The 66,694-nt window shown below is 36.2% G+C and overlaps 7 protein-coding genes, 1 long non-coding RNA gene and 1 other non-coding gene across 22 annotated transcripts in view; 5 read left to right on the top strand and 4 right to left on the bottom strand.

Moving 5' to 3' along the window:
- The window catches only part of LOC144565099 (vacuolar-sorting receptor 6-like), a 6,069-nt gene extending 5,102 nt beyond the window's left edge, over positions 1-967 (top strand). Inside the window, exons 11-14 of the mRNA XM_078314744.1 lie at positions 1-53; positions 183-286; positions 549-651; positions 733-967. The exon at positions 1-53 is cut by the window's left edge and continues 76 nt beyond it. Of these exons, the coding sequence (XP_078170870.1) occupies positions 1-53; positions 183-286; positions 549-650 (259 nt within the window). The 3' untranslated portion in view covers position 651; positions 733-967. The remainder of the gene's footprint in view (positions 54-182; positions 287-548; positions 652-732) is intronic.
- Positions 968-4,008: 3,041 nt separating this feature from the next.
- Positions 4,009-7,465, top strand: LOC144565281 (metacaspase-5-like). Its single transcript, XM_078314992.1, has 3 exons — positions 4,009-4,522; positions 6,060-6,340; positions 6,662-7,465. Exons 1-3 carry the CDS (start codon positions 4,177-4,179, stop codon positions 7,274-7,276), a joined length of 1,242 nt encoding a protein of 413 aa, XP_078171118.1. The 5' UTR covers positions 4,009-4,176; the 3' UTR covers positions 7,277-7,465.
- A 19,777-nt stretch (positions 7,466-27,242) lies between these two features.
- LOC144565880 (small nucleolar RNA R71) lies at positions 27,243-27,349 on the top strand. The gene has a single exon (XR_013515056.1). It is a non-coding gene; the product is annotated as a small nucleolar RNA R71 (small nucleolar RNA).
- Positions 27,350-33,531: 6,182 nt separating this feature from the next.
- Positions 33,532-37,012, bottom strand: LOC144565181 (sugar transport protein MST3-like). Its single transcript, XM_078314857.1, has 4 exons — positions 36,852-37,012; positions 36,434-36,756; positions 34,144-34,773; positions 33,532-34,016 (listed from the first exon to the last, which is right to left on the bottom strand). Exons 1-4 carry the CDS (start codon positions 36,982-36,984, stop codon positions 33,534-33,536), a joined length of 1,569 nt encoding a protein of 522 aa, XP_078170983.1. The 5' UTR covers positions 36,985-37,012; the 3' UTR covers positions 33,532-33,533.
- Positions 37,013-38,875: 1,863 nt separating this feature from the next.
- Positions 38,876-43,689, top strand: LOC144564965 (uncharacterized). 13 transcript variants are annotated; one of them, XR_013514798.1, is made up of 6 exons: positions 38,876-39,005; positions 39,246-40,645; positions 40,849-40,872; positions 41,529-42,059; positions 42,245-42,413; positions 43,106-43,689. It is a non-coding gene; the product is annotated as an uncharacterized LOC144564965 (long non-coding RNA). The 13 variants fall into 13 exon arrangements; XR_013514795.1 differs by having other exon boundaries at positions 40,849-40,940; XR_013514792.1 differs by having other exon boundaries at positions 39,246-39,787; positions 40,361-42,059.
- A 1,575-nt stretch (positions 43,690-45,264) lies between these two features.
- On the top strand, positions 45,265-46,603 carry LOC144565489 (monooxygenase 2-like). Its single transcript, XM_078315257.1, has 4 exons — positions 45,265-45,334; positions 45,471-45,592; positions 45,911-46,257; positions 46,375-46,603. The coding sequence occupies exons 1-4, from the start codon at positions 45,265-45,267 to the stop codon at positions 46,586-46,588; spliced, it is 753 nt and encodes a 250-aa protein (XP_078171383.1). The 3' UTR covers positions 46,589-46,603.
- Positions 46,604-55,070: 8,467 nt separating this feature from the next.
- On the bottom strand, positions 55,071-56,274 carry LOC144565488 (uncharacterized). Its single transcript, XM_078315256.1, has 4 exons — positions 56,170-56,274; positions 55,837-56,089; positions 55,641-55,738; positions 55,071-55,568 (listed from the first exon to the last, which is right to left on the bottom strand). Exons 1-4 carry the CDS (start codon positions 56,272-56,274, stop codon positions 55,071-55,073), a joined length of 954 nt encoding a protein of 317 aa, XP_078171382.1.
- A 1,422-nt stretch (positions 56,275-57,696) lies between these two features.
- On the bottom strand, positions 57,697-61,390 carry LOC144565180 (sugar transport protein MST3-like). The gene is made up of 4 exons (XM_078314856.1): positions 61,193-61,390; positions 60,775-61,097; positions 58,613-59,242; positions 57,697-58,485 (listed from the first exon to the last, which is right to left on the bottom strand). Exons 1-4 carry the CDS (start codon positions 61,323-61,325, stop codon positions 57,997-57,999), a joined length of 1,575 nt encoding a protein of 524 aa, XP_078170982.1. The 5' UTR covers positions 61,326-61,390; the 3' UTR covers positions 57,697-57,996.
- Positions 61,391-62,622: 1,232 nt separating this feature from the next.
- Positions 62,623-66,278, bottom strand: LOC144565370 (diacylglycerol kinase 1-like). 2 transcript variants are annotated; one of them, XM_078315106.1, is made up of 13 exons: positions 66,250-66,278; positions 65,437-65,650; positions 65,223-65,345; positions 65,000-65,128; positions 64,824-64,909; positions 64,620-64,743; positions 64,468-64,516; positions 64,314-64,396; positions 64,098-64,165; positions 63,635-63,709; positions 63,467-63,554; positions 63,271-63,387; positions 62,623-63,182 (listed from the first exon to the last, which is right to left on the bottom strand). In XM_078315106.1, exons 2-13 carry the CDS (start codon positions 65,635-65,637, stop codon positions 62,928-62,930), a joined length of 1,398 nt encoding a protein of 465 aa, XP_078171232.1. In that variant the 5' UTR covers positions 65,638-65,650; positions 66,250-66,278; the 3' UTR covers positions 62,623-62,927. The 2 variants fall into 2 exon arrangements, with proteins under 2 accessions (XP_078171232.1, XP_078171231.1); XM_078315105.1 differs by lacking the exon at positions 66,250-66,278 and adding an exon at positions 66,076-66,243.
- Positions 66,279-66,694: the final 416 nt, after the last annotated feature.

The raw sequence follows: 66,694 nt of genomic DNA, 5'->3' as shown, positions 1-66,694 counted from the left end.
GTGCAAGTGCAAAGACAACCTCTTGTACATAAAAGGGGAAGATACTTGCGTAGGTAAGGTCTCTTTATTCTTTATAATTTTAACTAAATTGAAGTGATTTTCATATTCCTTGGAGCTTAATTTTGTCATCAAAATGAACATTTCTCTCATTCTATTTAGTTTTCTTATTTTAACAAATTTAGCAAGGAATGTCTCAAGATTTGGGTGGTTAGTGATAATCTTGGTTCTCTCATGCGTGCTCGGTGCTGGAATTGCTGGCTACATTTTCTATCGATACAGACTTCGTGTATGTAACCTGCCCTTTGAAGAACTTTGCAAATTCTTTCTACTTTATTTTATTAAAGAACAAAAATTATTCGGATAATTTTATACTTATATATCAGCAATTTCCATGAAACTCATTTAAAAGCCATTCTGTACTTGGATTTAATTCCTCCTTTTGGAGGGACACAAGGATATATTGGATTTTTCACAATAAATTTTCTTAAAAGAAGAGAGACAAAAGATAAAGTGAATTGATCCCTCTATTTTTCTTGTTTTCTTTGCAGTCGTATATGGACTCAGAGATCATGGCAATTATGTCGCAGTACATGCCGTTGGATAACCATCAGAATGAAACCCAACCGTTGCGGCAAGATTCAACAGCCTAAGGTGCTTTTACTATATGTTCTTTTGATGTTTTATGCAAATATAATGGAGAATTCAATTAAGATAAATTTGATTTCTTTGCAGAAGATGAGATTGCTGTACACAGCAGATTCCAGGCAGCTATGTTGTTATGTTGTAAGATGAGGTTGAGATGTAGGCATGTAGCCTTTTTTTTTTTTTGCATTGTAAAATGTAGCAAAGATGTACCCATTGGCTAGGTAAATACTGCGCCTTGTATAGGAACAGCTATTGAAAAAAAAATAGAAACTACAGGATAATTAATTATACAGAGTAAGAATGAGATCTCATTATGTGTAAATTACTTGGTTCATTGATCACCAAGCCTATTTTGCAAGTATGCAATCAAATTAATTTGAGTACTTTTAACTGGTGCATAATGCTTAAAACAATGGGAAAATTGGTTATTTGCCACTCCAAAACCTTCAAATTGTAAAAATGCTATTCTGAAATTGTAAAAATGTCACTCCAAACTTCATTAATTTGTAATTTTGTCACTCCAAATAATTAATGACTAAAATGCCCTCCCTTTTCTTCTCCTCTTCTCTTGCCACCCTGCCCAATTTTGAAGATTAAAAGGTCAAGTTGATCCAGACTGTTGTCTGAAAATAAAGTCTGGATCTACTTGGAGCTCTTAACTGGGTTTGACGTTTGTAGTTTGTACCATGACAACACATCGAATGGGGCTTTGCAATGGGTTTCTACTGTGGGAGAGGATCCAATGGAGCTGTTCAGCTGCAGGAGGCATTTGGACATGCTTGGGTAACTTTAAGCGGGATCATTGACAATGAATAAGAATTACAAACACAAAATTTTGCTTGGTTCTTTATATCAATGTTGGGTAGTGGAAGCTATGTTTTTTGTATCAATGCTCTTTATACCATTGTTATATTTTCCATTCAAAGAATGTGAACAAGAGAGCCAAATTAAAGAAGGATGAAAATTGAGTTAATTTTTTACATTATTGCTAGGCCTCGTTAATTTTTAACATTATTGCTAGGCCTCTATTTTCTTTTATTCTTAAAATTAGTTCCTGTAAATCATTTTTACCTTTAGGTACTGTCACTGTATAACTTATACTGGAGTACTGGACATTGATAAATTACATTGATAATCTTCCTTTTGCTCAACATCACCCAAGTCCAGGAATGGAAATCATTTTCTTTTAATTTCGTATAATCCTATAAAATAATACTGAGAGAAATTAAAGATGTCTTGCATGTAAAAAATTGCACCGCCAATTTATTATCTGTGGATAGAACTAAATTGTGAAATTATTTTTTCACCTCAAAATATAATTTTTCAAGATATAGTATCAAAGATGATGATTGGTGAAGGTGTTTTTCAAAATGGACTATATTTTTTGTATAGCCTAAAATACAATTTCAACATTAAAGTGCAAGACTATGGCATAGAAGAATTGGGCATCCTTCCGATATAACTTTAAAATGTATTTTTTTTTCTAATTTAGATTGTAGTAATTGTGAAGTATGCAAATTAGTTAAGCATACAAGACTTCCTTTTGTAAGTTCAAATTTGAAAGGTAATCATATATTTGAACTTGTTTATTCTGATGTTTATTCTAATGGTTTCAAATATTTTGCTACATTTATAGATGATTTTTCACGACTAACATGCTTATATTTATTAAAAATTAAAAGTGAAGTTTTTTCTTATTTTCAAGATTTTTCAGATTTAGTTGAAAATCAATACAATATTAGGATTAAAGTTTTTAAAACCGATAATGGAACGAAATTTGTGAATCAAAATTTCTCTAATTTTTTAAAACAAAAATGAATCATACATCAAACAATTTGTGTTTATACTCCACAACAAAACAGAATTTCCGAAATAAAAAATCGTCATTTACTTGAAATGACAAGAGCACTTATGTTTCAAACTAATGTTTCAAAAATCTATTAGTTGGATGCCGTTTTTACCGCAACTTATTTGATAAATAGATTGTCAAGTGCCGTCTTAAAAAAAAAATCATTAAAATTATTTACCAAAGAAAAATAATTTTGATGGATTTGAACCTTTCTCTAAAAGAGAATCTTGCGATATGTTTAATATATTGTATATTTTTTCCATAACAGATCCAGTTAATTTTGAATTTGAATTTGGTTAGATTTACTTGGAATTTCAACAGAAGTGTCCTCATCCGATCACATGCATATTTAATAAGCTATCGGATATTAAATCCACATGTTTTATCAATTCTTAATTTCTTATAGATCAAAAACTATTTGATTGTTGATATCCAATGATAAAGGACAGGAGATGTAGCACAATTAGTTTTTAAAAAAAGTCTTAAAATTATTAGTTACTAAAAAAAATTAAGAGTTCAATTTTCTCTTACAACTTCACATCCTTTACAACAGTTTAAAAAAAAAAAAAAATTAAAAAAGACATCTGCCGATAAAGCTCTAAAATTACCAATTAATAATCATACAAAAACTCTTGTCCAAATTGAATATCATACAAAAATTGACCTGTGAATTATATATTTAATATAATTATTTTACATCATTGTTTTTTTTTTCTTATCTTTTAATTTTGTATAAGACGAATTCAAATTTTAACATTTTGACATCAATTTGTTAACTTACAAAAAAACATATTTGACCTGTGAATGGTCGGTTTAATATGATTATTTTATATCATTGATTTTTTTTTCTTATGTTTTAATTTTGTATAAGACGAATTCAAATTTAAATATTTTGACATCAATTTGTTAACTCAGAAAAAGAACAAAATGAACCGTTCATATTTACCATTTCAAAAGAAATCCGAATCTATATATGCTTGATCCAGCCTTGCAAGCATTTGTTTTTTGAATTCATATGATCAAAGGTAACATAATATTTATGATTAGACCCGGATTGTCTGATCATATTTTACATAAATATTAAAGGAGTCTCGGGTATTTCATCTCAGACTGAATTGGTTCAGATTTTGATCGGACGGTCTGAATCTAAATAAAAATATATATGATCTCTTTTAATATTTGTATAGATTGATCCGACGGTCGGTCGGAATCTAAATAAAAGTATTATGTTCTGCTTCAGATGAGGTCCAAGTCGTCATTTCGTGGAACAAGCAAGACTAGACTGCGCAATGGAGGAAATATTGGACATATCCCTTTCAAATAAAATGGAGAAAATAAATAGTCATCCTTGAAAAAGACAGCCCAGCCCAGCCCAGCATGTACTGACTACTGAACCAATCAAACATTCCCTTTCCACGTTTGCAAAAGTGGTCAATGACAGGGCAAAAACAGATGAGACTTTCCCCAGAAATTAACAGTCAATGATATCATGGATGAATGGACAAACAAATAAAGAAAGAAGGAAGGAAATAGTTAACAAAACCCCATCCAATGTGCCAATCCACTTACCTTCAATCATACTAACCAACCCTTCTAGTTGTAGAGCCGACGACTTCTCTCCATTTTTGTGACATTTCCATTTCAACTTCTTTCTTTTGAGATCTCTGATCGAACTCTCAAAAATGGCAAAGAGAGCTCTTCTTGTGGGCATCAACTATCCCGGCACCAAAGCCGAGCTGAAAGGATGCATCAATGATGTCAATCGCATGTACAAGAGCCTGATTGACCGTTATGCTTTTGTGGAGGAGGATATTGTGGTCCTTATTGACACTGATCCCAAGTTTCAACAACCAACCGGGGTGAACATAAGGCGTGAATTGAGTAATCTAGTCGGTTCGGCCGAGCCAGGGGACTATTTATTTTTTCATTATAGCGGGCATGGGACGCGGCTTCCGGCTGAGACTGGAGATGATGATGATACAGGATATGACGAGTGCATTGTCCCCTGTGATATGAATCTCATCACTGGTAATTTTTTTGTTAACATTTCGAATTTTATCGCTGTACATCATGCAATTGGTTTCAGATTGCATTTGCCCTTTTCAGTGAATATATATCTGAAATATATTTTCTACCAAAGGATGGATGCTGATTTGACTTTGTGCATGGGTTTTATGGGAAAAAGTTGGCCTAATAAATTTCAGTTTAACTTGGTCTATACAAAAAAGTTTGCAAAATTTTATGAAGAATATATGATGAACATTTATAACACAAGAATATAGTTGATCTATATCCGGAGACAGACTTTCAAGTTATGAGGTCAAACACACATTCGGAATCAATCATATAATTTTTTTTACAAAAATATGAGAGTCAATTTTACCGTACCCACAACATTTTACTCTAAAATATATAGTAAAATTATGTCTAAATTAGACATTTGCTAACGGGTTACCCGTGACCCGTTCCGGGTTACCCGTTAGGGGTAACGGGTAGGACAGGTAAAGAGGTAGGTCGGGTACGGGTAAAACCCGTAACGGGTAGACGGGTAATTTTTCCAAAACCTCTATCCGGTCCGTTTATTACCCGTACCCGTTGCGGGTTGACGGGTACGGGTACCGCGGGTACGGATCCGGGTATCCGGGTACGGGTCCGGTCCGCCCGGTTTTTTTTTTTTTTTTTTTCTGTTTTTTCCCTTTTTTTTTTCTGTTTTTTTCAAAAAATTCAAATTTTTTTGAAGTGAAACGGGTTGGGTACGGGTAACGGGTACGGGTATGCGGGTAGATGGGTACGGGTAGGCGGGTACGGGTATGCGGGTAGATGGGTACGGGTAGGCGGGTACGGGTAGGCGGGTAGACGGGTACGGGTATAACGGGTTTTTTTTCAAATTAGGTTGTCCGGTCCGTTTATTACCCGTACCCGTCTACCCGTTTGTACCCGGGCAACGGGTACGGGTAGCTCGGGTAACGGGTACGGACCGGGCAAAACGGGCTGAACCCGTTAGGGGTTTAGCAAACGTCTAGTCTAAATACAGAATTTTGAAAATGAATAAGATTAGTTGACCTCTATTCTCTCTTACTGGATCCGCCCCTGTGTAGCTCCGGTATGCCTTGTTGCCTACAATATCATTTGTCATTAATGATTATATGTTGAGAAATTGGTTCTGTTCAAAGAACAATTGAGGTCTAATTGTTATTGGGGACAATGTGGGTTACTATTTACTATCCGCTGGGGACAATGTGGATTAGGATTTACAATAGGTTAATTTTCATCTCTGTAAAAATTAAAAGAGCTCCATATATTGGGGACACCTGCTGATACATTTAGCAAATTTGTTACCTCAGCACAAATAGTGTTTCTAATATGTTTGTTCTATTCAAAAATACCAGAACCAATCAAATATTTATTACTTAAATACGACCTTAGTTTGACATATATAATTAATATAGGGGATACAAAGCACGCTATGTGGATATTTAGAAAGGGCTAATTCAGTAATTTAAATTAAATTCATTCAACCAGTATGGATGATTATTTAACATAGCAACCTGTTGTTTTTTCTCAGACCAAGATTTCAGAGAATTGGTGCTGAAAGTGCCAGATGGTTGTGTAATGACTATTGTATCCGATTCATGCCACAGCGGTGGCTTGATTGACAGCGCCAAGGAACAGATCGGTGAGAGCACCAAGTTAAACAGGGAAGAATCAAACTCAGAGTCGTCCTCTGGAGGCTTCCGATCCTTTTTGAAGGGGAAGGTGAAAGATGCTTTCCAGTCTAGAGGAATCGACATTCCTGACGAAATACTCCACCGCAGGCACCACAGCTCCAGCTATAAACCCGAGGAGGTATATATAGTGACTTCTAAGGAGTTCAAATTCTAATTTTAACAAAAACAGTTAGAGAGTTTTCTTCAGTACTCTATTTATTATTTTTCTACAGTTAGTTTTCACCATTCGATCAAGTAAGAAAAATAAAAAAACTGTTTGCTTTACTTTTAGGACTAGTTCATAATTTTCAGTAAGAAAATATTTACAAAGTAATATGAATTATTACAAAAATACCTTTTTAATCTTTATCATTTGCTTTCAGAAACCGTATCATAACCATCTGATCAAACAAAAATTTAATGTATAGTTAGAGACTAACCATGTATTTAAGAATTACAGGTGGAAGAGCAAGAGAACACAGATGGTCCTGTAAAAAACCGCTCCCTCCCATTATCAACACTGATTGAGATGCTGCAAGAAAAAACCGGGAAAGAAGATGTTGATGTGGGCAACATTAGGCCGACCCTGTATCACCTGTTCGGAAAGGATGCAAGCCCGAAGTTCAAGAAGTTTATGAAAATATTGTTCAAACGGTTTCAAGAAGGCCGCCTTAATGAGGGCGGGAGTGGCCACGGTGGCATCATGGGCCTTATCAGTGGCATTGCACAAGAAGTGCTCAAATTCAAAGACGAAGACGAGGAGGAGGAGGAGGAGGAGGAGGAAGTGCAAAGCGAGACGGAAGCGTATGCGGGTACTAAGAAGAATCTCCCAAATAACGGAGTGCTGATTAGTGGGTGTCAGTCAGATCAGACTTCTGCGGATGCGAATTCGCCACAGGGGGCATATGGTGCATGCAGCAATGCTATCCAGGAATTGATTGCAGAGAGTGATGGCCAAGTGACCAATCGAGATCTCGTGTTGAATGTGCGCAAGTTGCTGGCTAAACAGGGGTTCACGCAGAAACCCGGGCTTTACTGCACTGATAAGCATGTTGACTATCCTTTTATCTGTTGATGTGGTTTAAATTTAATTTTCTGGAGCTTTTTCTTTCTGCTTTTCAATCCGGCAGATTTATTAATTTTGATTATTCTTTTCATTGATATTGATATATATATAATAAGACTTGAAAGTTGAAATTGATACAAGTCAAGTCCAGTAATGGAACTTAATTAGGATGGGTAATTTAAATTGCTTTGTTTGGGCTATGCAAATGCAAGCGTGGAATTTAATTTCTCTGTTGAAGTCGGATATATATAATAAGGACTTGAGAATTAATTTCAGTATTTGTTTTTTTTTATTATCGGTAATTAATTAAGTGCGTTGAATTTTCTTTCAGTTGGTTCTTAATTATCCTTTGCAGTCATATGGTATGGCACATATATATGACCTCTCTTTTTTATTCTTTGGATTGGATCTTTTTTTTTTTTTTTTTTTTTTCCAGCACCTCTGACCTCTCTTTCTTCCTTCCCACCTGCTATATATCATATATGTTCCTTGCAAAAACCCAGAGAAGAAAAGTATCTCTTCTCTTCTCTTCTCTTCTCTTCTCTTCTCTTGCCCTCTGATTAAGCTTGTTTTGTCCAGATTGTAAGTTTTTAATGGGAATTAATTATGAGTTAATAATATTAATTTTATTGATTAATTAATATAGATTAAAGTTAGTTTTCTAATTTGTCAGTAATGTCATTATTGTGTAATATTTTGACGGATATATATGCCAGCTCCATAGATTACATTTAACATTACTCTTTTTTTTCTTTTTTAAATTCTCAACTAGACATGTAGAGTACAGTTGAGTGAAGATTTCTTGCGGTACTACAATTAAAGTATAAAATACTCGCAGCTAAAATCACTAATTATCGCCCAAGGCTTAATTTAATTCAACCAAAAACACTAATTAATTATACTTATTTGAAATTCGTATCAGATTGTTTATTCGTGTTAGATTAAAACAAACGACGAGGCCTCTTAATTCCCTTCCGACCCATTTAAATATATGTCTTCACCATCAAATTCATATCCTATATATCATATTAATTATATCCCCCTCTTTAATTTGTGCCCCACACTCACACCACTCCTCCATGTCTAATGACATTTTTCTTTGCATATCCTGATTTCTTAAATTTATGGTAATAATTAATATATTTACAAAAGTCTGGCACTTTTTGCGAGAGTAAAAAGTGATTTTTCGCGACGGAATACCGTCATAAATGTGTTTTTTCTTTTCGCGACAGTACTTTTCGCAAGGAAGTACCGTCATAAATGCGCTTTTTTCCTTCCGACCCATTTAATATTTCCGATTTTAAAACAATGTATTTGTTCACAACAATATCTAGCTAAACACATATATAATTACGGTTTTATATATGCACGACTTCTCCGAAACATTTTTGTAGGATCCAATCTTAAGTCTTAACGCATGCATGCCTAGGAGCTTCAAGTCTAAAAATGAAAAATAAGAATAATTAACTGAACAACCATAGAACCAAATGGTAATTAAGTTGATTATTTTTTTTCACAACACACTAAAATTATATTTACTTGTTCAGAGCTCACTAAGTCAATAAACTATAAGTTTGTTCACTTAAATCATTCTACTGTCCCTTTTTATGACCTTTTTTAAAAACTGCTTTAGCAGAAAGTATCAAAGATAATAAATGATTTAAGAATAATAAATCAAAGATAAGTTAGTGAATTTTGATACGGAGTCAAAGATCAGTAACATCTAAATAAAATGACCCTAATTAAGTATTAATTGGCATTTAAATTCATCCCATTCATTTCAAAATTTATAAACTAGTACATGATTTTCTATACATAATTTATGTAAAATATCTTAAAATTGACTTCATACTCACATGAAACATGTGTTTGACTCAATTAAAGGTTGTACAACATGTTTGTGGGTTGTAACTCGTTTAGGATTAGCTCAGATTCAACTCGTCAATAACTCGAGTTGAATGGTTCAGTTTACTCATGAGTTGAGTTCGAGTTGCCTCCAACTTGATTGTTACTAACTCGAGTTGACCGACTCAGTTGTAAACTTTATATTATTTTGATAATTAGTATACTTTTTATTATGTACCGTGGATTGTTTTTTATAGATGGCTAATTTTCTCAGTCAAGAATTACTGCATTCAAGTTATACTAACAAATAAGCAGGGGTTGTGATTAAAATAGATTTTGAAAAAAACCTACGATAAGATAAATTGGGAATATCTTTTAGAAATTCTACATGGTAGGAATTTTGGCAGTAGATGGATCCAATGGATTAGCAAATGACTTCATGTTATACTTTTACTGTAAGAGAGGGGTTAGACAAGAGGATCCTTTATCCCCCTTCCTATACATTTTGGCTGCTGATACACTTGGTAAAATCTTTTTGAAAGGTAGATTAGCTAATGTACTCATAGGTTTAGAACCTCCATGTGTAGATAATAGGGCCATCACTAATTGCTACTATGCAGATGACACTATTATCTTTTTGGAAGCTCAAGAAGAGAATATTGAAGCTGCATGGTGGGCTATGTTAGCATTTGAATATATTTCTGGGATTAAAGTCAACTATGATAAAACTGAAATGTTTGGTTTAAATAATAAATATAGATAGAACTTTAGCTCTAAACCAATTGTTTAGGTGTTCATGGGAGAAATTTCCAATGAAATACTTAGGCCTCCCATTACATTATAAAAAGTTACTAATTGCTAATTGGGCTTTTTTAGTAGATAAAGTAGAAAGTAGATTACAATTATGGAAAAGTAACATGCTCTCCATAGAGGGAAGGCTGAAGTTGTTGGTTGACTATAGTGGATTGATTTTACCCCAGTCGGGTATACCCGCCCGTACCCGCCGCCCGGGGTACCCGTGCCCGAGCTCGGGTATGGGTCGGGTACGGGCAAAAATCGGACCCGTTATTTTGGACCAATACCCGACCATACCCTACCCGAGTTTACCTGTACCTGACTAAACCCGTACCCGACTATCCGTACCCGTATATCCGAGTTACTGTTCATCCATTTCAAAATTCAAAAATTCTGATTTTTCCCCCCAAATAAATCAGAAAAAAACCAGAAAAAACCAGAAAAAAACCAGAAAAAAACCAGAAAAAAACCAACAAAAAAACAAAAACCAGAAAAAAAAAACAGCAAAAAAAAAAAAAGCAAAAAAAAAAAAAAATACCCGTACCCGCCTTACCCATCAAGGGTACACGGGTAAGGGTATAGGACGGGTAGGATATGGATTTTGAAAATTATACCCGCCATACCCGTACCCGAATACCCTTGTACCCGAGACATACCCGTACCCGAGACGGGTATACCCGGGATACCCGTACCTGCCCGAGTTGCAAACCACTAGTTGACTATACAACCTCGTGAAGTTGTTGGTTGAATATATATACAACAACATTGGAGGAGATGAGATTACTATTCATGGTTGCTTGGCTTCCTACTCTGTCCATTCAAGGATCCTAAGGAGGCTAATGCAGATTTCTTCAAACCCAAATATAAAGTTAACTTATGTTTAGGCCATTCTTTTTTATCATGTTCGAAATTGATTTTAATTAGGGCTTTTTTAACTTAACTGGACCACGATGCAAGACGACTCCTATTAAATTGTATTTTGGGCTTTCTAGGTTTGGTGCTTTTTTTTTTTTAAACTTTTATTGGGCTGGAACTATTTTTCGTGGGCCACAAACATTACTATACTATATTATATTATATTATATTATATAGTATAGAGATGTGATACAGCTCTTCACCTCATTGTTATTGTATCGCGATATTAATTAATTGTGATTATTGGATTCCTCAATGTTCTCTTTTGATAATTAATTAAGTTTTAAATCTTAATTATTGACTAATTAGAAAATAAGAAACCAGTAGGAGTTTGTATCAGAATCTTCTCAAAGATGGGCGGATTAATTTGAATGATAAAATATAATTTCATCGATGTACGTCTCTTTGATAATCTTCTTTTTACTTTATGCCGCTGTAAACAGTTGACTAATTGATCGAGTATATTAATTAATTAAGGAATTAATTGTCCTTGTATATTTCGATTGGAATGGAATCAAATGCATGTCGTGTTTTCTTCTTGCCATGCCACTTGTGTGGTCGATACTCGATACTCTCCAGCAGAAATGCACATCACAAATTTCATTTTGATGTCGACGGAATAATTATAATAAAAAAACAAAAAACAAATTTAATTTTGGTAACATATCCATCGGTGTCGCAGATCTAAAATATAAAAAATATAATATATATTAAATAGTTTTTGTGCCTTATAGAACTCTAATCCTTACTCCAAAAAATATGTCCGTCAATCGTCCTGAAAGAAAAAAGAGCCTTAACAAGCAACCACGCATATATATATATATATATATATATATATATATATATAGAGTTAGGCTGGGTGCTATGGATAGCATAGTGGCCTCCCGTGCTACGGCTCAATATTCAAGTTTTCAAAATCCAAACGGTCGATCCGAACCGTTCATCTTATTCTCCATATTAATATCTGCTTGGAGACCAAATTTTACATTTTTCTGAATTTTTTTACTATTTATTCAGTATTTTACAAAATTGTTGATTCAATGGTGGCTGCACAAAACAGTAAAACCGTTGGATTAGCGATTTTCAAAGTGGCTTAATAAATAGTAAAAAAAAATCAGAAAATTATAAAATTTGGTCTCCAAGCAGATATTAATATGGAGAATAAGATGAACGGTTCGGATCGACCGTTTAGATTTTGAAAACTTAAATATTGAGCCGTAGCACGGAATGCCACTATGCTATCCATAGCACCCCAGCCTAACTCTCTCTCTCTATATATATATATTCCACTAATCCCAGATAATAACATACTGTATACGAAGCCAAACACATGAGAAAGATGAAAAAAGTAGGCTACACTACCTTTCTTCACATGACATTGTTTTAAAATATTCTCACTTAATTTAATTAAAATGTTCTTCATCACCATCTTTTTACTTCTCTTCAGATATAAGTCACTATTTATTTCATTGGCACATAATATTTTTCTTAAGTTAGTGATTTTAAATACCTTACTTTTAACATGTCAAATGGCATTCTTTTCTAGATCTAAATTCATTTATTCTTATAAAATTACATTAACTACTCTAATAAACTAATTCTACTTATCTACTCTAAAATATGTCATATTATATCTTTCTTCATCTCTCCACAATCAAATTTGCTTTCGTCCGATAGTCGCTGGGCTCCGATGGCCGAATTTACTCACTGCTGCCCTCCGATTGAGATGAATGATAAAGACTCTACACTTTGACCTCCGACAATAACACACTCTCAGTCCCAATCGGCTCCCTTGACTTGGCTCTCTCTCTCCTTCTTCATTCTCCTCTCTGTTTAAGGAGATAGAGACAAGAAAGAAAGAAAAATATCGCTATGTCCAAAATAAAGATTAGAAGTACTAGTGGATAGAGAGTTGAATGAAGAAATGTGGAGGGAGGAGGAGAGAATGACAACGGTTAGGTTTTTTCTTTTTCTTTTTTTCTTCTTGGATGAAAGGGACAACAAACGCTCTCACTGAGTTTTCACTGGTACATAATATACGCGGCTCATATTATGAAAGAAAAAAAAATTAATAAGCTGGCTTAGGGCTGTATAAAAATCTCGCGACTCGTGAGCTGCTTGAATTCAGCTCGGTAATGAACTCGTTAACAACTCGTTCATTTAAAATTCGAGTTAGTCTGACTCGAGTTGAGTAACACATGAGTTAAACGAGTTGAGTTCGAGTTGAACTCAACTCGTTCGTTATAACTCGTGACTCGTTTGATTAATGATTTCTTCCGTAACTTTCGGCCCATTTCATTTTCTCGACTAGATGTGACTGTCCCAATGTTGGGGTTTTGACGATTCAAACCCATTGATTTAGCTTAAGGTGCGGAAAGAGTAAAACAAAAAAATTTACATCTACCTTAAGCTACGGATTAAATGAATCAGGAAGATCCATTTAATCCTATTTACAGATCTACTCCATAATTGATTTTCTAAAGCTTTAAATCTATTTACCAATTGAATAGATTAATATAACAATTTATACCTTGTTTCCAAATCAAAGTTGGAATGCAGACCGAGCGAGAAGAGCTACACCAGGGAAGGAATCGACTCGGAGTATCACACGTGTGATACCTCTATCGGTTATCCACCAGGACTAACCGGAGAGCAGTTTATTTCTTCTGCCAGAAATACCGTAAACCGCGGAATTATGCAAAAACACTATTCACTGAAAAGGGACAGATTAAATATATTTAAGACTCCAAGTTATTCTGTTTTACTTAAAAGCAAAACAAGAAATACCGCAGAGTTTGCAAAAATATATTTTTCCGAATCTCGTAATAAACAAAACCGGGGAAGAGAGAAAAAACCGATTAACGAAGTAATCAGATTAACACGTGAATTAGTAAGTTTTCTCTCTACCCTCACCCCTCTATTTATAGTGTTTTGAGGAGGTTCGCAAAAGACCGAAATACCCCTCAAAACAAATCTATTTACCAAAATACCTTGACACCTCATGCTTTAATATGTGAAATGACCAAAATACCCCTTCCACACTCTTCTCCATGCTTCTACACCCTAAGGTGTCATGCAAGGTGGCATAGGTGTGAAATGACCATTTTGCCCTTGGCCCATTAAAGCATGAATAGTAAAAGACTTTGATTTTGGGCTTTGACTTTGGGCTTTTAATTTTAATTAAGGCTTCGATTATTTTTGGGCTTTTAAACCCATAATTCAAATCCATAATTAACAAATTAAAATCCAAATCAAATATATATAATTGTCATATACAATTATATTTCTTTTCGGTTGTTGTTCGGTAACTTTTATACAACGTAACGTGTACGTTTATAAATTAACCATTGTTTCTGCTTGTCATTCTAAATGACATTTATAATTTAATTATATCACGTATAATTAATTATAACCATATTAATATTAATTATAATCAATTTATAATTAATCAGTAAGATTATCCGAGTAGCTCCTATATGGTGTGACCCAATAGGATCTGTGTTATGTTGGTAAACAGAGTTAAAACTGTTTTAACTTCTATAATCATGAGTGGTATCTAAACTATTTACTTGTGTCTGTTCTTCTGTCTCATAGCTATCAGATCAGTTTCAAGGTAGATGTGTGTCATCCTTGCTAACTGAATCTTTTCTTGATCTTGAGTAGATTATCAAATATAATTACTCTTGTAATTATACCGCATGCAGATAATCTAACTCTACCAAGGGGCCCAGTGATGCTATAGCTCGTATAGAGATACGAGGGACAAATAATATTCTTGGCAGACTATCACTTCCTCAGCTAAGCTATACATATGGAAATGCTACCGTTATGACTGCTTTTTACGGACAGCGGTGGATAACAATCACACATACACATTTCTCAGTGGGAACGATAAATACCTCATATTGTAGAACGTGACACTGAATGAAAACATAAATGACACGAACACAATTCTATTTAATGTCTCATTCGGGGTCTGTCAAATACCATGTTCCTAGAACATGTATCTATGTGATTAAAATGACATCTCGTGTCAAGTGGTTTGTAAAACTTAACCATCTTTTAATCCACATACTAACCTTATAGCGGTAATTAGTGTTCCTGCTAATTACCTTGGTCAGTGACCTTTTAAGAGTATATATGATCTATATTATGGAGTTTCACTGTTCGCACAGAATATATGCTACAAAGTTTAAGTATAGCAAGCTATACCTTTTAAACCTTTGTTACACTCTGTCAAATCAGATAGCAAGTGTACTATCCTATCGATGAGTATGCTCAGGTATCGATCCACAGGGACGGAAGAAAATAACCGGACTTATCCTAAAGTTACTTAAAATTCTAGAAGTGAGAGAAATTGATTTGGTTTAGTTCTAACAATTCTAATGATTTATGACAAGTTTAAAAAACAAATAAAAAAGAATTAAAGTTGTTTTCAATTAATAAAAAGGCGTTTCCAGGGTTCAGATTTTATTTCTGTTCAGCCCCGAGGCATACGGCCCGTATGGCTTCCCATACGGCCCGTAGGGGACCCCGAGTTAATGCTGCAGCTACTGTTTTCTGTGTTGATACTAATGTTTAGGGTTTCTATCGACCAGATCTAGATACCTAACCTCAACTTTCGCATTTTGGCCTAGTACCCGATTACCGGACTCAAATACTTCCCTCTTAGATGCGTTAAACCTCAACTTTCGCATTTTGGCCTAATTTATCTAAGTTACTTATTGGTTTACTAAAAGTATCCAAGGACTTTCGCCTCAAGGAAAGTTTCACCTTTCGGGTACTCCTTGGTTTAACCCTACTTCATATACTTTATTCGGTTGGATTAAATGTCATAGACTTGGCTCCTAACACTTAGATGTGCGCATTCATCTAACGGGATGACTAATCAATTCAAGCAAGCACAAATAAAGCAATCAAAATACTACTCAACAAAGTAAAAACAAAGCATTCAACACAAAATCCAAGTAGCATGCAAACAAAACCAAACTAGAAACTACATCTTAGCCCTAGAAACAAAGTAAATTAGCTACTCATGTTCATAAGATAACACAAATAACAGAAAATAAAAGAGTTCATGACAAAACAGTGGAGAAATCCGAAGATCCGTTGCAAACTCGCGTTTTCCACTTCTCTTCCTCTTCTCCTCCTTGTCTTTTGCTCCAAGAAAGCTTGTCCAAGTTCCAGTGGTGAATCCCCCTTTTTTTGGTGAGGAAATATCTCATTTAATGCCCTGGATCGCCTGTGTAGAGGCTTCCTTTTCGGCCTCCTTAAATCAAGCTCAAATCAGATCCTGCTGGATTTTTCCGATTTAGCACCCTACGGCCCGTAGGGGATCCCATACGGCCCGTAGGGCTGTGTTTTGTCTTGGAGACTCTGTGCCTCTGTTGTGGAACCTTCTGTGTGGTTGGGAAGATCCTGTACGGCCCGTAGGGTATGTCATACAGGCCGTATGAAAAATTGTCAGATCCAGTTTTTCGCCCTTTTTCCTGCAAAATACCAAACAAAACATAGCAGTACCACATTTCTTCGAAATATAAGTAAAAAGTCCACATTTATAGGCTTTAAAACACAGGTTTAAGTACGAATTAGGGCTGTAAATTAGACATAATATGGAGATATCAAATTCCCCCAAGCTTGAACTTTGCTTGTCCTCAAGCAAAAATTCTAACTTAGGTGTGATTCTGGTTGTTGGACTTACCTAAATGCAAGTTAATCTAATAAGAAGAAAATTTGCATGGTCTTGCGTTCGTTAGAAACCTATTAGAGTCATTTTGGATATTGATTTGGTTTCCTTTGGTCAACTTTGATTCACCCCACAATTCAATCAATCAAAACCCCATATTCAAGAATGTATTGCTATTTGTAAGAACCAAGTAATCAAACGCATCAATAGTTCATTTTTCTACCAAGTTTGTGCCCTTACTTGTGGTGATTTGTTTTTCTTTGATACCCTCCCCCAAGCTTGGAACAAGCTTAGGTCAGAAAGTCGCGGACTACATGTGTTGACACGTGCAAAGATTTTTTTTATTTTTATTTTTGGGAGACAAGCTCAAAGGCGCCCTAATGGACTTATTGCCAGTACTCTTATTTTCTCCATCTTTTTCTCTTTTCTCTTTTTTATATATATATATATTTTTATTTGTTTGCACATATCATGAATACACATATCCAATGGTATTATCTCATACGAATGGATATCCCAACCTTTCTATTGTTTTCAAATCTCATTTCTCTATTTTTACAAGGCACAGTTCGGTTTCAAATGCTTTCTTGGTACAATTCAATTCTCAACTCTACAAAGTCCCAAAACAAACTATCATATACAGTTCTTTTAACCAAATGTGTGGTTATTTCCAATTTCCCAAATTCAACCATCTCTCAATCAAAATTTCTCAATTTGGTCCCTAATTCACGCAATTCACACAAATTAATCCTCGAAACATGCAAACACAAAAACAAAAAGAACAAAACTACATGCAACTAAACAAATCAACTAATCACCCCCCCAAGCTTAGTCTGAGCATTGTCCTCAATGCTTCAAGACATGCAAGCAAGTAAACTAAGATAAAAAGATAAAAGTTGGGGTAGTGAAAACAAACCTGATCAGTAGTCATAGGAGGGGTCGAAGCGTCAGTCGCGAAACTGGTCCTCGATGTCACCAAGGCGCTCAGCATAGTCAAACATGTGGCCACTGATCTCATCCAAACGGTCGCTGTGAATATCTGTCTGCCGCTGGATAGCTGTGATGTGACGGCCCTGCTCCAGCTGGGTATCCCTGATGTCTCTCATGATGGAGTAGATATCCCTAAGAGTGGGGTCAGCCAGGTGTGGGGGCGCAGAATGTGATGGTGGTGGCTGGGTAGAAGAGCTGGGTGCGTCAGAGGGCGGTGGTGGAGGAGCTGTGATCAACCAGGTGGATGGGTCATGTGGTAAGATGGATGGGCCAAATGGTAACCTGCGGGAGGCACCATTCTCAAAGCGCCAATCATAGAGGTCCTGGTGACCCGCTGGGCCACGGGAGATAGAGATGAATAGGCCCTGGCGGTAGCTGTCAGCATCCATAATGGTGGGACCGGTGCATGGCTCTCTACCCGGTATTGCTCCTAATCCAAGCTTTCGCTTAATGAGCTCAACATAGGCCCCTATTTTGATCTTGCCACCACTCTTCTTGTTTTCGCGCTGCTGGATCCAGTGCTGGACCATGAGAAGGGCTAGGTCCGGAGACTCGGTGTCTGGACGGAGCATAGTGTCCATAAGCATGAGATCACATGTGTTGGCGCGGTTCAGAGTCTCACCGCGCGCAAAGATGGTAGAAGCGAGGGCGCGCTGGATGATACAGAGAACGGGGTGAGGGATGAAGCGGGCTCGGTATTCTGAACTGGCCGATCTAGGGCAGCCAGTGATCATTCCCCAGAAGGTATCCCTATCCCATCCCTCACGAAAACTGAGGGTGTCAGAAGTGGGCTCTCGTCGGAAACTGAACCACTCGCGTAGAGTAGGAAAATAGACTCGGTGAGTTCTATTACACAGCCAAAATTTGATGAATGGGACATCTTGATTGTCCCTCTTAAGCTCGAGAGAAGAGAGAAATTCCTTAGTGTCCATTGCATAGGCTGGGAGGCGGAGGTTCCAAAAATCCATGCCAAATCCAACTCCAGCAGTTAGGAGGACGAAATCATCCTCCACTCCAAAACTGTGTAGTGTGCCTAGGTCGACCATTGATGTGTTCTCAAACTTCTTCTTTTGGAGATTGATGAAGTTTTCGTACATCCGACAAGTGGGCATCTCAAAATACCGTTCCGCGAAGTGGTTGGATCGGTTGGTGTATTCACCAGAGTGGGTTTGGTCAGAGCCAGAGTCATATGGCTTAGGGACTGGATGGGGTGGTGGTGGTAGTGTGCGGTCTTGGCGACTTTTTCTGCGGTGTTCACTAGACAAGGCTGTCAGGTACCTTTGGTACGGCCTGTAAGGGTTTGGGTACGGCCTGTAAGGTTTTATGTAGGTTTGCTAGTTCTCGGCAGGGATTGTCTACGGGCAGTAGGGGTTGGTGTACAGGCCGTAGGCTGATTGGTAGCCTTGGTAGGTTTCTGCAGAAAATGTCTACAGGCCGTAGGGGTTTTGATACGGGCTGTAGGTTGGTTGGTTTTCGCTGAGAGAAGGGTCTTGGTCCGGTTGAGTTTTGGTGACCGAGAGATCGAAGGAGAAAGGCGAAAAGCAAAGAAAATAGGTAACAATGAGTAAAATAAAGAAGGAGAAAGGTAAGGGTGCTTACCTTGGAGAGGAAGAAAGAAAGGCGGCCGGCGGTGTGAGTGGTGGTTGGGTCGGGTAGGAGTAGAGATGGCGGCGGGCGGGTCAGCGTGTAGAACGGCGCTCTTCCTTCATGCAAGGGCGGAGATCGGGCTATCGCTGGCGGAGGGGAACGGGGGAGAGGGTGGCGGCTGTTAGGGTTTGGTTCTACGGGATCTCGTGCGGCCCGTAGGAGGAAGACGACAAGGTGGGGTTCAGTGGGTCAGGGGTTGTCGGGAGGCTGTCGGGTTGGGGGGGGTATAAAAAGGTATGGGGGTCAGATGAAGGGTCGCGAAGAGAGAGAATCGCGTCCCTTCAGGTCCTGCGCCGAATAGATGCCCTACGGCCCATAGGGCTACGGGTACGGGCCGTACCAATTCCCCAGATTTGGTTTTTCCTCCTATCTGATCTGATTTGAAAGACAACTAAAAATTGAAGAATCAGAATTAAACTAATACAAAACTAAACATGTAAAAACTGAAACTAAGATAAAAGAAATTACTAAACAAAACAAATTAAAAAGTGCTTGGGTTGCCTCCCAAGAAGCGCTTGTTTTAGGTCCTTAGCTAGACCACTTTGCAAATTAAGCTTCAATCGGAGCGGGGTCAGAAAGAAACTGAACACTCCGCTCATTCATCAGGTGGTCAGCAACGTAATGCTTGAGGCGCTGACCATTTACCTTGAAGGTACCACTTTCCGTGCTCCAGATATCGACTGCTCCAAAAGGATACACTTTCTTCACTTGAAATGGGCCGGACCATCTTGACTTGAGTTTACCTGGAAAAATTCTCAATCTAGAATTAAATAAAAGTACAAGATCTCCCTCTTTGAATTGGCGAGGCGAAATGCGTTGGTCATGCAATCGCTTCGTCTTTTCCTTGTAAAACCTAGCACTCCCATACGCATGCAGCCTCATTTCCTTCAACTCATGCAAGTCGAGGACATGTTTTTCTCCAGCTGCAAGTAGGTCCATGTTGATTGCTCTGGTGGCCCAAAATGCCTTGTGCTCAATTTCAACAGGGAGGTGGCACGACTTTCCATACACCAGCTTGTAAGGGCTCATGCCAATCGGTGTCTTGAAGGCGGTGCGGTAGGCCCAAAGTGCATCATGCAGCTTGAAAGCCCAATCCTTCCTTGTCCTAGCCACTGTTTTCTCTAAGATCGACTTGATTTCCCTGTTAGAAATCTCAGCTTGGCCATTAGTTTGAGGGTGATAAGAAGTAGATACCTTATGAGTCACTCCATGTCGGCTCAACAGATTGTTGAATTGTCGATTGATGAAGTGCTTGCCTCCGTCACTGATGACAGCTCGTGGCACTCCAAAACGAGGGAAAATGATCTCATTGAAAAACCTTCTCACCGAATTTGAGTCAGCCTTGCGGCATGCCATCGCCTCTACCCACTTCGACACATAGTCTACTGCCACCAAAATATACTCATTCCCTCAAGAGGAAGGGAATGGGCCCATGAAATCAATGCCCCAAACATCAAAAATCTCTACCTCAAGGATAAAGTTGAGAGGCATTTCACTTCGTCTCGTCATGTTTCCGGTTCTTTGGCACCTGTCACAAGCTAGAACAAAAGATCTTGCATCTTTGAAAAGAGAAGGCCAAAAGAAACCAGATTGTAATACCTTGGCAGTGGTCTTGGAGTACGAAGAGTGTCCTCCATAAGCGGATGAGTGGCAATGTGCAAGAATAGAGCTTGTTTCCTCGTGTGGAACACAGCGTCGGTATATGCCATCAATTCCAATCTTGAAGAGATAGGGCTCATCCCAAAAGTAGTACTTGGCATCAGACTGGAGTTTCTTCTTCTGCTGGTGGGACATTGTGCCAGGCAAAACTCCGGAGACCAGGTAATTCGCGATGTCGGCATACCAGGGAGCTTCCTGTTTGCTCTGGATGGTCTGCGTACGGCCTGTATGGAAATGTGTACGGGCCGTATGCTGAATCATGCAGACCGTATGAACTTCTGTACGGCCTGTATGGGTGTCCTCCAGGTCAGAACTGATTGCAAGGAGCTGTTCATCGGGGAATGAGTCATTGATTGGGAGTTCAATTGTGGTGTCCTCTTCCCAACGAAGCCGGGACAGATGATCCGCCACAGAGTTTTTAACTCCTTTCTTATCTCTTATTTCAAGATCAAACTCCTGCAAAAGAAGAATCAATCTAATTAGCCTTGGTTTTGCATCTTTTTTAGTCAAAAGGTACCTTAGTGCAGCATGATCTGTGTAGACCACTATCTTCGAGCCCACCAAGTATGATCTGAATTTGTCAAGGGCGAAAACAATGGCGAGAAGCTCCTTCTCGGTTGTGGTGTAGTTCATTTGGGCCGGATCCAACACCTTGCTAGCATAATAGATAGCACACGGCTTGTTGTCCTTCCGCTGCCCAAGAACTGCCCCAACTGCATAGTCGCTTGCATCGCAGATCAACTCAAATGGTAGCGACCAATCAGGTGGCTGTAAGATAGGTGCAGAAATAAGGGCTTCCTTTAAACTGCTGTCACACCCCCGGACAACCCGCCGCGCATTTATGCGCTAGGCGTTAAGCACATCACATACATCATCAATAAAAACATTCAACAAGCCACTTTATTTAAAAATAAATGGAGTTCACAAACAAACAGAAAAGGGGCAATATGTCAGACATGGCTAGTCAAACAGTCACTGCCATGTCCACACAATATATTGTTCATACAAATATAAAATAAACAGAGAGTGGCTATCTTAACAACTTCCGCTAATTTCCTCACCCGCGGCCTTCCTCCATGCTTTCTTCTTCGTTTCCTGGAACCCACATAACAGGTGGTACGGTGAGAGATCGAACTAACTCTCAGTGCGGGATTTAGTTCCAGCCCGGTGCTTTTACAAATCAATGCATTTAATTCCCCAAATAACATAAAAAGAAGGTTTTTGAATTTTTCCCCATGTCCCTATCAATTCGGATATGCAAATCACTTTAAAATAACCAGTTTTTATTCCCGCCTCTTTTTAACTCATTTCAAAAGGTTTTAAAATTTCACACTCTGGGAATCCATGCCCGTACATGAAAACCCGGCGAATCGCCACGCAAGGACGACCCGATTATCACACTCTAGATGGGCCATTTCGGGGACCCATCCGGCGAACCGCCGCGAATTTGGCGACCCGTTCTGTTCTGTTCTGTTCTGTTCTGTCCTGTTCACACACTGGGCTGCCACACATGGACAGCCTGTTTTTCAAAAACACATGCAGAGCCGCCTCACACGGACGGCCCCAATTTAAAACGATTCATTCAAGTTCCCCATTCTCAAATTCACAATTCAATTCCTATCAATTCAATTTCATGCATCAAGAGTTCCTATCATGCAATTCTACACAAATTCAAACGATTGTTCGACATTCACAACATGCAGTTTATCCACCAGATTAAGAAAAAAGGACTACTTACCTCAATCCATGCATTTTTTTTGTATTATTTGTAAAAAGACCAGGAACCCGCACCTGCTATTGTGGTGTGGTTCGCTACCGCTTCTTCGTCACTCTTTACTTCAGAACTCAGACCTAGACCATGTAACACGATTCTCAAATTAATATCTATACATTTTCTTTTATTTTCATTTATCTGTTACTAAACCGTCAGTTGAGTACATATGTCCGATTATACACTTAGGTATAAACCGTATAATTTTTACCCTAAGATCATATACATTAAAATTGGTTCTGACAAAACGTTTGTACCTATATAAATATAACAGAATTTATTTCTCATGTCACATTAAAGTGTATATAATGGAGTTTATGACCAGAACGTATGTAGATATATCAAAGTTGATTTAAGATTATACATAAAATGGAATTTATTTCTCCAGATAAAAAGTATATATTATTTATAAGTTTTAGACTATAGTTCTTTGTAAATAAATAAAATAGTTATAGGATTATCGGTGAATAAATTTCTAGGATTATCGGTGAAAAATTACAATCCAATAAAATAATTTTATAAGTTTGATGTAACTCGGTGTGGTTTCAGAAACATCTAAACCATCAACTTCTAAAGATATAATATAATTAATTATCATTCAACGGAAAAATTACAATTTGACACATCATGAAACCTTAGGAACTCATAACTATTGAAATCATTAACAATTGCCACCGGTTACAAATTAAAGAACAAAGATACTTTTATCTAATGATATAATACTCCCCAAAAAAATAAATAATTGTTAAAACTTATATAACTCTCAAAATTATTATCAAACAAATCAATGCCGTATGAATTTTATATAATAATTATAAAGAAAAAGAAGCAAATCGGTAGAGATAAAAGTAAAGAATTATCAAACTATAAATCAGTTTAAGCAATTAATTTAACCATAAGATTATGCATACATGAACAACGAAATTATTTACGACAGAAAGAAAGAAATCAAACATCTAACCTCCTTCACCTTTTTTTAATTTTCTGTGGTTGATTTGGCGGAGAGGGATACCGAGATATGCACAAGGGTTTAATTAATCATATGTATATATATAGCGAAAGGTTCTCAAATTGGATCAGGGAGACGGTTAATTTGGGGAAGTTATCTATATTTAATTAGAGTCATAACTTTTGGACATAATGCAACTCTTGGCCGATATCTAACTGGATTATTTATTTTATTTTTATGATTTGGCAATGATATTTATATGGATTATATAATTTCATAGATCTATATCGAATCATTTGTTTCTTGTCACGGAAGTTTAATTTGGATAATTTATGAAGTTATTAAATTAAATAAATGAAAGAAGAAAATTGACATGGTGAACGAATTTATACGCTATTTATGTTGTACCTTAATTTAGTATTCTGATTTACGTGGCGTTACATAATCATTTATATTTTTAAAATAGAATTTTCAATTAGATCGTATGTACCTAAAATTATATAGTATTACATTCTTCCCCTCTTCAAAAGGAATTTTGTCCCCAAAATTCATACATAAGAAATTATATAGTGTTACAACTGCAAAAAGACTTGACACAATCATCAGTAAAAACAAAATCAGAATCTTTAATAAGTAGATTGGTCAATGGTTTCGCAATTTTCGAGAAATCCTTTATGAACCGTCGGTAAAAACCTGCATGTCCGAGAAAACTTCGAACCCCCTTGACATTTGTTGGGATTTTGAGTTTCTCAATTACCTCAATCTTTGCCTTGTCAACCTCAATCCCCCTAGAGGTGACAACATGTCCCAAGACAACTCCCTCTTGAACCATGAAGTGACATTTTTCCCAATTGAGGATTAAATTCACTTCTTCACATCTCTGCAAAATCTTACACAAATTAGCCAAACAAGAATCAAAACAAGTACCATATACAGAAAAATCATCCATAAAAATCTCAACTTCTTTCTCAATAAAATTAGAAAAAATAGCCATCATGGCTCTCTGAAAAGTCGCAGGTGCATTGCAAAGACCAAAGGGCATTCTACGGTATGCATAGGTGCCGTATGGGCATGTGAATGTGGTCTTCTCTTGATCCTGCGGGTGAATAGGAATCTGAAAGAAACCTGAATAACCATCAAGATAACAGAAATATGAGTGATTAGCAAGCCTTTCAAGGAGTTGATCAACAAATGGCAAGGGAAAGTGATCCTTGCGCGTAGCTGCGTTGAGTTTACGGTAGTCAATGCACATCCTCCAACCAGTTGCAACGCGTGTTTGGATCATCTCATCTTTTTCATTCTTCACCACTGTTGCTCCCCCTTTCTTGGGAACCACATGGACGGGGCTCACCCATTTGCTGTCAGAAATCGGGTAGATAATACCTGCTTCATAAAGTTTTAAAATTTCTTTCTTTACTACCTCTTTCAGATTTGGGTTGAGCCGTCTTTGGTGTTCAACTGAAGGCTTGTGGTCATCCTCTAGCAGGATCCTGTGTGTGCAAATGGTTGGATCGATCCCCTTCAAGTCCTTGATAGAATATCCAATCGCGCCTTTGTGGGTTCTCAACTTCTCCATGAGCTTGGCAGTTTGGTCAGGGGTCAATCCTGCATTTACAATAACAGGACATTTCTTTTCTGAATCAAGGAATTCGTACCTGAGAGTGGCTGGGAGAGGTTTTAATTCGGGAGTGATCTGCTCTGTCTGGCTGGTCGTACGGTCCGTATGAATCTTGTACGGGCCATAGGCTTCAGCTTCAACCTGAGCTCTCAATTCCTTCTCAATCTCCAGCTTCTCTGTTTGAAATTCCTCTGGTGTACGGCCCGTATGATCTGGGTACAGCCCGTATGGTGATTCCTCCAGACAAACAGGTGTCATGTCTGCTGTGCAAATCGTCTCAAGCTCGCTTGTTTCATCCTGCAAATCAGATAAAAAATTGAAATGATACCTTAGCGAGTTGTTGACTTGCTCCAGAAAATTCTCTTCAACCAATTCATCAATCACATCGATCATATAACACGATTCGGGTTGAGCGGGGTACTTCATTGCTCGGTCGATTTGAAAGTGAACTTTCTCATCTCCGATGTTCAAGGTTAAGGTCCCATTTTTCACATCAATCAGCGTCCCCGCGGTTCTCAAAAATGGTCTTCCGAGAATGATAGGGACCTCCTTGTCTTCCTCCATTTCCATTACAACAAAATCACCGGGCACATAGAACTTACCGACTTGAACTGGTACATCTTCCACTATGCCAAGTGGTAGTCTCACCGAAGAATCCGCAAGTTGTAAGGTCATTCGTGTAGGTCTAAGCTCTCCCACACCCAACCGTTCGAAGATAGTTCGCGGCATGAGACTCACACTAGCCCCCAAATCACATAAAGCACGTCGAATGGTGGCTTTGCCAATTGTGCATGGAATGGAAAATTTACCCGGATCTTCCAATTTCGGTGGAAGTTCACTTCTCAGTATAGCACTGCACTGTTTAGTCAATTTCACCGTCTCATGCCCCCCCAAGCTTCGTTTATTGGATAGGATGTCCTTGAGAAACTTAGCATAGGTTGGCATTTGGGTCAATGCCTCGGTGAATGGAATTGTAATGTGCAATTGCTTCATAACTTCAATAAACTTGAAGAACTGTTCATTGAGTCGGGTTTCTGCTAATCTCTGTGGGAATGGAACTGGTGGCCGGTAGGGCGATGGCTTCTCGGTCACCTTCTTTTTCTGCTTGACAGCTTCATTCGGTACGGGCCGTATGGTCTGTCTCTTCGTTAACAACTTCAATCGGATCAGGCTCTGACTGCTCAGAAATCACAGGGGGTGTCTCTACGGGCCGTACTGGATTCATACGGGCAGTAGGGTCGGCTTCTGGCTCGACAGGCATGGTTGGTCCTTGGTACTGTGTCCCACTTCGCAATGTCACTGCCTTGGCCTCCTCCCTGGGGTTAATCTCCGGTTGGCCTGGTAGCATTCCAGGTTGTGGTTGTGCGGTTGGGGCTCCATTTTGAGGTTTGTTTTGGGCAGCTAAATTAGCCAATTGAGCGTTGATCGCTTGCATCTGCTCGAAGAGCATTTGATTCATCTTCCCTTGCTCATGCATAAAGTTCTCCACAACAGGGGCAACATAGGGTTTAGATGGTCCTGAGTGTGGTGCACGGTTGTTCGAGTTATTGAATGCAGCATTGTTGTAGAAGTTGCGGTTGTTATTGTTGCTGCCAGAAGGGTTGTTATTGAAGTGTGGGGGGGTTGTTTTGCTTCCACCTCCAGTTCTGTTGTTCAATCGGGTCCTTGGAATAGGTTCGGCTGAAAGGAGGTTTTGGGAAGTAAGATGACTCATTGTTGAGAGAATTCACTTGCTCGGGCTCTTCATCTCTTTGCGCAAGCGGACAATTCTCATACTCGTGTCTATCATCCCCACACATAACACAAGGTTGTGGTTGCTGATTACCATGCGCTTTGACACTCATCTTGTCAAAAGCCTTCTGCATGGCATCCATCTTGGCGGTGAGAGCGGTGATCTGATCGACCTCAATTCGGCCTCCTCCAGTTCCTCGAGTGCTCCCTCGACCGGACCATTGTTGGTTGGTTGCCATATTGTCAATTAAATTCATTGCCTCGGTAGCCTCTCGATCCATGAGAGCTCCACCTGCAACTACATCAACAGAAGTACGAGTGGTATCAGTTAAACCAGAATAAAAAGACTGAACAAGTAACCATTCGGGAATACCATGATGTGGACAAGAGTATTGCAATTCCCTAAACCTTTCCCAGGCCTCATTCAGTGGTTCATCAAACCTTTGTCTGAAACTGGTCAGTTGGGTCCTAATCTCGGCAGTTCTTTTATGGGGGAAAAATCTGGTCAAAAACAGTTTGGACAGTTCCCTCCAAGTAGTAATTGAATCCCTTGGTAGTGACCCTAACCATTTCTTGGCTTTATCCCTAAGAGTGAAAGGAAATAAAGCAAGCCTAATGTAATCAGTTGTTGCGCTATTGATTTTAATGGTGGCACAACATTCAAGAAAAGTCTGAACATGGGCATGCGGATCCTCATGATCCATGCCATGGAATGTGTTTTGCTGGACGATGTTGACAACGCCCGGATTGAAGTTGGGCTGGTTGCCAGCAATCCTTGGCAATCGGATTGCTCCTCTAACATCTTCAGCTCTCGGGACATTGAACTCTCGCAATGTCCTGGGCGCATAGTCTGCTCCTTCATCATCAGAGAATTGATCCTGTACAGGAGGATCCTGGATGGGTGGGTCCTGAACGGGTGGATCAGTGATGGGTGGATTAACTCCGCCGTTATTCATTTCGCCTTGTTCTAGGTCTGTCTGGCCTCTGTTGTCGGCTGGTACGGGCCGTACGGAGAGGTGACAGATGTGGTGGTGCTGGAATGAATGTGTTGGAAGTTTGCCCCTTGCTTCTGAGATGGTAGTTGTTCTTGGGCCGTGACTCTTCCAGTATGTTCCTGCAAATATGGAAAAAGAAAAATTAAAATTAAAATCTAGAATCAAGCAAAAATAAGAAAAAGTCCAGAATTTTCGTTGCCGTTCCCCGGCAACGGCGCCAAAAACTTGTTCGCACAGAATATATGCTACAAAGTTTAAGTATAGCAAGCTATACCTTTTAAACCTTTGTTACACTCTGTCAAATCAGATAGCAAGTGTACTATCCTATCGATGAGTATGCTCAGGTATCGATCCACAGGGACGGAAGAAAATAACCGGACTTATCCTAAAGTTACTTAAAATTCTAGAAGTGAGAGAAATTGATTTGGTTTAGTTCTAACAATTCTAATGATTTATGACAAGTTTAAAAAGCAAATAAAAAAGAATTAAAGTTGTTTTCAATTAATAAAAAGGCGTTTCCAGGGTTCAGATTTTATTTCTGTTCAGCCCCGAGGCATACGGCCCGTATGGCTTCCCATACGGCCCGTAGGGGACCCCGAGTTAATGCTGCAGCTACTGTTTTCTGTGTTGATACTAATGTTTAGGGTTTCTATCGACCAGATCTAGATACCTAACCTCAACTTTCGCATTTTGGCCTAGTACCCGATTACCGGACTCAAATACTTCCCTCTTAGATGCGTTAAACCTCAACTTTCGCATTTTGGCCTAATTTATCTAAGTTACTTATTGGTTTACTAAAAGTATCCAATGACTTTCGCCTCAAGGAAAGTTTCACCTTTCGGGTACTCCTTGGTTTAACCCTACTTCATATACTTTATTCGGTTGGATTAAATGTCATAGACTTGGCTCCTAACACTTAGATGTGCGCATTCATCTAACGGGATGACTAATCAATTCAAGCAAGCACAAATAAAGCAATCAAAATACTACTCAACAAAGTAAAAACAAAGCATTCAACACAAAATCCAAGTAGCATGCAAACAAAACCAAACTAGAAACTACATCTTAGCCCTAGAAACAAAGTAAATTAGCTACTCATGTTCATAAGATAACACAAATAACAGAAAATAAAAGAGTTCATGACAAAACAGTGGAGAAATCCGAAGATCCGTTGCAAACTCGCGTTTTCCACTTCTCTTCCTCTTCTCCTCCTTGTCTTTTGCTCCAAGAAAGCTTGTCCAAGTTCCAGTGGTGAATCCCCCTTTTTTTGGTGAGGAAATATCTCATTTAATGCCCTGGATCGCCTGTGTAGAGGCTTCCTTATCGGCCTCCTTAAATCAAGCTCAAATCAGATCCTGCTGGATTTTTCTGATTTAGCACCCTACGGCCCGTAGGGGATCCCATACGGCCCGTAGGGCTGTGTTTTGTCTTGGAGACTCTGTGCCTCTGTTGTGGAACCTTCTGTGTGGTTGGGCAGATCCTGTACGGCCCGTAGGGTATGTCATACAGGCCGTATGAAAAATTGTCAGATCCAGTTTTTCGCCCTTTTTCCTACAAAATATCAAACAAAACATAGCAGTACCACATTTCTTCGAAATATAAGTAAAAAGTCCACATTTATAGGCTTTAAAACACAGGTTTAAGTACGAATTAGGGCTGTAAATTAGACATAATATGGAGATATCATTCACAATTTCAGTCATGAACTCGAAATGATCCATAAATGCAATAATACTCAAGGCAACAAAATGATATAAACATTCAATTCATGAACAAAGTTTTATGATAATTTATCGTATTATTGACTTCTAGATTATTACAAACTAACACCCAAGTTGACCCAACTCATTTCATTGTAGATTGTTTGCTAATTCAATATTTACTTCTCATATTATTACACAACAACAATTATCAGTTTAAGTGTTCATCATTTCAACACCTTAAACAAATTGACTCACAAGTCACGAGCCAACTCAAGTTACTTGTGAGTTGAATTCGAGTCAACGAGCCAGCTCGGTTCAGTATTCTCAACTCGAGTCAACTCGACTCACTATCTTGCGAGTTGAATTCGAGTTATTCATAACTCGAGCTAACTCGGCTCGTTTGCAACCCTAATAAATATTATGAATATATACTTTGAAAATCACAGTTTTTGATGGTCTAGAATTTTTTGAAAAATATTGATTTTGAAAAATTCTAAAAAAATAGTAAAAAATTTCCAAAATTTTTTAAAATTTGATCTCCAAGCACAATTTAATATGGATATCAACTTGAGCGGTTCAGATCGACGTTTTGAACTTTGAAACTAGAGATATGAGCGTAAATTAAAACACCCACTTTAATTTGCAAAGCATGGTAGCCTTTATATTATATGGTAGCACAATTTTCAAAGTGGTTTAATAAATAGTAAAAAAATTCAGAAAAATGTAAAATTTGGTCTCCAAGCACATATTAATATGGAGAATAAGATGAACGGTTCAGATCGACTTTTTGGATTTTGAAATTTTAAATTTGGACCGTGTGTATTTCAGCCCATATGCTACCGAAAGCACATTAGCCTATCTCTCTCTCTCTCTCTCTCTCTATATATATATATATAGAGAGAGAGAGAGAGAGATAGGCTAATATGCTTTTGGTAGCATATGGGCCGAAATACACACGGTCCAAATTTGAAATTTCAAAATTCAAAAAGTCGATCTGAACCGTTCATCTTGTTCTCCATATTAATATGTCCTTGGAGACCAAATTTTACATTTTTCTGAATTTGTTTACTATTTATTAAGTCACTTTGAAAATTGCTGATCCAATGGTGGCTTAACAAAACAGTAAAACCGTTGGATCAACGATTTTCAAAGTGGCTTAATAAATAGTAAAAAAATTCAGAAAAATGTATAATTTGGTCTCCAAGCACATATTAATATGGAGAACAAGATGAACGGTTCAGATCGAATTTTTGGATTTTGAAATTTCAAATTTTGACCGTGTGTATTTTGGCCCATATGCTACCAAAAGCACATTAGCCTATCTCTATATATATAGAGAGAGAGAGAGAGAGTTGGGCTATGGTGCATTGCAATGTATAGGTCCTATTGTACATTAGACTACAAATTGTTGGTTTCAACTTCAAAACAATCGATACAAACCATTCACCTTAATATCCATACCAAAATGTGCTTGGAGACCAAATTTTACATTTTTTGGAAATTTTTTGCTATTTTTTAAGATTTTTTGAAAATTGCTGATTTTCTATGGTCTAGAAATTTCTGAAAAACAGCGATTTTCAAAAATTCGTTAAAAATAGCAAATAATTCCCAAAAAATGTAAAATTTGGTCTCTAAGCACATTTTGATATGGAGAACATGTTGAGCCCTTTAGATCGACTATTTGAACTTCGAATCCATTAATTTGCAACCCAATGTACAAGATAACATATACATTGCAATGCACCATAGCCCAACTCTCTCTCTCTCTCTATATATATATAGAGAGAGAGAGATAGAGAGATAGGCTACGGTGAGTTGCGAAGTAAAGCGACTATTTTACTTCACGCTCATATTTTGTGATTTTAAAGTTCAAAATGTCGATCCGAACCGTTCATCTTGTTCTCCATATTGAAATGTGCTTGGAGACCAAATTTTACATTTTTTGGAATTTTTTTACTATTTATTAAGCAATTTTGAAAGTCGCTGATCTGATGGTCCAGAAAATTTTACTGTTTTTTACTGTTTACAGCAAAACAACAATTTTAGAAAATGCTCAATAAATAGTAAAAAATTTCCAAAAAATGTAAAATTTGGTCTCCAAGCACATTTCAATATGGATTAAACATCTAACAGTTCGGATTGGTCGTTTGAACTTTCAAAATAAAAATACGGCGTGAAGTAGAAACGCGTTTTACTTCGCAACTCACCGTAGCCCATCTCTCTCTCTCTCTCTCTCTCTCTCTATATATATATATATATATAGAGGAGGGATCCACTTACACCCTTTTTTGGAGACATCGGATTACACCCTATATTTTCAAAGTCCAAGCAGTCAATCCAAACCGTTCAACATGATGGATAAGTTAAAATATACTTGCAGATCAAATTTTATATTTTTTTTGAATTTTTTGACTATTTATTAAGATGAGTGCAAAAATTCAATGGTCTGGAAACAATGATTTTGTAAAATACTTAATAAATAGTAAAAAAAAAAACAAAAAGAATATAAAATTTGATCTGCAAGCACATTTTAATATATTCATCATGTTGAACGGTTTAAATCGACTGTTTCGAATTTGAAAACTTTAAAAATGAAGAGCGTAATTCGGTGTCACTAAAAAGGAGTGTAATTGAATCCCTCCTCATATATATATATATATATGAATTCTCATTTTAAAATTCACATATGCGACTGCGATAGCCTTACGTTTACCGCATAGAAACTACATAACTACATTTAAAAACATTAGATGCGATAACGGTGCAACCAAATCACATCACAAATCTCCCTCTGGAAATATCTATAGTATTTTCTATTTCACATGCAGAACATCATGGTTTCTTTTGAATGCATAGGATTTTAATTCTTAAATTATGGAACAATAAAATTTGAGATTATCAAAATCATGAAATTTTTGAATTTCGAAGAACCAGATTATTGCTGAATATCGTGAAACAGTTAAAATTTTAAGTTTTAAATTGAGGGAAAATAAAATGGAAAAGAAGGATATGGTGAAGATGTAATTAATGGACCCACTGGAATATTTTGTCAATTTTTGCAGAAAAAAAATTAGTCCAATAACTAAGAAAAATGTTATATGCTTGAAAGGTTACAAGTTTGTAACTCAATTGGATATTTTTTTTGTAGATATTTAAAGTTGGAATGTTTGACTCAACTAAGAAAAATGTTATATGTTTGAAAAGTTACAAGTTTGTAACTCAATTGGATATTTTTTTTGTAGATATTTAAAGTTGAAATGTTTGACTCAACTAAGAAAAATGTTATATGTTTGAAAAGTTACCAAGTTTGTAACTCAATTGGATATTTTTTTGTAGATATTTAAAGTTGTAATGCTTGACTCAACTTAATCTCAATTTTTTTTTTAAACAATATATAGTTGCAAACTCATACATCCAAATCCAAATAAGTCCGCTGGCCAATTGGATATTTTTTTTTAAACAATATATAGCTTGTATGAACAGCGGGAATCAATAACGAAATTGTATACATCATTTGCTTCTTTCTATATTAACTAATTTAGCTTTTCTATTATTTAAATATAATTATATGGCGGCATATGAAAGTAAAATCTTTTACTAAACTCTATAAATTTATCTAAGTAATTCTTATAAATAAAACCTTCAAAATAAAATTGCTTCCCACTGCTCCCAGCTTGTATAAGTAAAAATTGATGAGATTAAAATATGAAGAGTATAATCATATAATGTATTAAGCAATTTATTTCTCATCCCCACAACCATAAACATGACCCATGCATAAAGCTCTAACGTTAACTATGGCACTCTAAATAAAATACGTATAAAGATTGAAACTAATAACACCAAGCACCTAACTATTTCTATACCAAACATAAAAACAAATTCTTTTAGTGACTTTTTATATATAAAGGCAAAGAAAAAAACACTGTTCCATTAAACCAGGCCAGCAAAACCGTTATCGATCATACAACGGTATCCTTTTGCTTGCCATTAGACATTTCGACTGCATTACTACCGAAATGAATGTCCTCGTCAGCGATGAACCTTCCCCAGAACCAGTGTTCCTTCCAGACAAGAACCATCTCTTCAATCGGCACATTTTTTGTCTCAGGCATAAAAAATGCGATGAAGATAGTCATTATGACCACCCATCCGCCGAAGAAGTAGAACAAGCCGAACTTCAGGTGGCAAAGCATTGAAAGGAAAGCTTGTGCAATGGCAAAGGTGAAGAGCATGTTAACTGACACGTTGAGGGATTGTCCGGCTGAACGGATCTCCAGAGGAAAAATTTCACTCGGCACTAACCAGCCTAGTGGGCCCCATGACCAGGCAAAGCCGGCCACATATATGCAGATGAAGGCTACCACAAACCCTGAATATGTCTTTGGCATGCTTCCTTCACCACTTGTACCGAATTTGATCTCAATCAGAGTCCCCACAACAATCTGGTAAAGAAAAAAAATTAAACAAGATTAATGGGATTCTGTCATTAATTACATGTTTAGAAAATTACTGTTGATTTGCTCGCACTAACAAAAAATTTCGTAAATAAAATGTTGTTCATAATTTTACCTGGCAAATGAACATCTGGATACCACCTTGCAAGAACAGCTTGCGGCGGCCAAGCTTGTCAACCGTGAAAATAGAGAGAAGTGTGCAGATTACATTAACAACCCCTATGATCACTGCAGAAAGCAAGGATGAATTGTTTCCAAATCCGAGCGTCTTAAAGAGTACTGGCGCATAGAATTCAATCACATTGATGCCGGTGAGTTGCTGAAAGGCCGGAATCATAATGGCCATTGTCAATTGTGCACGATACTTGCGCTTCAATATGTTAGACCAAGGATGCTTGATCTTCTTCGATTCTTGGCTAGCGATAACAAGGTCATTGTACTCTTCATTGATATCATCAGTGCCACGTATGCGATGCAACATCTGCAGAGCAGCATCATCGTAACCACGGTCGATTAAAGAGTTTGGGGTGTCGGGAAGGAAAAGAGAACCAAGGGTTATGATGGCAGCAGGAACAGCAGCCAGTGCCAGACTTAAACGCCAACCCCATCCAGCCTTGATTTTGTCAGAGCCATAGTTGATTAGGTTTGCACATAGGATGCCAATAGTTATCATGAGCTGGAAGCACATGTTGAGCATTCCACGGAGCCGTGCCGGGGCCATTTCTGATAGGTACACTGGTACAGACTGTAAAGTAAATAGAACAAAATTTTAGGATATTTTTGTAATCTAGAAAATGGAATTAAGAGTCAATAAGTCAACATTCTTTGATTATTGAATGTTTCGAAGAAAAGTAGGGGAGATGTGAAATGAAAGAGAATTCTACGTACGCTCTATTCATGGCAACTGGCAAGATGTCTTTTTTAATCTTTTTAAAAGTAAAAGAGTAGGTTGCATCATTGACTGAGTGACTCGATTTGTATAAGTAATAAAGAGGAATACAATTCAATAAAAATTATGACAGTACTAGCTCATTTCAAGTTCCCACCACTTGCTGTCCATTCACAACTTATTACTTCTTATTACAGTTCCATATTTGTTTTGACAATTACCGAAACCCTGATGAATGGAATGGTGGGTTTAATATGTAAAACTAATCAACTATGGCTCTATTCATGCGTCAACTTATTCCATCTCCGTCTGCGCTCTATTCATGCGTGCATATTTGTTTTATTTCAATATTATATTAACAATTATCGAGCACAAATATATTGACTGAAGTCGGTTACCAAATTTAAACAGTACTGTTGATGACAATTCTGCACAAATATTAGAAAGTTTTACTGCAGCCAGAAAATTCCGATTCAATTTGTTTTTTTTTTTTGAGTAATAAATTTGGGAGTCAAAACCATCAAACTTGTTTAATATTTTCAAGGAATGTCTCAATTCGGATTTTGAACCTGAGACTTTCTACAAAGAGGTCATTGTTTTTGCCACTAGACTGGGTTCTCAATTCCGTTTCATTTTTAGAGAGCAGAAAAGAACAGAGATAGTTCCCTATGTCGAAATTAAGAACTGTGTTTTTTTGAAAAAACTGATAGTGGCTATGAGTATGTACAAATTAAGAACTGTTTGTTGGGGCACCTTATTGGGGATTACTTTTTATTCTATTTCCTTTTCTAATAGGTCAAAATTCAATAGAGGTACCAGCAGTGATTCAAAATTAAATGAAACCAAATGTTGAGACTGAGAATTCGCAGAGTCCCAAGTAGAGCTCAAGGCAGTCAAAGTACCAGATAAGTAGCTAGACTATCCAAACTAGATAAGTATAGTACAGAGGCCAATATTCAGCTTCCTAAAAGAGCTAGAACGTAATAATTTCTTTAACAAAATACTCTTCATATTTTAATGCTTATTTTAACTAATATGTTGACTGGTACAAGTACAACATATGCTGCGGCTCTATATTTTAATTTCAAACGGTTTGGCCCTCACATATATATATAATAACAAAAAGAGGGCTACGCCAGCTTTGACTAGCAAGTAATTAACATGCACCGTTTTCTTTTGGTCAAAACTAAAATTTACTTTCTTAAAATCTTTTACGCGTGACTCTTAAAAAGTTCGTAAGATATATCAATTATTCAACAATTGGGATCATATATCCAGCGTAATATGTTGAAAATTGTAAAAGGAAACAGATAATATATATATATATATGACAACTAGTCAAAAAAGAAATTCACATGCGCATAGTTAAATCTCCCCAGTTGAATGGAATGGTGGGTTTAATATGTAAAACTTAAATCACATATTGATATATATGAAGTGTTTGTAAAATGATGAAGAGTTCTAACACAACACATATTATGGGGGGAGAGAGAGTTGGATGGTGCAATATTATTACCTGATTAGCAAATCCAACACCGATACCGAGAAGAATACGGCCGAAAATCAGCATTAAAATATTCTCAGCAGCACCATTCAAAGCAGCACCGATTAAAAACACGAGACCTCCACCAAACATGGACCACTTCCTTCCGAACAGTCTGGTAAAAGTCGATGCAAAGAACGAGGCAACCAGAGCAGCAAGGTACAGAGATGACGTAAACAATGTCAGCGTTTGGCTGTCAAACTTGCAGTATTGGTTTGTGTTGGTATCCTCTTTTTGTTTCCGGTAAACTGATGGAAAAAACTTCTTCAAGAATGGGTCCATAGATGTCACACCGCCTTCAAGTTAAACATGCACACAAATCAATCAAAACAATAGAAACAATATCATGAAAGAAAAACAAAAATGATGTCATTTGTAGGCTTCTATTTACCTGTTATTCCAAGATCATAGCCGAAAATAAGACCGCCAGTGGCAGCCACAATACATGTGAGGAAGACAAACATAGTTAACTTTCCGGGGTACTCCTTTCCCCCAGTAGCGCTAACAATGGCCCCTCCTGCCATTTTGAGAGAGAGAGAGAGAGAGAGAGAGAGAGTTCGGAGCTAGGTGGATACAGTATATTTGAAATATATAAAGCACGAGAGAGATATCCTGATGAACTAGTGGAAAAGTCAAGTGGACAATTAAAGCAAGCTATTCAAAAAGAGAGACGTTAGATGAATGTGATGCGACCATTTTTCAGTAGAAAATTGTATCAAATTTAGATTAATAGATGCGATCGTTATCTTAATTTTGGATGTTCTGATAATATCCAGGCTTAATTACTATCTGGTGTGGTCACATCAGAATGTCATCGTCAGGCTTCGATCTTCCGGATTCCGCGTTCGGTTTCGCCGATTTTTTTATTAACCAAAAATAAATAAATAAAATATCGTAAAAGAAGTTTGACTTGACAGAAATTCGATATATAAGAAAAACGGGAATAATTGTCCCGTCCCTTGGACGGTATAAATTCGACCATCCTGATTACTCCCAGCTAATTCAACTCCTAAACCCCCGCAAAGCAAAAAAAAAAAAAAAGTTCCGGACGGTAAGAAGCTTCCCGTCCGACAGAAAATAAAATAAGGGATGGAATCGTCAGTTCAGCCTAGACATAAATTCTTTTAGTATGTGGTTTGATACACTATAGATTGATCTAGTATTTGGAAATATGTTTGGGGGGGTCGTAATTGGGGTGAGTTTGTAACAGTTGTTACTAGTCAGTATCAGCTGGTACAGCAGCTAGCCTGCATTTCACACTAAGCTGAGTAAAGACATAGGGGCTGTACAATTTTTGGAAAATTTAAATTGTTTCTGCAATAAGAAACGGTGGTGTGAATGTCTTTTTATTTTATTTAGTATCAAGTATCAACTAACGGAAGAAATAGGATTTAGTGCTGATCAGTATGATGATGGTACGAGATTTTGTTTAGTATCAACTATCAAGTATGGGAATTGGTCTTGGTTTTCTCAATGTAGCATGAGAGCTGCTATGACAAAAATCAGAGGCATAGATAAGGTCAGGGGTCCTATATACAAATGACAAATCCATATCCTAGGTAACATAATATTATAATATTTGAGTTTAAATCCAGACTGTCGGTTCAAAATCCGGGCCATCCTGCCTGAGGTGGAATGCCCAGGATCCTTTTAATATTCGTGCTAAAGAAGATCGCACGGTCCAGATCTGAACTCAATATTTTTATATTCTGTTACCTTTGGTGATATGAATTCCCTATTTACGGAGGCAGAAGATGACCCCTTGGCAGTTATGTGGGCTAGGATGGATGCAGGGAGACCAAGTCCTTACTCCAAAAGAAAAGGCGATGCGATAAGTGTAATAACATGCGCATATGCGTATTAAGTTGCATAGAAATTTGTATGCGGTTTCACATATGCAGCTGCATATTTGACCGCATATTTTTTCTATATTATGTATGTTAATTTATATTGATTGTCATTAAACTGTAATAGTTGAAATTGATTGATCTAAATTCGGATTGAATCTGAACCATCTAATTAAATAATTTATTTTTCTTTGATTAAATACATTGTTGAAGAAAAGAGGCACAGTACTCCGGATCAATCTGAGCCTTTAACAAATAATTTCGATTTTATGCAACTGTTTCAGGTTGTTAAACGTGTAGAAATTTAATTTAGTTAAATACATATTCACTGCATGAAGAGCTACATAGAAATTATTTCATTTAAACAAAAAGAAGCACGTGTTTTACGCACGTCTCTCCAGATGGAATCGAATCATCTGCCCCCTGTGGACAGGATTTTCCTGCCCCAAGTGTAAGATGGAATATGAGCTGTTAGATTTTGTCAAAATTGGTGTTGAGAGATGTCCTGATCAGCGACTCCGTTAATTAATCAATCAGGGACTCTTTTAATTTTCCTCCTCTTTGCTTTCTCCGTCTCTCTTCACTTGAGTCTCTCCTGATTCTCAGAAAACCCTAGCGTTTCAACAGCTTCGGTGCGTTTCTCCCGGCAATCCATGGATAAGCTCCATGTCTGGATCGCTTTTCACCAAGACGAGAAGGTATCTCTCTCTCTCTTTCACCCTACTCCCCTCCCGTAAAATGTTGGGGTTTTTCAAAGGGAACTGGGTTTATTTTGGTCCGATTGGGAATTTTACTTCAAGTCATCTCGATTTGATAAGCAAGTCCTTTGAAAAGAATTGAATTTTTTTTCCTTCAAAAGGAACAACTCTCTGGGCCATCGTTATAGTGTGATATCAATTCTAAACTTATCATAATTATTTTTAATACAATACCTTTAGGAACCAGGAGAATATAGGTCAATTAGCTTACTGGCTCTCGACAACAACTACTCTCTTCTATCTCATGCGAAATACATTGATAGCAAGCAATAGATTGACAAGAAGCTAATGCATAGGTGGTGTTATACACTTCTCAGAGGAGTTCCGACAGTGACTGAGAAGAAAGGTTTAGCAAATTACTAGTATAGATATAAAGTTAGTGTTAGCAAAGTACAGTATAGATATATGGTTAGTGTTAGCAAATTACTTTTGAATGGGAGGTTATCTAATCTGGTATTTTGGATCAGTTGTTATCTGAGTTTAGAATGGTGTTATATTGCCTTAATTAGAAAGTGATGTTTAGTTTTAATCCAGTGAGAGTTTTTACAATAGCTCTTTTAACTCTTTACCTTGTAATTAAGTTAACTTTGGTTTCAGTTAATGAAACTGGGCTTCAGCCTTTTTAGTTTTTACTCAAAATAAAAAAAAAAAAAAGATTGACAAGAAGCTTGTCCTGTAGCTGAACAACAGTTTCATTGCTCACCAGGATGCAAATCGCACAGGTACATTTCTCTTGCTTTGATTTTGTTAGAACTTAGATATGATATTTCATATGAGCTCTACATTTCCATCGACAAGAATTAAACAATTGTTAAAGGTAATGTAAGCAAGGATTGATGATGTAGCTTATTTCTTCATGGTTAAATAATTAAGTACATCACTATACAATTAAATAGAAGTTATGAAAATAAATAAAGCTTTACAAATAAGCTAACAGCCTAGTAGGCAATGTTACATATATTTCTGCATTTTCAGACTATGAGTAGGTAGTTTTTATTTTGTGATGCAGCTTGGTAGACTTTGAGTTGTTAGTTTTATTTTGTGCTGCAGTTTGGTACATGACTTGATTTGTATATCAATGTTTCTGTAATAAAGCAGGTGCAAAGCCTTTTATCCAAAAAATAAGCTACAGTAGGTCAAAAATTGTGAACCCCACTGGTATTCATTTATTACCAAAAGGTACATGTAAGTAACTGTACCAGTATACCATATATTTTCTGTACCAGTAACTGGTATGCATTGAATTTAACTTTATTGATTTAAAAAAAATGACAGTATATTGTTTTCGGTACCAGTAACTGGGGCAGAGGATATGTGTTTTTTGAAAGAAGAAAAACGCAGAAGAAAATCCTAAACACACTCGAAGAAGAAAACTTGAAATCACGTGTTTTAAGACAATTTCCCTTTTCTCTCTTTCTCTACGATCTAAAACCCTAACCATCGTAGAAGAAAACTTGCCACGGCGAAGAGTTCGTTCAAGCTCCCCAATCCCCTTATCCCCTCTTCAAATCTAAGTTTATCGGATTCTTCTCAATTTGGCTCCTGTCCCCGTCGCACCAGTCGCCCGTCGCTCAACAATGGTTTGTTTTGACTGATTTTTGTAGTTTTTTTAAGCTTGATTTTATGGAAGAAATCATTTTTAATCCTTTTTTCTAGGGTTAATGGAGGTCTTTCTGTGATTTTTTTTTTTCTTTCTGATTTTGAATGTTTAATTTAAAAATATTTCTGATTTTCTTTATAACTTTAGCAGTACTAATTTGATCTCTTATTACATATTGTGTAGGAAATGCAGAAGTCAAGTTTTATGGTATGCTGGATTGTTTGAAAATTGGATTAGATTGTTTATAGAAGATACATACTTAAATTCTTCTTAGGGTATTTTTCCTTCTTGCTGTGTCACTCTCTTTTGTCTGATTCAATTGAGGATATGCTAACACTGATTTGGGTTAAATTAAGGACAATTGAAGCTTAATTAGACAAATCAATGTCCGTTGCTTGCTGATTTTGGTAAACCTGTGATCAATAGACCTTAGTTGTTCAACAAAGAATTAATTTGTTTTTAATTGAACATTGCTTTCTTTTGTTTTTTTGCTCAAAGTTTATTTAGATTTTGTAGAATGGAGGGCTCATATATTTAGCAAAAAACCTAATGGTGCAAAAAACCTAATGGTGCTGGGTGGAGAATTTGTTCACTTGAGACCACATAAAATTCTGTTTGCACATTAGAAAATGAGGTAAACCTTCAATCAGTATATACAAATGCTTCAATGTGTTACATAACATTAAAATTCATATCTTCCTACAAATTGGTAAGGTTCTTGTGCCACTATTTGACCATAAATTAGAAACTTGATCTCGCAATCCTGCTGATATCAGGTGGTAGTTTTGAATGATAAATGTCAATTATTTATATATGGTTGTTCTTATTCTCTAATATGTACTGCATTGTCCACATGTTGCCAGGAGAATATATAAACATATAATGTATCAACAACAGCAGACTCAGATCCTGATGCTGCATGAATGCATCATCACGCAAGAGGCGTCGGGGGGTGAGTTCGCCATCAACTACCAAGACATGTCAGCCCTCGGCAACCCGACTTACTCAAAACTCAACTTCCACCTCCAGCACGATGTCACCAGATCCAATTACTTCACATACCACAAGGACTTGTTAACTCAGCTCTGCACACCACCCACCAACATGTTGTATGACCAACCGGAGTGCCCGTACCAGCAGCAACAACATCAACACAACTGTCTAATATGGTGTACGGATCACTGCCAAGTGTAAGATCTGGGTGCATCCCAGGGATCATTGAGGGGTACAATACGTGTCAGTTTTAGAGTGTGTGGGGCTGGGCCAAGAGGTAGAGAGGCGGTGGTTCGGCTTTAAAGGGATTAAAGAAGAATGAGAAGCAAAGAAGAGAGAGACTTGGTGAGAAGTATGAAATTATGAATTTTCTCAAGGCTCTGATCCCCAACAGAACCAATGTACATGTACATTTGCTTCGTTGTTTACATTAATTGTATGAATAATTTCTCAATAAATATATACATATAAATAGATTTATATATAGGATGATCGGGAAGAATTACTATTAATTAACGTTGCTTTCCGTTCAAATTGTTATCATCTAATTCATTTCCAATTACAATAAATCGTCTTGCTCGTGTAGGGAAGAAGGTTGATAAAAGAAGAGGATGAAGAGAGCTATAAAAGACTCAGGGGAAGTGAATGGCATGAGACTTCTATGCATAATTATATTGCTGCGTACAACAAGATGTCAAATCATGGTGATCTGATCTTTGCTCTCCAGTCCTTAGTGATAAGCTATTATGTTACTGGTAATTCCAATTTTTAACTCAGAACTGACTATATTTTTTGGGTTTTTGGGGTTTTGAGTTTTGAGTTTTGAGTTTTTTTTATTTATGTTAATACTGGGTAATACATTGAACTGGGTACATACATTTTTAAGTTCATATCAGCTGCTATCACAAGATATTGGAGATGAAAATATAATATTGATTTGATTCTTGATCTCTAAATCTTGATCGGTTAGCCTGTGCTGATGCCTTGGGTAAAATTGTAATTATGAAGAATCTCATTCTTTTTCATTTTGCAATTATATTTCGGTTTTATGCTTACTGCTGCTTCTTTCTTCTTTTCTTTTCCATTTTGATTTGATTTCATGGATGTAGGAGTCTTTGAACTGTTATTAGATTTTTAAATGATGTAAATTGAGTATAATAAGTAACAGTAGAAGCTAATTTATGATTTTGCATTTTTGTTTCTTGTTAGACATGCTTCTTTTTCTTTTCTTTCATAAATCTGATCTGACCTTTTCCTTCTTTTCTTTCATTAAGATTTTATTTGATATTATCCTCTTTCTTTCTTTATATTCCATTTTATACATTGTTTGTGGATTTGAATAAAGTAACTAATTCTTCAATATTAGTTCGTTTTTTTATCTCTTTTTGTGATTTTATTCGCTACTCAAATTTTCTTTTTCATGGCTTTCTGTTTAAAAAAATTTCAGATTCTAAAGGAGATGCATAGATCGTGCCAGAGAGAAGATAGTAGTGATGACCAGAAAAAGGGTACACAGCTTCTAGAAGTCTATGGTACTGAAATTCAAATGTATACTGAAATGAAATACATCAAGAAACTGAAGGTTATATTGTTCTTTCATATCTATTTTGTTTGACTTGAGAAATTTACACTATACATTAAGAAACTGCATGGCTGCTACATATACGTTTCTTAAACTAAGTGATATGTGTTTTGAGATGATAAATACCATATGTGCAGGCCTTTATTGCAAGAGATAATTCATCAGTAGATGATGTGATGGTAATGTTACCACTGTTAAGAAGTTGCTTTGTAGTTAAGATATGGTTTCTCTAAGTCAAGTTCATAAAGGGCAATTCTGGTATGTGATATCTTTTGTGTGTTCAATTCTGGTATTTGCTTTCTATTTACTTGATTATGTTTGTTTATGCTTGTAAGCTCATTGTTTGTGTACCAGTCTGTACCAGTTCAGTTATGTGCTGGTAGGGTCATGCTGCTGCCTAAATCAAAGTTGTAATTCTTCTTTAATTTTAGAACTTAATTATTAGTCAATTCATTTCAATCTTTTCTATTCTGTGAACTTGATTTTAGAATTTAAGATGAACAACATAGCGAATGTGCTTAGATTCGTTCTTTTTATTTAAATCTGATTTGTTTATTTGTATATAAAGCAAGTACAGTGCTTTAGAGAGGCGGTGTACTGTTAGTATTACAATATGTGCTTGGATTCAACCCTAGTAGGAATTTTACCTCCAGCTGGAGCCATCTCTTTTGTGCAATCTTGGTAGTCCGCTGACATATATATATCCTAAAAAAGTGATCCATGAGAAGCTAATGGATTTTATTTCTTTCTAATTATGTGCATGATTATTGATCAAGTTCTAAATAGCATTTATCACGTCATAGCAGGAAGCCCACAAAAAAAAATATAGCAAAATCTATGCTACATAGAATTATTTTTTTATTTTTATAAAAATTATATCATATATTTGTATAAAATATCAACATTATACAAGTCTCATAGAACAATAAATAACATCAAATTGATTAAAAAAATATAATATTCATATTAAACTAATACAAAGTCCAAATTGCGACTCAAAATATTCATAGTAATGCTAATATTATAAACTATTGATCTTTTTCTATTCAAAATATATTCAGCATTATGACATAATCTATCTTTCTTTTATTTAAATTTTAAAATAACTTAGACATCATGGCATAATTAACTATCTTAATCTATTTAAAATATTCAACCTATCATATAGTAAGTATAATTTTGTTACTTCAAGAAATATCTTAATATATTCAATCTGAGCCTTTATTTAAAGTTCATATAAATTGAAAAAAAAAAAAAAAAAACAGCTCATGTTGCATGGCGCGTTGTAGTTTTCTTATTTGATTTCGTTTAATGTATCTCTCATTTAATAATTAATAGTTTAATATAAAACTTAGTACGTCAATTGCAAAACAAAAAATCACGGTTAAAATCCAATCTGAGCCTTTATTTAAAGCCCATATAAATTAAAAAGAAAAAGAAAAACAGCTTATGTTGCATAGTGCGCACTATTTGCGCTACACGCTATACGCTATAGCGGTAGTCCGCTATAGCATCCGTAGCTTAAATAGTGCGTTTTAATGCCATAACTTAGCGTTTAGGGTCCAAAAAAGCTATAGCGACGCTATTTAGAACACTGTTATTGATTAATTACAACTATTTACGAGTTAATTGTTCATGCTAGATGTATCATATATCATGCTTATAATTAACATATTTATTGTCTAGCAAATTAAAATTTTATTATACTATAATTAATAATCATGCTTGTAACTTAGGAAAATCATATGCATATGTATAATTGTCAGTTTTCTCTTTTTGATTCTTGACGCACTTCGTCTTCCTTCAGATTTGTTTTAAATCAAAATATGACTTATGTTGATTGGGTCTTTTTTATTTGTATCAGATTATTTCTTCTGCCTTAACAATAATTATATTTTATCTGTGTTTTTTATGTGTAGGTGCTAGACATGGACATGAATAATTATTATGGAAGCGAGTCAATCTCTCTCAATCTAATTGAGGCATAGTATTTTCATTTTTTTTTTGTTGGTTTCTGTACTCAAATGAAATATACATTGCTATTTGGTGTTAAAAAAGATGCCACCTTAGAACTTAACTTGCTGTCAGGCTCATGTAAGCCTAGAAAATTGTAGTTTTATCTATAAAATATGGTGAAAAAATTGTTTTACTTCTTTGATATCTAACATATATTTTTTTGTTTTGTTTTGTTTATTCAAGTGATTTGTGATAAAGATGTGAACCAATGTAGGGAGTGGAATGAGAAACGAAGAGGAATCGGCAAAGGCGCAGCATGTTATCCACTGCAAGCTGAGGCAACAATATTTAGAGGCCATCTCGAAAGTGTTGAGACTTAAGAATGAGAATATCAGAGTGTTGCTTCTACACTAACAACAAATTCTATGATTATGAGGAGTTTACACCCACTGTTTAAGGATTATCATATCTTTTAAATGAATTTTAAGAGATCTTTTATATTTACAATCAAACATGTGTATCCCAAAATAGATATAAGCCTACAGTAATTTGAATGCCAAAAAATAAAAAATAAAAAAAAATCTTATCAATGCTTCCAAAATCTTTTATATTTCCAAGGTCTCTCCTTATTGATTGGTGATGAAATCAAATAAAAATTATGTACTTGCAGAACTATATTCAAATCTCCGTTGCAACGCACGGACAATTGACTAGTTTTTAGAAAAGGATATATCGACGAATCCAGAGCTATTATGGGAAGAAGTGGAAAAGAACCTGGCCAGAGACCTCCCTTCGGAATTCCTCGCCGTTGTTAAAGAGACCGATATCTCGACCCTTTCATGGGTGCTGCTCCTCTTTAGAGCCCCATGGAATATTGCTTTTTGCAAAGCTCAAAATGGTTGTGTCACTATAGCCGGTGATGCAGTGCACCCAATGACACCTGATCTTGCTCAAGGCGGATGCTTTGCCCTTGAGGATGCCGTCATACTCGCTCGCTGCATCAGCCAAGCTCATCCAATGGCCAAAAATGACAAGCAATGGCTGGAGAAGGCACTAAAGAGGTAGATATTCTGTAAAGTTGTTGATTGGAACTTTTTGTAATATATGACTATATTCAATACTTTTTCAATGTGCTTTTTGACCATTAATAAAGAGAGGTGTATTATATATAATGACAGGTATGTGGAAGAAAGGAGATGGAGAGTGACATGGCTGGTTGCCGGTGCATGGTTAGCTGGATGGGTGCAACAAGGAGGCGGCGGCGACCAACAATGGTGGTTGGGTATCGCAAGGTGGTTCAGGGACCGGTTTTGTTATCAATTTATTTGGCCAAGGACCGGTTCTACTATCAATTTTGATACTATCAATTTATACACCAGAGATTCAATTTAGTTGAAATCTTTTCTCTTTTATGAATTTAGATTAATGAAAACCACCACAGAAATCAGAGGTAAAGAGTTACCTCATAACCTGATACATCTCCCCATAATAATGTATGAAGGGATAGTAGTATGGCTTTACTCAAAGAGTGAAAATCAAATAGAGTTGTGGGTTCGCATGAAAGAAGAAGGGTATTATATATGCTGATGGTTTGCAGGGAGCATATGAGGTGTTTTACTACTACCTTCTTCTTTTTTGTATTTTGTGGGTTTGCATGCAAAATTTTCCACTTGTTTTATATTTCATTTCCGTAGTTAGTGCTCTAACATGTGAATTTACAGTGAGAAGTTTTTCAGATGTCAATTACCAAGATTCAATTTATATTACTCAAGCATAGCACCAAAATTAGACGGCACTGACAAGCCTTTGAGTACTGGAGGTAACATGTATACTTTTTTTCCCTTACTGGGTATGTTGTACCAGTTAAGCCTTTACTCATTGCTTCATTGGACTTTTTGACTTATTTTCTCTAGCAGATCTCTCGAACAAGCATCAAAAGATTAGGTATGTAAACCTAAATTATAATTTACATTTTCTTTTCTGAGTAAATTGATGAGATGTCTAAAAATTTTGAGATAGTGCTCAGGTTAGGTTGTGAGAAAACTTGATGTCACTTGAATAGTTAATTATTAGAAAAAAAAAAAAAGAGACCACAACCAACTACCAAAATTGGAACCAATGCAATTATTTTGGTTTTATTTTTTTATCTATGTATTGTTAGGTATTTGTTCTTTTGGTAATTTGGATTCTTCTTCTTTTTTGTTACATCCTGTGTAATAGCAAAACCCTAACTGAAAATGCAGCATATAATGGAAATCCGATATGTGCCAAGAGAAGCAATATGCGGGCCGCACCGGGTTGCAAATTGGGCTAGAAGCACTCAACAACCTCACAATTTGAAGCACAGGGGAGAGTTTACAGAAGGGCCAAGCTTGGAAGAACAGTTAGATGTCCGATACTTCTGTATGGAAACCTAAAATTAGGGAGTATAAGAGAACCCAACACATTCAGAGGGTTCAGTCAAGCTAAGCAGCGCCAACAGAGAGAGATTTGAGCAACAAAACAATCACTGGTAAAGGATTCCAGCTTGCCAGAAGGGGGGCGGAAAATCTTACCAAGAACCCCCCCAACTTTTCAATATTCACAAACAGGAAAGGGCGGTAGTTAGGATAATTTAAATTCCAGTTTAATAATATAGGAAATTAGGTAGAGCAACTTTAAGGCTTTTTTAAGTAGTTTCCCTATCTAGTCTTTTATTTTTAAATTTAACTTTTGATGGAAGATTTACGATGCTTTGATTTTAATATTACCTACGGGTTTTCTCCTCAAAAAAAAAAAATACTATATATATATATATATATATAGAGAGAGAGAGAGAGAGTGGCTAATATGCATTCGGTTGCATATGGACCGAAGTGCTTACAGTCCAAATTTGATTTTTCAAAATCCAAACGGTCGATCTGAACCGTTCATCTTGTTCTCCATATTAATATGTGCTTGGAGACCAAATTTTATATTTTTCTGAATTTGTTTACTATTTATTAAGTATTTTACAAAATTGTTGATCCAACGGTAGCTTAACAAAACAGTAAAATCAGCAGCTACCGTTGGATCAACAATTTTTGTAAAATACTTAATAAATAGTAAAAAAATTCAGAAAAATATAAAATTTGGTCTCCAAGCACATATTAATATGGAGAACAAAATGAACGGTTCAAATCGACCGTTTGGATTTTGAAAAAAATCAAATTTGGACCGTAAGCACTTCGGTCCATATGCAACCGAATGCATATTAGCCTCTCTCTCTCTCTCTCTCTCTCTCTCTCTCTCTATATATATATATATATATAGTAAGGCTACGCTACTTCGCGAATTAAACGGGTTGTTTTAATTCGCGCTCATATCTCTAGTTTCAAAGTTTAAATAGCCGATCCAAACCGTTAGATGTTTAATCTATATTAAAATGTGCTTGGAGACCAAATTTTACATTTTTTGGAATTTTTTTACTATTTATGAAGATGGTTTGAAAAATCGCTGTTTTTTATGGTGCAGAATTTTAATAAAAACAGCGATTTTCAAACCATCTTAATAAATAGTAAAAAAAATTCAAAAAATGTAAAATTTGGTCTCCAAGCACATTTTAATATAGATTAAACATCTAATGGTTTGGATCGGCTATTTGGACTTCGAAACTAGAGATATGAGCGCGAATTAAAATAACCCGTTTAATTCGCGAAGTAGCGTAGCCTTACTCTATATATATATATATATGAAGTTTAGAAGCACAGTAGTAGATAGAAATGAATATGATTGATTATTCTGGATTTAGATGGTGTATGTTATGTTATGTTAGTAGTGAATGTATTTCATAATTCATATGTTTGTGCAAATGTAAGTTTGAATAATATTGATCCAAACTTTGTCAAATAGTGTACTGTATTCTTGTATTATGAGAAAGAGATGTAATTAAGTTTTCATAACTGCAGATTCAATTAATAAGGATTGAACACAGAGTTCTGGAGTTCGGATGGACGGCTCAAAAGGTAGTATACTTGTTGAACACAGACATCACTCATCGGCTTTTGTTTACTTAATTCCTAGAATGTTTCATATCTAGTTTGTTCTCCAGGTTACAAGTCTAATAGCAGAATTGGCAGAACCTGCAGCTGCCGAAAAAAGACTTCCATTTGACGAAGGCATAGAAGAGAGGTTGTGTGCTTATGCTTGAGCCGTCTTTCATTTCCCTACTGATGTAAAAGAGGTCTCAATTTTCACACCATTTTTGAAGCTATTTACACTACCAGCTGCTTTCTCTATGTTGCCTTGCAGAAGTAGAATGTGTCACATAATCCTGCAAATGTAAGCAGCTAAGGCAAAGCTTTACTATTTCTAACACCTTTTTCAAATTTCATGCCTGCCAAAACTATTTCTTTGCTGAGTTTGTCTCTTTAATTTAATAGTTAAATAATGGTATTATGGACTTTTCTGTGGAAAGACGAGGAGAGTTGAGTATCGGGGTGAAACAGAGTTTCTTATTTGTTTTTCATGCAGGTGGAGCCAAATTGGTTTATGCTACCTCGCTAATTAAACTGTATGGCTCACCTACATTACATACATATTTCTTTTTTATTTTTTGGATCAAAGTGTATGAGCAATTCCTTTTCATTTAATGAGAAGACCCAAAACCTTTATATCAATAATGTGATAATCTCATATTTTTCTATCCACTTGTGTTTATTAGAAACTCTTTCTTTGAAATGTTTAGAACTCTGAACCTGATTATATTGGTTAACAAAAGTATGTTGATAAGATGTGTTTTATTCATCATGATAAATATTGCTTGTATGAGAATTATTTTTGTTATCTTATAATATATCCCGTTGCAACGCACGGACACGATACTAGTTACTACTGTATATACAGCCGCATATTACTACTGTATGTTTGGCCACATATTCGATCTCATATTACTGCCTACTTGTTTGTATAGTACTGTATATTACTGCATATTACCACATATTTATATATATATGGGATGGACTACGCTATTCCATGGAGTAAAATGAATTGGTGCTCCATGTCGTCATATTTTTATTTTGATAATCCAAATGACCGATCCGAACCGTTAGATGTGATTTCCATATTGAAATGTGCTTGGAGACCAAATTTTACATTTTTTGGAATTTTTTTACTATTTATTAAGCATTTTTGAAAATTGCTGATCTGATGGTCCAGAAAATTTTACTGTCTTTTACTGTTCACAGCAAAACAGAAATTTTGAAAAATGCTTAATAAATAGTAAAAAATTCAAAAATATATAAAATTTGGTCTCCAAGCACATTTCAATATGGAGATCACATCTAACGGTTCGGATCAGTCGTTTGGATTTTCAAAATGAAAATACGGCGTGGAGTACAAACGCGTTTTACTCAATGGAGTAGCGTAGCCCATCCCATCCCATCCCATATGAATTCTCATTTTAAAATTTACATATATAAATCTGCATAAAAATATGCATATGCGGCCGCGGTGATCTTCTGCATACCGCATAGAAACCTATCGCATACCACATAGAAACCATATTTAAAAATATTAAATGCGATAACGCTGCAATCAAATCACATCACAAATCTCCCTCTGGGAATATCTATAATATTTTTTGTTTCACATGTAGAACATCATGATTTCTTTCGAATGACGATTTTAATTAACTCTTAAATTATGAAACAATAAAATTTGAAATGATCAAAATCATGAAAATTTTGAATTTCGAAGAATGATATTGTGAAACTGTTAAAATTGTAAATTGAGGGAAAATAAAATGGAAAAGAAGGATAGTATGATTGGTTTTTTTTTTCAAAAACCATAAGGACCGTATGGTCCCTACGGTCTCCAAAATTGCATTTTTTTAGACCGTATGGACCATACAATGTAATTGATGGACCCACTAAAATATTTTGTTAAGAAATTTCATGATAAGGAAATAGTGTGCCGATTTTTGGAGAAAAACTAAAATATTATATGTGTGAAAGGTTACAAGTTTGTATCTCAACTTTATCTCTCTCTTTTTTTTTTTAACAATTGTTTATCGTATTTATTATTATTATTTTTCTTTAATTTCGGCTATCTACCCCGCTACTATATAACCTCCATAGAGAAGCAAACTTAAATACTGTACCTCATTTGACTTAGAACCATATTGATTTATAATTTTATTATTTCTGGTCAAAATAGTCAAATACATTTATGTAAGTAGATTGCTAAGAATATTAGAACAAATGTAATTTATATCAAGGAACACCAACTAACACTACATTATTGTTGTCTCGCACGATTTAACTCTTTGGATGATCTCATGCATATATATGGTCTGATTGCTGCTCCAAATTCAAATAAGTCCGCTATAAACCGAAAAATCAAAAAACAAATAATAATAAATAAATAAGGTGAGGCGCAAACTCATACATCCAAATTCAAATAAGTCCGCTGGACAATTGACTATTGACTATTGACTAAGACTTGTATGAACAGCGGGAATCAATGGTGAAATTGGATTGCTTCTTCCCATGTTGACTAATTTAGCTTTTCTATTATTTAAATACTATTTATCTATTCAATATATTTTCCTATTTGCAAAATTATATGGCGGCATATGATCAAAGTAAAATATATGTCACTAAAACTCTATAAATTTATCTAAAAGTAATATTAATATTTAAATTCTTATCAATGAGCCCTTCAAAATTAAATTGTTCTCATAATCTTGACGATATCTTTGAAACCAACCTACACACAAACTTACAAAACGGAACAATAGCAAACGATTGTCAAGTGATCGTTACGTATTACCAATTAATCTCATCAATTTTTACTAATATAGCTGAGAGCTATGGGAAGCAGCACTGTGAATCTCTACTTGTCTTTTATAAAGATAAATGTTCTTGGTCCACTGACTGTCTACAGCCTTATCCAATCCCGAGTTCAACTGCCGTTTAACTTCCGACAGTCCCACCTTTTAACAGGTCCCGTCTCCTTCTATTTAAACAACATGGAATCTTTCTTTTTTAAATTTCATTTCCGAATCTTCCATTTCTGATCAGATCTGCTCTGCAATTTCCTTTCTTTTTCGTCTCGAGAGAAGATTCAAGCGTGATTTTCCTTCCTCTTTCGTCTCAAGTGAAGATTCAAGAGTTTCTAGCCATGAGTTCCTAGTCGCCATTTTATCGGTACTGACTATCATTCAAACGAAATTGTATTTTTTGTTTTTTTTTTGTATTTTTCTTCTCTTATTCAATTTTTCTTTGCAATGATGATTTTTTTTTTCGAAATAACTGACTCGATCTCGTTTTTAAAAATGATCGCGAAAGAACCTTCAGGAGTGGATCTCGATCGGATAGAAGACAGCGAAATTCAAATCTAGTAAGTTTTTCTGTTGAATTTGTTATTTTTATTGTATGCAGTAACGAATCTATCATTTTAACAGATTTTTTTTAATTCCATTGGATTGTTGTAATTTCATTTGATTTTGTATTTTTTTTGTTTTTTAAAGTACATATATATTTGAATTATAAGATATATGTCACATTTTACAGAATATCGCACATTGAAATGTTATGTTGTAATTGTTGTTTTTTTATTTACCTTCTCTCATTCATTTTTCCTTAGCAATGATGAATTTATTTGATCTATTAATTTTACAGTATTTTCCCTGTTAATTTTATAGTATTCATCTTGTGAAAATTTTGAGAAAAGAGATGATAGAGAGGCAATATGGAGTATTGATATGTTAATTTTACAGTATTTCCCCTGTTAATTTTACAGTATTCATCTTGTGAAAATCTGGAGGAAAGAGATGATAGAGAGGCCATATGGAGTATTGATCGGTTAATTTTACAGTTTTTTTCTCGTTAATTTTATAATATTCATTTTGTAATTTTACAGTATTCATCTTGTGAAAATTTAGAGAAAATAGATGATAAAGAGGCGATATAGAGTATTGATTTGTTAATTTTACAGTATTTCCCCTGTTAATTTACAGTATTCATCTTGTGAAAATCTGAAGAAAAGAGATGATAGAGAGGCGATATGGAGTATTGATCTTGTCATTTTACAGTATTCACCCTGTTAATTTTATAGTATTCATTTTGTAATTTTACAGTATTCATCTTTTGAATAGTTACTAATGTTTAACAATGTGGTTGTGAATATTTGATGTACTAATAATTTATAGTTTGCATCTGTTAGTTTTACTGTTTACATCTTTTAAATTTATAGTATTGAATTTTGTAGTGTGTTTATCTCAATTTTATAGTGTTTTAGATTTCAGATTTACAGTTTTATAATTTGTATCTGTTAGTTTTATAGTTTATATTTGGAAATTTTACAATATTGAAGTTTTATAGTTTGCATCTTTATGTTTTACAGTATGTGTAGTTTTAATTTATATGATATAGATGCATATGTAAATATTAATAATTGAAGAAAAAAAAATTAAAATTAATTTTAATTTTGAAAAAGAAAATTTGATTCAAAAAAAATAATTTTGTATAATTTTTTGGACTATTTTGAAAAAATTGCAAGTTTGAGAAGTGGTTCAATTTTAAAATGTTCTAGAAAGTTTTAAAACTGTCATTAATTGTAAATTAGAGAAGTACATTAGGTGCTCCTGCATCAAGTACAGTTAGTTTGACAAGTTGTGCAAGTTGCAAGTACATAAAGTGATCCCGCAGAATGTTAGAAACTTAGAGTGCGCTTTTTATAAGATTTGTTATACAAGTTACAATATTGAATTAGTAATTTTATAAGATTGGCGCAAGTCAAATGATAGTTTTTCTGTGGACAATTAGATGCTTCATTTTATAAATTTGTAGAATTAATGTGATCTTAGTTGCTTGTTCAATTCAGTGTTGTAAAAATTAGCCTGATTGATTAATCAGTTAATTGTTGGTGGTGATCAAACCGTCATAATTTTTTTTGACTAATCAGCTGATTATTTTTTATTAATCGTTTAACGTGCCCTATCCGTGCAATGACCACATATCTTTATTCACAACAATGCTCAATTAGCGAGCCAACACTTGAAGTGGTCACATTATTTTCGTTAATTTCTACAACTACAAGCATACATAGAAAAGACGGCCATTTTTATTAATATCCTAATTAAAAAACTTAATTTTAAAAATGACATTTTTTTTTGTTTTTTTTTATTTATGCCCCAACCGCCCCTCTTACGGGCGGCCCAAAACTCAGAGTGAGGCGCCCCTCTTACGGGCGCTCAATGCCTCAAGTCAGGCGCCCCTCACAAGGGCGGCCCATGCCTCAAGTGAGGCGCCTATAAAACGGGCGGCCCATAACACTAGTGAGGCGCCCCTTCCACGGGCGGCCCACCATGCATCCCTATTCAGTTTTTTTCTCTCTCCTGCTCTGTGCACAGTAATCAGCGAAAAATTTGGCGATTTTTGACGATTTTCAGGTGATTGCTACAGGTACGTTATTTATTTTAATTGAAATTTTATTAATTATTATTAGTCATTACTGTATCATTAGTACATAATCATTGTACAATTACTGTATAGATACTGTAGCAATAACTGTATAGTTACTACCCGTTATAATTACTGTACAATTATTGTATAATCAGTGTATTGTTATAATAAACTTGCTATTTTTCTTGTGTGAAGTTTAATCGTATGATATTGAAGTTTAAGTGTACTGTTGCGCTTTTAAATGCTTAGTTATAATATGATATGTAATATTTCGATTTGTTATGACTATGATATGTAATATGATTTGTTTCGATTTGTTAAATGCTTAGTTATAATTGACGAAAATGACGAAATATAAAGTAGAAAAAAACATAAAAGCCAACATGAATACAGTCCCAACGTCAGAATACTACAGTCAGAACTACATCATAATAAAAAAGACTCTGCAATCATCCTCGTCTTTTCTTTCCGGAGGGAGACAACCTAGGAGCCGCTATGCCTTTGCCATCCCTGTGCGGCTGCACGCGCCTCTGTATCTGCCTCTGCGGGCTCACATCTCCTAAGTCCTCCTTTCCCATATCCTCATCATCCTCTCCCATATCATCGTCCTCCTCTCCCATATACATGTGCTGCATACCTGTACTGTGCTGCGTACCTGTACTGGCTGCCCATGGATCCCATAGACCAGCTGACTCTGCATCGGCTGGCGTAGTACGCAGCTCCCATGGATCTTGCTCCCAGCTTGCAGCATACGTGTCAGGAGGCGGTGCGCCAAATAATGCAGAGACAAAGCCATCTGTAGTCTGAGATGCACTCCCACCAGCCTCAAAGTCGTGCTCCATCTCCACTCCATATCGTGGTCTGTGGGAGGCAATCACCTCTGCATCTGTATCGAACGGGGGCTCCATGCTAAAACTGGGATTGGCATTCCAACGAGGTGCTCCATCCTAAATTTAAATAATGTTAGATTTGCTGCATGAAGAGAACTCTACAATAAATAATAAAAAGCGGTAACTTACCGGGCCAAGCTCTACCGGAACTCCATATTTATTTCTATAAGCGTCCCATCCTCTGGTCCCCAACACCCAGTGGTGGAATGCCCAACCTGAGTCATCATCTGCATAATTGAATAAAACCATTGTGAGTTAGAACAAATAATTTGAGGAAAATAAAACCATTGTTTGTGTCCTACTTCTAATATTAACTTGTAATTACCTGCAGGAAGTGGCGGCATATCATGAGCGTAGATGGCCTCTGGTCGGTAATTCGGATTCCGCGGTGTCTTCTGTATCTCCCGCCAATTGATGTTCTCATTAGAGTCGCGCAGCATGCCAATGAGACGGCCTTCAAAACCACTTGTCTCCACGATTGGTGCAGTGTGCTCGAGCATTTGGCATCCTATATGTCGCCAAGCATCCCTCGCCATGCACACCAGGCTGTGTCCAACTCCTCTTATAGCTGTCAACAGCTGCACACAACATGATTTTGACAACAGTAAGTAATTAAAATTTCCAATTTTTAATTAAAGTATGTTTAAGTTGTACTTACTGCGCGAGCATTGATTGGATCCCAGGGCATATAATTGCTGGATGAATCCATCAGCCTACGCCGAAGGGTGTCGCCGTAATGGCCCGTAAGGTAGACTGTCGACATGCCCCATTTCTGGTACCAAACGGCGTATCTCACATCACCGGGACCAGCACCCAAATCTTGATATACATGTAATTTACTTGAAAAAAAAATGTCATTTTTAAACAAATATTGATATACTTCAAAATAATTAGTTTTACTTTAAATTAATTTGTATTGATATATACATGTTTTTCGTTAACTATCACAAAAATAATTTTCAAAATAAAAATATGCATATTTTTTAAACCATAAACCCAAACCCTCAATTTTTAAACAATTCAAGCAATTGAACCATAAATTCTAACCCTAAATTGAACCATAAACCCTAAATTTTGTAAGTAATTCACAATTTACAACCATAAACCTTAAATTGAACCATAAACCCTACATTTTTTAAGCAATTCACAATTCACAACCATAAACCCTAAATTGAACCATATCACATTCAAGCAATTCAAGCAATTTTACCATAAATCATAATCCTAAATTCGAGCAATTGAACCAATTCAAGCAATTCGAGCATTCAAGCAATTTAAGCATTCAAGCATTCAAGCATTCAACATTCAATTCGAGCAATTGAACTATAATTGAATCGAATCGAATCATATTCAACAATTCAAGCAATTCAACCCTAAACTCTAATCGAATCGAATCGAATTACATTCAACAATCAATAATCACATTCAACAATCAATTTAAACTAATCGAATCGATTCGAATCCAATCACATTCACAATTAAACCCTAACCCTAACTCTAACCCTAAATTAAACTAATCTAATCGCAAAAATAACTTACTTTCAACAGAGGAGGCAGTGGCTCGGTGGTGCAGCGGCTCGGTGGTGCAGCGGCTCAAGGCAATGCTCGGTGGTGCAGCGAGCAAGGGAGAGAGAAAGCAAGGGAGATGAGAATGTGGCGGTGGGGAGAGGGTGGTGAGGCAACGGCCGGCGGGGCGGAGCAACGGCGGGGTTTTTTGGTTTTTTTCCTCTGGTGCGGAGGCGATACAGAGGGAGAGAAAGGGACAGAGCGAGAGAGAAAGAGGGCCTCGGGTCGTTGTAATTTAATGGATTATGGGCCGCCCGTGTAAGGGGCGCCTCACTTGAGGAATGGGCCGCCCATGTGAGGGGCGCCTCACTTGAGGCATGGAGCGCCCGTAAGAGGGGCGGTTGGGGCATAAATAAAAAAAAACAAAAAAAAATGTCATTTTTAAAATTAAGTTTTTTAATTAGGATATTAATAAAAATGGCCGTAGAAAAGAGGGCTCAAGTCGTTTTAAGTTTGTTCATTTGCCTGAGGATCCTCTCCGCACAAAGCGGTTTATCAAAAAAATGTTTGATTTTACATTAAAAAAAAACATTTAAAAAAATAAATAAATGTCGAAATTAACGATTCTTTATTAAGAAAATTTTGACGATTTTAAAAGCATTAAATTCAAGCTCATGTATATTCCAAACAATCACAGGCGACATTATATATGTCCATTATTATATGTCCAAAGTGTTCCTAATCATTAAATTTCCTTCCGAATAATTTCCCTTTAGGCCAATAAAGCCCTAACTAAGGCATGCACTCTAAATAAAATACGCATAAAGATTGAAACTAATATCACCAAGCACCTATCCCCTATACCAAACATATATAGAAGCAAATTCTTTTAGTGACTTTTTATATAAACATGTATATATATAAAGGAAAGTAAAACACTGTTCTATTAAACCAGGCAGGCAAGCAGAACCGCTATGGATCATACACCGGTACCCTTTTGCTTTTGCTTGCCATTAGACATTTCGACTGCATTACTACCGAAATGAATGTCCTCATCAGCGATGAACCTTCCCCAGAACCAGTGTCCCTTCCAGACAAGAACCATCTCTTCAATCGGCACATTTTTTGTCTCAGGCATAAAAAATGCGATGAAGATAGTCATTATGACCACCCATCCACCAAAGAAGTAGAACAAGCCGAACTTCAGGTGGCAAAGCATTGAAAGGAAAGCTTGTGCAACGGCAAAGGTGAAGAGCATGTTAACTGACACGTTGATGGATTGTCCGGCCGAACGGATCTCCAGAGGAAAAATTTCACTCGGCACTAACCAGCCTAGTGGGCCCCATGACCAGGCAAAGCCGGCCACATATATGCAGATGAAGGCTACCACAAACCCTGCATATACCTTTGGCATGCTTCCTTCGCCACTTGTACCAAACTTGATCGCAATCAGAGTCCCCACAACAATCTGGTAAAGAAAAAAAATTAAACAAGTTTAATGGGATTCTGTTATTAATTACATGTTTAGAAAATTACTGTTGATTTGCTATCATTAACAAAAAATTTCGTAAATAAAATGTTGTTGATTATTTTACCTGGCAAATGAACATCTGGATACCACCTTGCAAGAACAGCTTGCGGCGGCCAAGCTTGTCAACCGTGAAAATAGAAACAAGTGTGCAAAGTACATTAACAACCCCTATGATCACTGCAGAAAGCAAGGATGAATTGTTTCCAAATCCGAGCGTCTTAAAAAGTACTGGCGCATAGAATTCAATTACATTGATGCCGGTGAGTTGCTGGAAGGCCGGAATCATAATGGCCATTGTCAATTGTGCACGATACTTGCGCTTCAATATGTTAGACCAAGGATGCTTGATCTTCTTTGACTCTTGGCTAGCGACAACAAGGTCATTGTACTCTTCATTGATATCATCAGTGCCACGTATGCGACGCAACATCTGCAGAGCAGCATCATCATAACCACGGTCGATTAAAGAGTTTGGGCTGTCGGGAAGGAAAAGAGAACCAAGGGTTATGATGGCAGCAGGAACAGCAGCCAGTGCCAGACTTAAACGCCAACCCCATCCAGCCTTGATTTTGTCAGAGCCATAGTTGATTAGGTTTGCACATAGGATGCCAATAGTTATCATGAGCTGGAAGCACATGTTGAGCATTCCACGGAGCCGTGCCGGGGCCATTTCCGATAGGTACACTGGTACAGACTGTAAAGTAAATAGAACAAAATTTTAGGATATATATTTTTGTAATCTAGAAAATGGAATTAAGAGTCAATAAGTCAACATTCTCTGATTATTGAATGTTTCGAAGAAAAGTAGGGGAGATGTGAAATGAAAGAGAATTCTACGCTCTATTCATGGCAACTGGCAAGATGTCTTTTTGAATCTTTTTAAAAGTAAAAGAGTAGGTTGCATCATTGACTGAGTGACTTGATTTGTATAAGTAATAAAGAGGAATACAATTCAATAAAAATTATATTTCAAGTTCCCACCACTTGCTGTCCATTCACAACTTATTACTTCTTATTACAGTTCCATATTTGTTTTGACATTTCAATATTATATTAACAATATTCGAACACAAATATATTGACTGAAAGTCGTTGGTTACCAAATTTAAACACTGTTGATGGCAATTCTGCACACATATTAGAAGTTTTACTGCAGCCAGAAAATTCCGATTCAATTTTTTTTTTTTTTAGTAATAAATTTGGGAGTCAAAACCATCAAATTTAGTTTAATATTCACAAGGAATCTCTTAATTCGGATTTCAAACCTGAGACTTTCTACAAAGAGGTCATTGTTTTTGCCACTAGACTGGGTTCTCAATTCCGATTCATTATTAGAAAGCAGAAAAGAACAGAGATAGTTCCCTATGTCGAAATTAAGAACTGTCTGTTTTTTTGGAAAAACTGATAGTGGCTATCAGTATGTACAAATTAAGAACTGTTTGTTGGGGCACCTTATTGGGGATTTCTTTTTCTTCTATTTCCTTTTCTAATAGGTCAAAATTGAATAGAGATACCAGCAGTGTTTCAAAATTAAATGAAACCAAATGTTGAGACTGAGAATTCGCTGAGTCGACCCAAGTAGAGCTCAAGGAAGTCAAATTAAGTACCAGATAAGTAGCTAGACTAAAGACTATCCAAACTAGATAAGTATAGTACAGAGGCCAATATGTATTCAGCTTCCTAAAAAAAGCTAGAACGTAATAATTTCTTTAACAAAATATATACTCTTCATATTTTAATGCTTATTTTAACTAATATGTTGACTGGTACAAGTACAACATATGCTGCAGCTCTATATTTTTATTTCAAACGGTGTGGCCCCCACATATATAATAACAAAAAAGAGGGCTACGCCAGCTTGGACTAGCAAGTAATTAACAAGCACCGTTTTCTTTTGGTCAAAACTAACAGTTACTTTCTTAATTAAAATCTCTTACGCACGACTCTTAAAAAGTTAGTAATATATATATCAATTATTCAACAATTGGGATCATATATTCAACGTAATATGTTAAAAATTCTAAAAGGAAACGGATAATAGGACAACTAGTCAAAAAAGAAATTCACATGCGCATAATTAAATCTCCCCCAGTTGAATAGAATGGTGGGTTTAATATGTAAAACCTTAAATCACATATTGATATGAAGTGTTTGTAAAATGATGAAGAGTTCTAACACAACACATATTATGGGGGGAGAGAGAGTTGGATGGTGCAATATTATTACCTGATTAGCAAATCCAACACCGATACCGAGAAGAACACGGCCGAAAATCAGCATTAAAACATTCTCAGCAGCACCATTCAAAGCAGCGCCGATTAAAAACACGAGACCTCCACCAAACATGGACCACTTCCTTCCGAACAGTCTGGTAAAAGTCGATGCAAAGAATGAGGCAACTAGAGCAGCAAGGTACAGAGATGATGTAAACAATTGCAGCAGTTGGCTGTCAAACTTGCAGTATTGGTTTGTGTTGGTATCCTCTTTTTGCTTCCGGTACACGGAAGGAAAAAACTTCTTCAAGAATGGGTCCATAGATGTCACACCGCCTTCAAGTTAAACATGCACACAAATCAATCAAAACAATAGAAACAATATCATGAAAGAAAAACAAAAATGATGTCATTTGTAGGCTTCTATTTACCTGTTATTCCAAGATCATAGCCGAAAATAAGACCGCCAGTGGCGGCCACGATGCATGTGAGCAACACAAACATAGTTAACTTGCCAGGGTACTCCTTTCCCCCAGTAGCGCTAACAATGGCCCCGCCTGCCATTTTGAGAGAGAGAGAGAGAGAGAGAGAGAGAGAGAAACGGAGGCTTTAGGACTTAATTAGGAACTGGGTGGATACAGTAGATTTGAAATATATAATGCACGAGAGAGATATCTTGATGAAATATATAATGCACGAGAGAGATATCTTGATGAACTAGTGGAATAGTCAAGTGGACAAAGCAAACTATTCAAAAAGAGAGACGTTAGATGAATGTGATGCGCCGATTTTTCAATAGAAAATCGTGTCAAATTCATATTAATATATAGATGCGATCGTTATCTTAATTTTGGATGTTCTGATTATATCCAGGCTTACTATCTGCTGCGTCCACATCAGCATGTCATCGTCAGGCTTCAATCTTCCGGCCGGATTCCGCGTTCTATTTTGTTCGTTTCTTTTATTTTAAATTTAATATATTTCCCTTTCTCAAATAGGTAAATATTCAAAACACGGGTAATTGCGCTACAATTTCAAAATTCTTTTCAATACGCTAAAGTTGGTCAAACAATTTTGCATGGACTAGAACAGTGTACATGTGAAACAGCTTGGATAAGGTTTGAAAATCTAACTAAAATCACGAACCAGGCAAGACTTTTCTAAACACTCATGGACAAAACCTAAAAAGCTATCTATAAATGGCTTCTCATTTCTCTCTATATCGTTTATCTTGAGGATTTAGTTTTTTTTTTTTTTTTTTTTTTTTTTTTTATTCATGTTTTTATTTGACCCGTAAGTGTATTGCAATTGTTAATCACGGGCTCTGAACGAGTTAATTTATTCACGGCCTGCCTCATACCTTGATGTTATTTTTTTCAGGCCAGAATACGTAATTATTAAATGTCACAACAAATGTTAATGGGCCTTTAGAGAAAAGTCCAAATGAGAAAATATATGATATATTTTTATCTGAAGGGCTGTCAGGGGATTTAAAAGAGCACCCCTGGCTATGAACGTGTAATGCTCTCAGGTACAATCATTCATTGGTTCTCTCTTTCATTATACTGATTCAATTGAAAAAATCCTAAGCAAACCTGGATCATTTGCTTCAGGTAGAATGGTGTAATTGTGCCTGGCTAAATGCACTTTAACATCCAGTTAAAGCAACTTTCTAGTTAGCTAGGTCCAATCCTGACCATCTAATCCGAATCAGACAGTCCAATTATCCAACCCGTATATTAAAATAAATTGAATCCGTACAATTAAGGATGAGCACCTCAAGTGCAATTTCAAGTCTAACTCTCAACTGTGTAACCATAACTCTGCCATAGTAACACCAGATACTAAGTGTAGAAATTACTGGTATGAAATAATGTACATTTCCTGCATGAAGGAACATCATTATGTATTTTCACGTATAAACATATTATAATAGTAAACGCATATGTCCACACAGCAATATACAAATATGGGAACTAGCTCAAAATCAATCACAACAGAACCTGTTAATTCAACTTCAGCTAAACAGATGACTATATACTGAGGGAAGCAATCAAAAGGTTAGCCACTGTGTATAATCATCCCACCTTGCTCTTGCACACGGAATATTAACAAACAAAATCAGAGAGACAAAGTAAACACAACTAAAAGATCAAGGCATCTTCTTTAAGTACTGCTGCCTTCAACAGTGCTTTCAGATGATTCATCAAAAGATTCAGTCAAGTGAGAAGTAGAACCGTTGTGTATGCTTCGAGCAATACAATTTCCAGTTGCAAGGATCTTAATTTGACCAAGATGTGAAATCTCCACTACTACCTTGCCGTCATCCTCTGGAAGAGGTTGTTTCCATGGTTCCCCATCTACTCGCATGTATGCGTGGTTAACTGCTCCCTTACGGAACTTGAATTTGACCCGATGTGCCTGCATTAAATATAGGAGCCTATAATTGTCAATCAGAGTTTTAGTGGGGTTTGGGTATATAGCATGAAATGCCTTGATAATACAGTACCTGCGCAAGCCGAGTGCCATGTCCCTTGGGAGTGAGCAAAACAAGCCCGTGCCAACCGTCCTTAAATCCAACAATCTCAAGGAGACCATCATCAACATATGGTGCTGTTAAATCCCTCTGCACATAACCAATTTTCAATAGCAAACATTCAGCAAATAATGCACTGTATTATGAGAACAATATATTATGAGCTCACCTCTCTTTGCTTCTTGTTATCTGGTGTGCCCCAAGGGTTCAATCCACCAGAAAAGCTAGGCAGGTTTAGACATACTATCGACCTAATACTGCACACCGACACAGTAAATCAGGTATCCGACTGATGGAAAAATACAATAATACAAGTAAAATATATATAACAACTGACCTATGAGGGATATGAAGCTTTTCCCAGTGGCCATGATTCTTCATAATCTTTACCTTAGCAAGTTGCGCAATGTTCCTGTATTTTATTTAAACATCCAATCAAATTATTTACCATATATTAGAGAACCACCATTCTAAAAATTTCACATAACTGATAACAAATTGGTTTGATTAGAGCTGAAGTTTACCCAATTCAAATCAACAATCTAAATCATAATAAACTGGCAGATCAACTAAAGCACAAACAAGTCTGACCCAAACAAAAGTAAACTTACAGGAATAAAAAATGAACAAAAGCAACCCGAATGGAAGCAGTTGATGTAAAAATTGTCTCTTCATCGTTATTTACAAAACAACCCAATTAACTTATTTTCCATCCTATAGTCAATAGGGAATCAATCTTGGTTTCTTTGGTAATGTAAAAATTGTGTTGTGTTTACACAGAGAAAGGGAGAGGAAGTTACCGGGACACTGGATGAACCAATGAGGCACAAAACCAGCCCTGTGTGAAACCCAGCTTAACATATGTTTTCTGCACTACAAATGAAACTATGCTTCAAACTTTGTCAAGCAACAGTAAACATTCATTACATTTTTAAACCAACAGATAGCGAGTACTCCAAATAAACAAACAATGGATCATTTGAATATGTAAATTTGGACATTTAATCCCAAAAAACCTGATTTAGAAGCTGGTTCTTGAATTTTTCTGGATGCAACTTCCTCTCGGAGTGAAAAGCATATGATACTTGTGCATCCATTCCTATTATCAAAATAGTTAAATCATTACAACATAATTACATGCATAATTATACCACCATCAAATGAGCTTACCCATGCTGAAGTAATTCCAAAATGCCCCTCGAAATGCACAATTATTTTCCTAAGGAGAAAAACAGCAACGTACATCACTATAGTTTCAAGAATATATACATGAGAAAATATAAGGAAAGAAGTAGAGAGCATGAGGGCAATTTGGTCTTTACCATGTCCTCTGTGTCTGTTTTGGGCACAAGATGGAGGGTGCCTAATGACTGGGGCAAGTCAATAGGTGCAAATGCATCATGAGGTAACACCTTAGGGGCCCGCATCCTCATAACAATATCCCAGCTGATTTTCCAGAGAGAAGCATCAATCAGACATTAATGGATTTAATTATATTTTCCATAAAATCAAAGAAAAACACACACCCATCTATCTTCATCTCTCTTGCAGCCGATACTTCGTTTAAAATTGATATGACAGACTGTCTGTCAGTTCCTGGATTTTTCTTTCCCTATTAGTACATTGTAAAAACTCTGTTAACAATTTCATACCACTTGAAATTCATTAATTAATTAATTATTTTGCACAAAATGAGACATACCCAACCAAGAGAAAACGGAATGTTGTTTCCCGTTCCTAAAGGAATGGTAGCAATAGGAGGTGCATTAGACAATTTAAGATCACTAATTACTCCAAAAAGCCAACTTGCTGTACCATCACCACCAGCTACCTGTTCAATTATATTTTCCAAACAAAGACTTTCAATAAAGAACTCACCGCATGTTATACTTCAAAGAGTAAATTAAACAAATTAAATTACTCACAATTAGCCTAAGCCGCTTCTGAATTTCTGCAGCACCATTATCTCCACTGGATATCAATCTCTCTAGATTGTCATAAATCCTGCACAAGATCTTATCTGGAGTATCCTCTCCTAAATTGAAGACCTACCAATTCAACTTTTAAGTGGTTTAAAATTAAATTTTGCAGTTTATTGGACATGTGCCAAACACTAGTCAAACAAAAGAAAGCAAGAACCTGTAGGGGGTTGAGGATCTGACGACATGTCAGAAGCAAACCTGCACCAAGCTGGCCCCCGCTTTTGGTGTTTATGAAGAAAATTACTGGACAGGTGGGTACACAAGGGATGATGTCTGCCCGTAATTCTGGTACCAGAAAGTAACTGGGAATATAAAATTGTTTCCGAAGAAGTTCAGTGTTGGCATCGCAGTCTGCCATTTTGTTTCACAAGCTGCACAGTCAAATTTAATGTTAGTAGCACAAACTTATTTTAGAAGCATTGCCAAATTTAATGTTAGTTCCACACTCATAGCACTATGGTTATGAGTGAGAGATCAATCAGTAGATTTTAATATGTTTGGTTTAGGTCTAAGTACCAAATTGCCAATCCCAATCAAATCTGGAGTATGTATGTATGTATGTATGTATGTATGTATGTATGTATCGATCGATGGTGGTAAAACAGGAAGAGGGATTATAAAATCTGAAAAGCAACTTTAATCCGAGAACAAATCCCACTCCAAATCTCAAAAGTACAACCTCTTTACAAGTGAATCTTCTTCACTGATGAAAATCATGAACCGAATAATAGCAGTAAACAATTTTAAAAATTTTGGAATTAAAAAGAGAAAACATGAATTGGAAGTTGGAACATACCTCTAAAGGGAGAAATAACCAAAAGCAATGGGTACCTAACGATACCTACTCTACTCTATTATACTCTGGATCGAAAATCGGAAAGGACTAAACTAGGAGGCAACTTTAATTAAAGATAAGGACAGCGAAGAATCTGAGAATGTCACTCAGTACAAGGAAAGCACAATTACTTACTTGAGAAGTGTCGTCATTTACAATTTTTTTAACTGTTCGATAATCGATACGGCGTCTTGAGAGCGTATCGTCTGCGGAGGTTTTCCTGCGGTGCTGTGCGGTGGTTTTGATCTGGTCCGTTCGTTTCAGATCGGACGGACCAGATCAGATCTTGCCCGAATTTAAAAAAAACGCAAAATTTGGTGAACCCGTAATCCAGCCCGTCCGATCCGAAACGAACGGACCAGATCAAAATCACCGCAGGAAAACCTCCGCAGAGGATACGCTCTCCGGTGTCTTCGTCGCTTCCTGGGAATTCGAATCCTCCCAGTCAACTCAAATTTTGATTTTAGATCTGGACCGTCTGATTTTAAATCTTTACCAATATTGATTTTAGATCTGATCCCACGGTTCGGAAATAAACTCAAACAGTACGTTAATGCAGAGGATGCGGTTACCGATTCCT

Source organism: Carex rostrata, chromosome 14, assembly GCF_964058835.1.
Source record: "Carex rostrata chromosome 14, lpCarRost1.2, whole genome shotgun sequence".
Classification (NCBI taxonomy): Eukaryota; Viridiplantae; Streptophyta; class Magnoliopsida; order Poales; family Cyperaceae; genus Carex; species Carex rostrata.
Note: the sequence above shows the minus strand (reverse complement) of the source record. Positions and strands in the feature narration are given on the sequence as shown.

Coding starts and splice junctions, on each gene's coding strand:
- LOC144565281 (XM_078314992.1), top strand. CDS start 4,177: ATGGCAAAGAGAGCTCTTCTTGTGGGCATCAACTATCCCGGCACCAAA. Junction 4,523..6,059: donor TGATATGAATCTCATCACTG/GTAATTTTTTTG, acceptor GTTTTTTCTCAG/ACCAAGATTTCAGAGAATTG. Junction 6,341..6,661: donor CCAGCTATAAACCCGAGGAG/GTATATATAGTG, acceptor TAAGAATTACAG/GTGGAAGAGCAAGAGAACAC.
- LOC144565181 (XM_078314857.1), bottom strand. CDS start 36,984: ATGGCAGGAGGGGCCATTGTTAGCGCTACTGGGGGAAAGGAGTACCCC. Junction 34,774..36,433: donor GTGTTGGATTTGCTAATCAG/GTAATAATATTG, acceptor TTTACTTTACAG/TCTGTACCAGTGTACCTATC. Junction 34,017..34,143: donor TCCAGATGTTCATTTGCCAG/GTAAAATTATGA, acceptor TTTCTTTACCAG/ATTGTTGTGGGGACTCTGAT.
- LOC144565489 (XM_078315257.1), top strand. CDS start 45,265: ATGAAATATACATTGCTATTTGGTGTTAAAAAAGATGCCACCTTAGAA. Junction 45,335..45,470: donor TAACTTGCTGTCAGGCTCAT/GTAAGCCTAGAA, acceptor GAACCAATGTAG/GGAGTGGAATGAGAAACGAA. Junction 46,258..46,374: donor CTGGAGAAGGCACTAAAGAG/GTAGATATTCTG, acceptor ATATAATGACAG/GTATGTGGAAGAAAGGAGAT.
- LOC144565488 (XM_078315256.1), bottom strand. CDS start 56,274: ATGTCGACAGTCTACCTTACGGGCCATTACGGCGACACCCTTCGGCGT. Junction 55,739..55,836: donor TATGCCGCCACTTCCTGCAG/GTAATTACAAGT, acceptor TCAATTATGCAG/ATGATGACTCAGGTTGGGCA. Junction 55,569..55,640: donor TTCCGGTAGAGCTTGGCCCG/GTAAGTTACCGC, acceptor ATTTAAATTTAG/GATGGAGCACCTCGTTGGAA.
- LOC144565180 (XM_078314856.1), bottom strand. CDS start 61,325: ATGGCAGGCGGGGCCATTGTTAGCGCTACTGGGGGAAAGGAGTACCCT. Junction 61,098..61,192: donor CTATGATCTTGGAATAACAG/GTAAATAGAAGC, acceptor TTTAACTTGAAG/GCGGTGTGACATCTATGGAC. Junction 58,486..58,612: donor TCCAGATGTTCATTTGCCAG/GTAAAATAATCA, acceptor TTTCTTTACCAG/ATTGTTGTGGGGACTCTGAT.
- LOC144565370 (XM_078315106.1), bottom strand. CDS start 65,637: ATGGCAGACTGCGATGCCAACACTGAACTTCTTCGGAAACAATTTTAT. Junction 65,129..65,222: donor AGAAGCGGCTTAGGCTAATT/GTGAGTAATTTA, acceptor ATAATTGAACAG/GTAGCTGGTGGTGATGGTAC. Junction 63,710..64,097: donor TTGGTTCATCCAGTGTCCCG/GTAACTTCCTCT, acceptor AATAAAATACAG/GAACATTGCGCAACTTGCTA.